Genomic DNA, 71490 nt, shown 5'->3' with positions numbered 1-71490 from the left:
AATTTCAATATCTGGAACTGTGGGGGAGTTCCCTCTCCATGACAGAGGGATCTGGAACCAGTTAGCCCTCTGACAGAGCCTAGCCCTTGTCCAGTTGGAAGGACATAGTACAGTTGGAAGGAAGGAAGCTGCCCAAAATGAAGGACTATCTAGTCACTAGCCAGGTTTAGAGAGCCCAAGGTGTGTGTGTGTCTTATGTGCCATCTAATCACTTCGATATATGCAATTGTTTTGTGTATTTTTTGTGATCTTTATATATTTGACCTTTCCAGATTGATTAGATTGGTTTTAAATAAATGTCTTAAAAGACAACCATGAGTGACTTGGGGCCGGGATACAGGGCTTTCACTTTACAGCTGGAATATATAAACTTCTAATTTGTCTTCTTGCCTGCAAGAAAGAGGATGAAGAAGACATCAGCCCTTTCAGTACAGCCCTGTGATTTAGTGGTTAGAGCATTGCTTTGAAATAGACAGATACTTGTTTTCATGTGCCTGTTTTAAAAGAAATGCTCCCCATACAGGAGATATATGCTTTGTGACAAGAGCTCAGGTTCCTTTACATCACAAGAGTCAAATATTCCTCCGAGCGATGCAGAGTCCTGCCCATGGAACAGAGGCAGTGAAAGGATTGGGCTGCCAGCATTTCAATTAGCCTGTAGATGACATAGCTTTAACTGCAAATTGATCTCTAGACATTCATACCTATGTTTCCATCAGGTCTTCAACTATGTAGGTAGAGCACAGGTAGAGGCACACCCATGTGACAACAGATCTGCCACCTCATGTCAGAATCCCGGAGGATGGAGATTCTGGGCAGCAATACATGGTGGTAGTTACCCCACTCCTTCAAGAGGTGAGGAATTTCAGAGGCTGTGGCTTACCCAGAGTGGTTCCCCTGGAGGAGAGAAAACGAGGTGTGCAGTGTCTTTGTAGCTTTTGCTTTATGTACAAAATGGAGCCCTGTTGGAGGCACCCCAGTGGTACCTTAGATCAGATCAAGAGACACCACCTGCCCCTGCCCATGCTTGAGCCAATTCCCATCAATGGCTTCCTTCTCGCGCCTTGTTCTCATTACAGTGAATGCACCTACATCTGGCATGTAGATGCATACATCTGCTTGCAAGAAAGAGCCAATGCCCATTCAGTTTACAGATGAAACCAGGCACCAGTATCTGGATAAATGTGTGGTTTCAATCATACCTGCAGCTGTACACACGTTGAATGAAACATGAGAATTACTCAAAACATGTAAAGAAAATTAAGATGTACACCAACTGTATGTGCGTTCACTATAACTTGTGAACAGGGCTTCTGCCTCTCAGTCTCCTCAAAGGGCTAGTAAGCCAAAATCTCTGTCAGGTGTCAAACTTCTCCAGCCCCTCCTGTTCTTCAGCATGGAAAATCACTCACCCGGAGGGGCCTTGAAACACTCCAGCTAACAGCATTTGCATGCAGATCTAGTGCCAAGGGGCAGGGGCGGGGCTCTTTGTTCAGTTGAATGTCTCACATTAACACATGAATTGGATCCTAACTAGCATGAGGGACTGAGGGCTGGAAGAAATGCTTGACTGGAATGTTTTTAAAAATTAACTTCATTGATACCCCGCCTTTCTCCCCAGTGGGGATCCAAAGTGACTTACTTCATTCTCCTTGCCTCCATTTTTTCCCTCATAACAACCCTGTGAGGTAGATTAGGCTAAGAGTATGTGACTGGCCCAAGGTCACCCAGCAAGCTTCCATGGCAGAGAGGCAAATCGAACCTGGGTCTCCTAAATCCTAGTCGGTCACTCTAGCCATTCACCACACTGGTCTACACAGAAAGGTAGTTTTATCTTAACCTCTGAGCATTGGCAGAGTGCAAATCAAACATTAATCCCAAACTTCTTGCAATATCTATGAATGCCAAAGAAGTAGTGTACAATTCAAGCCACCCTTCATCTCCAATGGTGATGCAAAGGATCCTAAACCTTTTGGATCACTCAAAACTATTACTTGGAGTGGCAAAATGTCTTGGGCAGTGTGGGCTATGGCCATGAGGGCAGCTGCATCACCGGCTGTCTGGCAAGGTGACCTGGAAGAGCCAATCTGTCAAAGGGCAGGAGGAAAGGATTCTGCTCCTTCTGTGGTTCATGGCAGAATCAGCAGGGAGGGGGCTGGCAGCCCTTAATAGCTACTTCTGGGGAGGGGGTGTCACCTGTGGGGTCAAAGTATCCAGGCAGCCTTGCAAGATATCCAGGGGCTCTGGTTTCAGCCCCCCATTCCCAGTTGCCTCTCTTCTGGCATCTTCCACTAACCCTGAATAGAAGAAGGTGCTGGGGCTCCCAAGTGTCTTAGGGGACAATTCTTGTGCCTTGGTAGCTTTTTTGCCATAGTGCAAGTTGTGTATGGGCTAGTTGTGGTTTCTCAATAGTAAGGGAAAAGACTCCTCTGCAGGTACATCTACCTTCATTGTTTCTGTTTTACCTTTTTCTCTGGCACTGAAAACAGATTTGGGGTGGTTGCCTCAGCATTTAGGCCAATTTGGTTGGTCCTAACCAAGAGTACTTTGTGCTTGTTTGGGGTTTTTGCATGCACCAGAATGGCTGTACCGCCTCCTCTGCCTCAAAATAGGTCACATTTTTGCAGACATTCTTCATAATTATTTCACTTGGCTCGGGGAGGGGGGGCGTGCTGAGCACGGCTGGGGCTGAAACCTTCCTCAGATAAAATAAGGCTAGGCACTTGTGACAGCAGATGGAGTAGAATTTTAATCTGCTGATTTCCACACACCCCTTGCTGATTTTTTTTTGCCACAGTCTAATTACCACTAAGTGTCTGCAATTTGCTGGTAACCAATTCTCATCGGTATCCTGCTTTCCCCCCCCCCCTTTTAATTGCTGTAATTTGTTGATGAATGCAATTTGCAGCAGACTCCCTGCTGCATGGCAAGGATTCATGAGGGCTACATCAAAGTGGGATGTGTGTGTGTGTGGGGGGGGTTTGCTCTGAGGTCTGCTAGCAGCTGGCATCTCTGTCACTCCTATCCAGCCCAAGGAAAATGGGGCAGTGCATGTCAAGGCCCTCTCCCTGGGGGATCAAAGAGGAGGATGCTGAACAGACTGACCCCTCTTGGGCTTTCTCACTTCAAGGATCTACCAGGTAATATGGTGCGCAGTGGCTGTAAAATCACATCCAGACTATGCACGAGTGTTGAAGTGGGATCAGGGAGACCCAGGTTCGAATCCCCACTCTGCTGTGGAAGCTGCTGGGTGACTTTGGACCAGTCATTCTTTCTTAGCCTTACCTACTTCACAGGATTGTTGTGAGGATAAAATACAGGAGAGGAGAATGACACAGGCTGCTTTGGGTCCCTCTTGAGACCCAAAATAACTAAATGACTAAAATAAAAATGTAAATAAATACATTTAAAAATAAATATGGATAATCATAGACAAGTCATTCCTGCCACCTGTCTGAGTCAGAGCGTGTGGTGGGTTATATGGGATGTTCTCACAGCATCTGGATCCAGATTTGCTCCATTGTCCCCAGCCTGCAAATAGAGTATTAAGTAACTTTTTCCTGAGTATTCCAAGCAGTGCACAGATACCATCTCAGCGATTCTTAGGACAACCTTGTAGAGTTGGGCACTAGTATTGTCTGCCTGTTGGGGAAGGGAGAGAGAGACCACGTAGTTGATTCCTTGGGACCACGTAGTGGATTCCTGGCAGAGGTTAGATTTGCACCAGGAACTTTTGTTTTTTCACACTTAGCCCCAGCATTCTATCACCTTTCAAACCAGAATCATGGGAAGTGTAGTTTGAGAAGGGAGGATTCATGGGAGGGGGGTGGATTTAAAAACAAGTTCAAAATGGGCACAGCTGAAGCACAGACATTTCCTAAAGGTAAAGTCTGCTGTGCATCTACAAAGACAGAGGAGGTCCTTCGAATAGCACCTCCGATCAAGCTTGTTCTGTCCCAGTTATCATTAGAACACTGTCTGCCCTTTCTCTTCAGGCTGCTCTATGGAAGTCTGATCCTGCAAGGCAAAAGGGGCCATGGGTATTTGGCCAGCACAGCAAATGTTTGAGAGGCTGAGTTTCACTCTGTTACATGTGGAGGGAACATCAGCAGACACTCCCATGTTGTACGTGCACGTTCCATGGCTTGGAAAGCAGCAGATGTCCTCAGCCTTGCTCTTGCCACTCCTTCCCCAGGGATCATTTCGCAAAGCTAACGTGTTATTTTCAATCATGCCATGGGGGGGGGGGAGGAAGGCAAACTCCTCTATTATTTCCCAGTTGTAATAAATGCCCCAGTCTCTGTCCCTTCCTGGTCCCCACCCCCACCCCTGTTGAATGGGATCCTAGGCTCCACTGGGCATGCTTCCAACAAGTCATTAGGTACAGATGGGCCCCAAAGAATAGAACAGATGGTGGAATAACACAGTAGTTCCTTTTGGCACATGGAGGGGGGATTTAATCATCTGGGGGATGGGTAACAGCTTGGACCCAAAGCACCTCCTGTAGCCCCTGGTAGGGCATGTTCAGGGGCAGTGGTGGGTGGTAATAGGATGAGCCAAAGTAGGTGTTCTGTGTCTTTTTCTCCCTTTTCCTATTCAGTGTCTTTCCTGCACCATTTTCCATCTCATGTAGAACCAAGTGCACTTATAAAGAGGGGCCATTTGTCAAAAGCTGGGTGAAAGATTTTAAAGTGTTCTTTGCACCAGGGCTGTTTTTATGCTGAAAGGGAAATTGTTGCTTCATTTTTGCACAACAGTCTAAGAGTTTGCATTTTTACTGTGTGATAGAAGAACAGGTTATCAGCACAATCCTGAAGTGTAGAGGACGGAAAGGAAGCCCCATACTGACGTACCATGGAGTGAATCTGGATTCTGGTTGCAGGTCCTTATTGGCTCCCAGCCACCAGCAGCACGGGAAGCAGCTGGCATCCATCTGCTACCTGCGCTGCCATCCCCTGGGTCCAAGCCAAAGCCTCAGAGGCCTGGCTGGTGGGGCTTGGCTTGGAGGCAGCTGGGGGTGGCATGGCCCTGGAGGGCATGGGTGTCACTTGCTTGGGACAAAACACCTTCAACCAGCCATGTTTATATACATGGACAAGAGAATTCTTCATGTCCAAATGTGTATTGTGGGATAGAGTTTGGTCACTTTAATGAGCACATGATGATTTATTCAATACTCAGCTGCCATTTTAATTTTGGATTGGTGAGGTTTTCCATTAGTATTATATCAAATAAATGGCTGCATATGAATGCCAAAGAAACTCGCCACCCACTGGTACCCCTCTGATTGTGCCTTGTGAGCCCTTCTATGCCCCAAATGCTAGGTTTCGTTCTTTTGCCTACTTGCCAAGAGAATCCTTTTCTCTCCCCCTCGCAAGCTAATATCCATCCAGATGTGCTCAGCCATCCCCAACAGGAATGCTCTTGGCTTCTCTACCCAGCAGGAAACAAAGGCGAAGCTGATTGATTTCAAGATCCCATGAAAAAGCTAAGAAATGAGGAGGGAGTGGATTGTTTAGCTGTCCTCTCCAAATTGCTTGAGTTTGTTAGGAAATGTTCTGAGAGGAGCAGATACCAGATAGGAAAGAAGAAAAGCAACTTTATGTGTGCATGCATGTGCGCATACACATGCACACGCACGCCTGTGAAATGAAGGCCTAGGTCCATCCTTTGGGAGAAAGAAATGTTTACATGTTGAAAATGAAGGAGGCACAGCAGCCAATACTAAGGGCAGATCTATGGTGGGTGGGCAGATGTGATGCCAAGAGAGGGGCATGTTTTTGAGCTGTGTCCTATTTGACTCAGAAGAGGACATCACTTTATTTCTCTGTCTTCTTGATGATTGACAGGTCAATGTGTCTGTAGAGACTCCACTAAAGAGTGTTGTGTTTGAGCTTTACCCTGAACAGGAACAGACACTCATTATTCCAAATGGGTCCCATTGCAGTTTAGGATTAAAAATGAATCCTAGATCTGATAAGGTTAAAGACTGTTGGATTAGACTGATTGATTTAAAATCTTTTGGATTATTTTAAAAGCAGATTTCTTTAGACATTTAATTTAATTGCTTTTAATACAATATACAAGCTGCAAGAAGCAAGCATTGTTTTAGAAGAGGCCTGTCCTTCCAATACAGTCCTGAGAATTCACCAAGCATTTAGAAGCAATGAATGTTTTCACCTTTACAGCTATACGTTTGTATTAATATAGACAGAGATAATGCTGTTTGGGAAGGCTGAAGTCTTGAAGGACTTTATCCTCCCCACCACTGATAGGGTCTCGGGCTCACTGAGAGTTTCTGTACATGAGATATCTTACATGGAGACACTCAAGTGTAGGGAAATGCAATTTAGCCAGGAAGCGTAGTTTAAAAAGACAGAGCTGATGGAGATTGCTCCTCAGAGGGTTTGTTAATTTCATCTTTTCCTCAGGAAGGGGAGATGAAATTGACAGAGCCTTTGGGGAGCCAAAGATGAAACCTTCTGAGGAGCGATCTCCTCCAGCTTTGTCTTTTAAAACTATGCTTCCCAGCTAACATTGCATCTCCCTACACTTGAGCGTCTCTGTGTAAGATGTCTCGTGTAGAGAGACTCTCAGTTAAGAACCTAGGGGTTATACTGGATGCAGTACTATTACTGAAGAAGCAAGTTAAGGCAGCTGCAAAAAAAGGCATTCTATCAGCTTCATTTGACCTGGAAAACTGCCACTTATCTGGACTCAGTTGACTTGACCTGGATCCATGCTATGGTTACATTCTACTGTCATGCACACAACATGAGTCTGCCATTAAAGATCATTCAGAAACTCCAGTCAGTGCAGAGCACCACAGCCTGGTTGGGCACCATTCTGCAGACACTCCTTGGTTACTGATCAGCTACTGAGTTCAGTTCAAGGTACTAGCTATCCCCTACAAAGCCCTTTATGGCCTTTGACCCTCCTCTCTGCAAGGATGCCTCTCCTTTGATGCCATGACAGCTTCCGTTATCTGAGCAAAGCCTTCTGCAAATGGGTAAAATTGACAGCTGATTGTTCACACACATTCTGAGTGGTGGCTGCCACACTTGTGCAGAATGTGCAAAACAGAAATATTTGAGAGAGTATTTATAAAAAGACTTTAGAATTGAAGTAGAATGGAATAGTCCAGGAGGGCAGTGTTACATGGAGTAGTTCGCTGCCATGATTATTGTAAAATCAAAAAGAGTCCAGTAGCACCTTTAAGACTAACCAATTTTATTTTAGCATAAGCTTTCGAGAATCAAGTTCTCTTCGTCAGATGCCTGATCAGTCTCTGTATCAGGCATCTGACGAAGAGAACTTGATTCTCGAAAGCTTATGCTAAAATAAAATTGGTTAGTCTTAAAGGTGCTACTGGACTCTTTTTGATTTTGCTACCACAGACTAACACGGCTAACTTCTCTGCATCTATGATTATTGTAGGTATTATTGTAAAGAACAGTATGAGACCCACTTCACCTTAGAAGAATACTCTCAGAACTGTGAAGCATCCAGCCATAAAACAGCCAAATGGTGGTCACCCAGGAAAGAGAGAGAGTTTATGGAGATGGATCACTGAGAACATAGAGCAGCCCTTGGAGACAGCCAGTCTGAGGATTTCACCAGAGACCAAACTGGGCATATTTTTATGCACTAATTGTAAAACAGTAAAGCACACTGATGCGGGACTCAGGGTGGCTGTCAAGGGATTTTTGGTGGGCTAAAGAGAGCCCAGTCTAAAAAGATTGGGCATATTACCTGTGATACAGCAGGAGAGGAGAGGGTTAAATGCAATCTGCTTGGCTGTTTGTATATGTGTCTGAATGGTGAAGGGAAACCTCCCTATACACCCATCCACTCATCCATTCTACCCAGGAAGGGGAGGGGGAGCTGACCTCAGGTAAACTCAAAACTAAGTTTAGGTTAGAATATTTTTTTCTGATTTTGCTTTCTTTTGATAGATACTTAATTACAGCCTGTATTTGTTCTACTGTTCTGTGTTGGTAGTAAAATAAAGCTTTTCATTGTTAAAAGAATTAGGATTGCACCGTACCCTGCCCCATGGAGCTCGAATGCTCAGTCTCAGGAGATGGTGGCAGTTATTAGACAGGGGCACTCCCAAAGTCTTGCAAGAGTTTTGTTGGGGCAGAGAAGGAATCTCATGGGGAAGACTGGGATTCCATCACAACTGACATCAGCCCACTGAACAAACTCTGCTCCCATCTTCCTGGCTTGTTGCAAGTGATGCAGGCAAGGGTAGAGGGGATCACCTGCTTTTACTGATCCACTAACTGTGTTATTTTTAGTTCCCAGCCTTAGACAGCTTGTTGCTTGCATTGTTCCCTAAAGCTGTAATTCTAGTCTTATTGCACTGTTAATTGGTTGTCTTCTACTATCTGATTGAACTGTTTAGATTCTTTAATTTGCCTTGAGTCTTAGCAGGAAAGGTGGACTATAAATAAGCTAAACTAAATTTAAAATTAAATATATAAGCTATGGTGTTTTAAATAATCAATCAATGCTCATCAATTGAGGTTTCTTTAATCTAGTGACTTCTGTATGGTTATGAGACTTGCTTGAGATTTTTTTTAGCTAAGAGGTTCCAGGAAGTCTTTTACAGAACCAGTCCCCTCATGATGAGATTTATTTATTTATTTATATTATTTATAGCTCACCTTTCTCACTTGGACTCAACGCAGTTAATACTATCAGTAGGCTGGGATATCCAATAAACAATGTAATAGGATTGTAGAAATCTGGAACCAACCAAAAATCTGAGAACAGAACTGAAGCAAAGTATAAGCATTAACAACTATGCAAAAATTACATCCTACATACAGCAGCAGGCAGTATGATCTATACATGATAGTATACACAGGCTCTAACGCTTTACCCCAAGTAACTTTCTGAACCATTTTGTTACAGTACAACCCAAATACCTGTATAGAAAAGCCTTCTTGAGTAATTTAATTTTGCATGGTCTGTGAAAAGTCAGGAGAGTGGCAACCTTCCTGACCTTTGCATTACATATGTTAATTTTTATGTTTCTTCTGTCCAGGCACATAAGGTTTTTAGGAAGTCTCGCATAAGAACTGACCAGTGTTACTGTGGGAGGTCAGAACATACGTGCTTTAGAGTTGTTTTCTATTTTGGCCTCAACTTCACATGAGGGTGGCCTGAGCATAAAGAAGCTAGTCTTCGTTCTGCTGCCTCTTTCTGAAGCACTGCTGGCTTAGGTTTTACACTTGATGTAAAGGCATGAGGCAAGTGGCTGTCAAGGGGAATTTGAGAAAGAGATGTAGCTCCTTAACAAAGGAGAAGGGGCCTGATCCCAGCTGAGGAAGCAGCAGCCGGCAAAGACATCTTTGTTCCCCTGCTTTTACAATCATCATCAATTTTGCCCAAAGTGGAAAGTGAGGTAAATTTTTACATTTAACTTTGAGAAAATTTGTAAGAAGCTCATGCAAGGGCAAAGGAGTCTCGATAAGGTGGACTAGGGAATAGGCAACTTTTCTTTCATCATATGTGGGCAACATCATCCATAAGAAACGGGAGACTTTCATCAAACGCAGATGCGTCTGTTACATGAAGTATCTTCTAACAATCCTGGGTGATGTGCCTTCCTGGAAGAGTGTCTCTGGCCTCCATTATTCATACCTTCAGAACATACAGCATGGATTACTGTGATGTGCTGTATGTGGTGCTGCCAATTAAGACTGTCTGGAAACTAGGGTTGCCAGCCTCCAGGTAGTGGCTGGAGATCTCCCGGAATTACAACTGGTCTCCAGGCCACAGAGATCAGTTCACCTGGAGAAATGGCTACTTTGGGGGGTAGACTCTATGGAATTATGCCATGCCAAGGTCCTTTCCCTCCCCAAACCCCACTTTCTCCAGGTTTCACCCCACAGATCTCCAGGAATTTCCCAACTTGAAGTTGGCAACCCTACTGGAAACTTCAGCTGGAGACCCAGCGTGGTGTAGTGGTTACAGTGACAGACTAGGATCTGGGACTTGGAGGCCCAGGTTTGAATCCTCACTGTGTCATAGAAGCTTACTGGATGACCTAGGGCCAGTCACACACACTAAGAGCCAAGCAACAAGTGATGCCTTGCACAGGTTGGACACTTGTCAGCATCCCTCAAGTTTTGGTGGGAAATGTAGGCGTCCTGGTTTTACAGCTTGGCTCTCCATTACAGCTGCAAGACCAGGATGCCTACATTTCCCATCAAAACTTGAGGGAAGCTGACAAGTGTCCAACCTGTGTCAGGCATCACTTGTAGCTTGGCTCTCAGCCTAACCTACCTCACAGGGTTTTTGTGAGAATAAAATGGAGGAGAGGAGAAGGATGTAAGCTGCTTTGGGTAGTGCCTATTGGGGATGAAGGTGAGGTATAATAAATGACATAAATAAATAAAAAACAGGTAAGTAAATAAACTGGTTGAGAATACAGTAACCTGGTTGCTAACTGGCATGAGTTGAAGAAGGCCTAACAGGTTGCCCATTTGATTCTGGGCATAGTTCCAAGTGCTGGCTTTGACCTGGGACCAATGTTCCCAGAAAGACTGCGGCAGTCATGTGACCCTGCCTGCCTAAATCTCAGCAGTAGAGACGCTGCTCTCAGTATCCCAATTTCTCAAGGTAAGGGGGATGGCTGCCAGGGAGAGGGTGATATCTGTCCTGGCGGCCAGTTTGTGGAACGCCTTCCCCAATCCATTCCCCTGATGGCTTTTAAGGGCCTTCTGGGCAACGCTTGGTATTTGTCCAGCAGACACTTTTAATGGAGTGTGGTAGAGGAATATTTATTTTTGTACTGCCCCTGCTCTAAATTCTTTCAAAGTATTTTTGGTTGTTATAAAAGTTTGTTTTATTGATATAAATATTTTGAAGGACTTAGGCAACAAAAAAAGAGTGTAGAGGTTTTGGTTGGAGTGGGGGAGCATCACCATTCAAGGTCAAAGAGGAACATTGTGGAGAAAACTCTCAGGAAACCCAGCAAAAGTTAAGAGCTCCAGAAGCCAAACTACTTGCTTCAATTGGCCTAGAGTTAGAAGGAACCTTCAAAGGTGTGTTTTTGGGGTTTCATGAATATTTTCAAAAAGAGACACATTTATGATTAGGTGACAACTTGTGACAGACAGCTTATCTGGAAATAAGAAGATACACATCAGATTTTGCCACAGCTGGGCCAGGAAAACAAGCAGAGGATATGGTGAGAGATCCTGAGGAGGAGCTCTTTTTGTGCTCACCAAAGATCACTAGATAATAGTTCCTAACAGCTGACCAAAACTTCTTTATATGCAGGCTGCTAATGGACTCAAAAGGTTGCTGTTGGAGACCTGCTCTCTTCAGTGTGGATTGGAATTAACTTGCAGGGTTCCACAGGGTGCAATCTTATCCCTCATATTATTCAACCTCTATGTAAAGCTTTTAGGAGAAATAATTCATATAGCTATGGAATTGGATGTCATCAATATGCAAATGACACCCAGCTCTGTATTTCTCTGTCCAAATCCCCTGATGATGCAGTAGAGGTCTTGGGTTGCTGCCTGACAGCTGTGGTCAAATGGCTGAAAGTGAACAAACTGAAACTGAACTCAGACAAGACAGAAGTGATGATGGTTGGGAAGGCAGAGATATTGAAGGACATTGCACTCCGCACTTTCAGTGGGGTTCAGCTGACCCTTGCAGATTTGGTTAAGAGCCTAGGGGTATCAGGAGCTAGTTGGAGTGTGAATATTACTCCAATTCTGCAGTCACTCCACTGGCTACCCATCAGTTAGAGGGCTCAATTCAAGGTTTTGAATATCACATACAAAGCCCTTCATGGCCTTGGCCCAATGGCCCGTCATATCTGCAGGACCACCTCTTTCCTTATGCTCTGCTACAGCAGTTTCACTCATCTGAACAGGGTCTTCTACAAGTGCCACCTTGCAAATGGGCAAAATTAACAGCTGCCTGTAAACATGTATTCTCTGTGGTGGCCCCCACCTCATGGAACAGATTGCCAGAAGAGGTCAGGAAAGCTCCCATTCTCCTGGATTTCTGCAAACTGTGCAAAACTGAATTATGCGGGAGGACTTTCTTACACAGGCAAAAGGGCTATGCTGTAAAGAAATGGTTCAGAGGTGCATCCATAAAGGGATAGGGACTGTGTTTCTACTGTGCACTGTCCATTACTGTCATTAAGTATGACATGTCAAATTGCTTATGTTTTGTTCAACATTGTTTCAACTCTGAGATTTCTCCTTGTTTTCAAATTTCTGCAATCTATATCCTATTATATTGTTCATTGAATGCCCCAGCTGTTGATTGTATTGATTTACACTGTGTAATCTTAGTGAGAAAGGTGGACTATAAATAGAGTAAATAAATTATAATAAATAAAATAAAAATTATATATTTTTTCATTTAAAACTTTCCTGCTCCATCATTCCATACAGGATACTTCAAGGTAGCTTTCAAACCAATTTATATGGCTTCGACCAGATAAAATGAAGGAACAGAATTTAAATCATCATAGAAATACTGAAGTAAACCCTCTCCAAGTAAATATTTGCAGTCTAATAGTCACAGTAACAAGAAGAAGCTGCAGATCCTGAAAGGTTGCAATTTTAGACTGAGAGCTTATCTAATATACTACTTGAAGCTGAGGAAATAGATTGTGGTCCCAGAAGTCCCTCTTGACAATCTGTCCTGCTGAAATAGATCTCCTTGTTACCTTGGGGAAAAGAAGAGAGCAGTTGAGGGCTGTCATGAGGTAGTGGTTAAGAGTGTTGGACTAGGACCTAGGATGGCTGGGTTCTTATCTCCTGCCTTCCATGGAAGCCTACCAAGTGACCTTCAGCCCACCACAACCTCTCAACTTAATTTACACTCACAAGGTTGTTGTTGTGAGGATTAGGTAGAGAAAGGGGAATGATGTGAAAAGCCACTTTGGGTCACCAATCAGGAAGAAAAGCCGGATATCAATAAAAAACTAACAATAAATAAATAATAGTTGCCTTGAGGTCTGTAGGTGATATCTTTCTTCTGGCATTCTCTCAAATATCCTGTTGTTTGGCTATCATAGCTAGTTTCCTTATGTGGTTCATGCTAGGGGGTCATATCAACATCCAGTTCCATAAGTTGGTCAAGGACTTTTGGAAGCAGGGTTGCCTTTTCTCTGCTGAAGGGGATAACTGTGAAGTGTTTCCTTCTCAGCTTCTCCCCACCCCCTTGATGTCCTGTGGCTTGCATGGCAGACCTCTGACACCCTCAGCTTCTAGTATCCCACCTGGATCCCCATGCCTCTTTGTTTTCCTGGTCATTTTGTGATCTCAAACCGGCCTGAGACCCCCTCTAACATGAAACCCTCACTCTTGACTGCATGGCTGTGGTTGTGCAGAAGTGAAGGAAATGGACTCTGCCCATGCTCCATTGTTTACCATTACTAGCACATCTTGAGATGGCTTTAAAGTTGTTAAGATTGTTTTATTCATTTTTTAAAATTTGTTAGAATCTACCTTTGAGGTAGAAAGGCAGCATAAAAGTGAACAAACTAAATAAATAGGGCTGGGTTCAGCCAGCTTTTCCCACTAAATATTCCTAGTCTCTGCCCCACATGGCTTTGGTCTGTGCAGATCTCCTGATCCCCGGCATAGCCTTTGAGGTGGGCCAAGGGGACCTGCTCATCCCTTTCTTTCACCAGCAGAAAAGCTGTCTGGATCCAGTACGTGGCTTTAATACGGAATAACTGGAAATGCAGAGGGTGAGCTTTTTAGTGCCTTGTTAGTTTAGTCCCTGGAAGAGTAGCGGCCATCTTAAGAGTCAGAAGAATCTCTGGTTGTTGAATGCTTGGGGCTAATCGCTAGTAGGGATGGATATTCCCCTTATGCCCTGTGTGAGCTGCTTCATGGCATCCAGTGGGTCACTGTCACTGGATAAAATGGTGCACTGGGAGGAAGACTGGCTTGACATGGGGCAGTTCACAGTGTTCATAACCTACTGGCACTGTGACATGTGAAACAAGGGCAGTTTTTGATTTCTGGGGGAGGGGGAGCTGTGATATCCAAGGGGAACAGAGAGGAAGAATTTCATCCTAGTGGGAAGAGATGACAGAAAATGGAGTGAGAGAAGTTGTCTAAAATTGCCTCCTATCCAGGGAGTTGGCAAGATAGGAAGGCAGGATGTGGTGGTGGGAGGATCTACACATAACAATGACTGTAAGGTTACCTCAGGAAGTGACAGGCCTCTGTTACCTTCCCCACACCTCCCAAATGACAGGTCTTGTCCCTGAGACATTGCTGTGATTTCACACCCACAAATTATCATCCCGGAGATGAAGCTGTTCTCATGAGCAAGACATCCTCCCGGGAGTCAGAGGGCAAGCAGCATGCCAAATTACCAATTTGAAAATGGCCTGGAGTAGAATGGTGGATAGACATGGAAGCAGGCAAAGAAAGCATTCATCTGTTTCCAAGGCAGAAAATAACCTCAAAATGCAGACAGGACTTTAGAGAAAAAAAGAATTTGAGAAACGAAACAAATTTCCTGCACATTCTCCTAATTAGAAATTGCGTGCCAGAATTGAAGTCATGTAGCTTTCGCCTTCTTCTTGACAGCATTTGCAGTAGTGGAGGCAGTCTTGGTTTTAGGGATTTTGAGAGTATAAAACAAAACCAAGAACAGAATTTGAGCGGAGACAAAAAAATTGTTGCCTTCAGATCAGATGTGATTTTATTTTGTGGTTCAAGAACAATAAAATAAAACAAACTAAAATTACTACCTTAAAATACACCTGGAAGTATCATTTATTTTTTCCCTTGTATTCCACAACATAATACTTCAGAATGTAAATTTCAAAACTGGAAATTTCAAATTTTGAGTATCTATATTTAATTTAGTTTAATTTTGTCTCTACAGCGCATAAAATGGTTCCTTCTGCTCACAAATCGTTCCTAACACATCTGTACAAATTTCCATTCCAGTGTGATTTTTGTGTTTGTGAATCCATCTATGGGAATGACTCCAAACATGAAAGAGGCCTTTAATCTTGAGTCAATTCCAAAGAAGGAGATTATGAGGATGATGGGTAGTGGTGGGGACCCCGCCCCCTTTTCCAGCATTATCTGTTTGTATTTTTAAAATCTTGGAATTATTCAGCTCACAAGATCTCAGATTGGTATGCCTCCACATGTACATTAAGGAACAGGCGGCCCAGTCACACCTGGGGGTGGGTCTGTGTGGTTCACTGTGTGTGGTCTTGTTTTCCCTCCTTTCTTGAGGTGAGAGAATGGTAGGAAATTGGAAATATGGTACATACAGAAGCCTGGGTCATACTTTACTTTCCAAACATGATGGGGGGGCATATTTCCCCCCTGTATTATCTTCCCTCTACCTCTACTATGTCAGATAGAACACTTGCTCCTTGGAGCAAGACCCTATCCTTTTGGCACTCCTGAGTGCAGAATCTTACACATTATTAGCAACAACAACCCACGACAAAACTTGCAGCTTACTACATCCAGGATATTGCTAGGATCTTCAGTGTCTGAAAAAGTCCCTAAAAAAAATGTGTTTTTGCGTGTAGGAAAAGAAGGAAGGTGGGTAGGCGGGCACATAGATAAAGCTGCCCTCCTGCCTACCATCACCTCAGCACTGGTCTTTCTTTCTTTCTTTCTTTCTTTGTTTGTTTGTTTACTGCAATGCCTCTTTTATTATTATTAACTATTTTCCCCAACCAAGGTCTACTACTGCCTTCTTTTTGGGGAGAACAAGGTGTTCTTATCTGAAAACAGCTTGCTGGTAGCCCTCCTTGCGAATCGGAAGAGAGGGGCTAGAGTGCAGCTGCTTCTGCTTCAGCTGTGCTCTTCTATCTGTCTCTGCCCACTTTCTGTCTATGTAGGAACCGTGATCTAAGGGAAGGCCAGAGCCTTTTGAGCCCTTTTGTTTTTGATCCAAATTATAAAGCTTCAGCAAGATTTTGTAGTTGTGGTCAGACCTGGATTGTTATTTAAACTCTTCAGAGGAAATGCTTGCCCTTTTAAAAGGCAGATATGTGTGGAGGGGAGGGGGGAGATGCAGTGCATATCTAGGAAATTAATAGTTTTGGAAAACATACGGTGCAAAACAGATGGAGTATGTCCAGTTGCCACTTAACTATATTGTATCCAAATTCATCCACAAGATTGTTTTTTAGGGAGTAAGTGGGTTCCTCCACTTAAGACAATTTTCTGAAAGAGGGAGGATTGTGCTGGTTACAGGATCTCAAATGGTGGAGTTTCAGCCTCCAGGACAAGTGGGTGGTTTTAACTGGGAGATCTATAACAAGAACAACAAGCTGGCAGCCTGCAAGGAATCATTGCAAGGGAGTCTGTGGAGATAAACAATGAGGAATTTCACTGTGGCTCACAACATCACTCCCTCCAGGGAGCTTCAGAAGGCTGATTTGGCCCTTAATTTACAAAACCATGTTCTCCTTTATACTTAGTAGGGCTGCCAACTCTAACTTGGAAAATTCCTGGAGATTTAGGGGTGGTAATGATGGAAGGGAGAATTTGGGGAGGAATTTCACCTAGAATCTATGGTATACCATACAATTTGCTCTTTGAGGGGAACGTATCTCTTTCATCTGGAGATCAATTCTCATTCTGGGTGATTTCCAGGCCCCACCTGGAGTTTGCAACCATAACCTATGGCAAAAGAATGCTGATGTGCTTCAGTGGGGCCTACTTGTTAGGCGACGGGCCCTGGTGGAGCTCTCAGGTACCTAGCAGAGCTTGAAGGAGAGGCCTTGTTGGGGGTGGGGGCAAGGGTGAGAGTATGTGAAGAAATAGTAGCTTAAGAGACAGACTTGGACAGAAGCTACATTCAGAGGGCCACTTTAAGCACAGTTCCAGTGTGCTCGTGCTAGTATGGAAGGCAAAAAAGTTACAGCCTCAGATGAGTTTTCTATGGAAACAATATGTGAATGAAATAACGGACATTAAAAGTATCGATCTGAAATGCAAATGAAAAAAAGAAAAGCACACCCCTTCTTCTCAGGGTGGTGGCGTGTTTCCTACCCCTTGGCTTTCAGGATCAGAAGTGCTGCTGGTGAGGGATCCATGCTTCATTCTCACAGCCATCCCGGCATGGTGAGAATGTGGGTGAAGAGAATCGCATGCTTAAGCAGTCATGAGACTGTTTACCTTATGCACACTGCATCTTACCTGAGCGCACCTCCCCCTGTGCTGTGCTACCGCATAGCCCAGTGCTGAGTTTCTAAAGAGAAAAGATAATTGGAAACTCTGGCCTCAAAGCCCTGCAGCGGGACTGGTTGTTACTCAGTGGAGAGGAACAGGACACTCTGCTCAAGCTTCGAGAGCTGTTCTTAGTGAATTATTTCACTGAATTATTTCACTGAGCGTCCTCACCAGGTACTGAGAACAGTTTTTTCACTTAAATTACATGTTTCTCACACCTCAAAGTCACTAAACCTGGATATGTGTCTATATGATCCCCGCATGAGACATGACAGAATTCCTAAGGTGTTATGAAGCTTTGCCCGTGGAGGAGGCATGTTTTGAAGCTTACGGAGGCGTTGAAACAAGTGAAAGCTGCCAAGGCGGTTGCTACATTGGCACTTGAGGAATTCAGCACTCCTTGGCTACAAGAAGCGCAAGGGCCCAGAGGGAGCAGGAATGGCCGGTTTGCATTCCAACCCACACGTGTCACCATGCACATGATGCTTCAGCCAGAGTCTTCTGCAACTGTGTGTGTGAGAGAGAAACTGTCTGCAAAACTCACTCTGAAGAATATCAGGTAACGTCTCAGTTTATTTTCTAAAGGCCTAGAAATTGGAACTTTTCAACCTTAGGGCCAAATCCACACGCACTCACCATCCGCTTATCTTGTGCAGTCATGGCAGTTGGGTTTATTCCGCTACCATGCTGTGCATCATCACATTCACCCTCCCAGTGTGTCTTCGTGGTACAATCAGTTCCCCACACGTCACTGAGTAAAGCGTTATAGTGGGCGGTTCCCTCCTCCATCGTCAGCATTGACGGCACACATCACTTCCTTGTTTTTTTAAAAAAAGTTAATTTTGCGCTATACCGATATTCCGACTCTTATGTAGGCAGAGCCAGAGAAAAGTCAGAGTATTTATAGGGGGAACCAGGTTCCATACAAAGCCGAGAGTGGAAAGTAACTGATGGTAAGATAAAGGACCATCATCTCTTTTCCCACACAAACCACTGCTCACTAAAGTAGGTTTTGCGGTATACTGACCTTTCTTTATTGTGCAAATGCGCTATGAAAGCCCATTTTTAAAAAAAAAGGGCCAGGTAAAAACAGATTTCCGCCATTATCACGTGGTACGGAAAGGAGGCGCAATTGTGGCACGGTGATGGCGGGGAACACGCGGAATGGGAAAGCGTGTGAGTATCTGCTTGAACAGCGCCATGGTTGCGAAAAAGGCACAGAAACAAAAAGGAAATGTGGATTCGGCCTAGGTTGTGATTCTAAATACACTTTGGAAATCCAGGTACTTCCAATCAAATTCGCCCAGCCTTTGCTTCCCAAAACTCTCCCTGCATGTAATTTTGGCACCCCTCACCAAAGCCTTCCCTTGTAAATGCCTCCCTTTATTGCGGGAAAGCCACTGTCTGCTTTCAGAGATATATTGTTTGGGGGACGGTGCTCTGGGGTTGTACCTTGGCAGTAACACTATACTGTGTGTGAGGGGTATGAATGCTGACACAAATCCCCCAGTCTGTATCTGATTACAGCACAACCATAAAGAGCACACAAATTAATATTTAAAATATATCAGAAAGAAATAATAGAACAGATGCTGAAGTGTTAGCTGCAGGAGGGTTTTTGATTCCTGGACAAAGGCCAGTTGACAGCTTTGCTTCTTGGGTGTAATTTGCTTGAGCTCTGTGGGGGATAAACGTGCTGTTGCCCTCCTGCAAACAGGCCTGCCCAGGAATGTTCTGCCTGTACCACATGGAGGAAGTCTCAAAGTTTGCACTGTTCACACATATATGCCTTGTCATGTATTGAGAGCTGCAACCCCAGCTGAATCTCAATGTCCTCTGAAACTCTGTGAAACTCTCTGCTTTTCAATATGAAGTCTATTCAGACAATCACCTACCAGCTACCAAAGCACCCGCGCCCCCCCCCCCCATTGCTGCTGCATCCAGGGGAAATAAATGAGTAAGCCCCAAGGTCAGAGTAGACCTTACAGGGAGGCTGTTTTTGCTGGACTTTTCTTCTTTGTTCCTGCCAGAGGATGCCTGACCTCTGCCCACTACATCTTATCTGTCTTTAACAGATAATTGGGATCGCTTGTGAATTTTAAAAGCAAACTCTCACCAGAGGTGCAAGCCTCTTGATGAGAGCACAAGACCTCTTAGCCTGGGGTACGAGTGGAACAAGTTCCCCCACCATAGAAGAGAAAGAGCTGCACTAGTTACCTATCTGGAGACCATGAACTCCTGCACTGAAACACCACCAATTGAACAACACTAGCATCAGTACATCACACTTGCTATCCTACACTACTGTGTGGTTGTCTGTAGTCGGAATGTTAAATCTGAGGTATTTGTGGCATAACTTTGTAGATATGGGGCAATCTCTACCTGGAGCAGGATGTATGGTGATGTGCTATTCCAGTGCAGATGGGATCTGGTAGGTATGGGGATGGGATTTATCAAAGATGGTCAGTGTCAGGCAAGAATGCTCTCTGCCTAACTAACCTCTGTAGTATCCTGACAGTTGGCAATGCAGAGCCCTTATTCCCCCCACCTCTTTGCTAATACTATACAATGCCAAATCAGTGAGACACAAAACTGGGTTGTTTCAGGAAGAGGGAATTGGTCTGGCTTGCATAACAGAGACATGGTTGGAGGAAAATGAAATGGTGTGTTTGTCCCAACTTATTCCACCTGATTATGCAGTTCTCCATCAACTTGCACAGGTGACCAGAGAGAATGGAGTTGCTATTGTCCTCGCTGAGTCTTTCAGTTTTCGCAGATGCCCAATACAAACAAAAGCTGGCACTGACTGTATGTTCTTTGCATTGGGAGATGAGGAAAGGTTACGTGTTCTGCCTGTTTACTGGCTGCCCAGTTCCCCAGCTGAGTTGGCAGAGGTGCTCTAGAATGTGGTGCTGGAGCAACTTTGTCCTGAAAGGCTTCAGTATCCATGCGGAATGTTCCACATCAGAACTGGCTCTGGACTTCATAGCTTCCTTGGCAGTCCTGGGCCTCTCAGAAAGTGACAGGCCTCACTCACAAAAAAAGCCAAACCTTTGCCCGGAGTTTTTGAGGAAAGTTCCTCATTCAGGATTGATGAGTGGACCTGAACCATGCTCTGACCATTATCTAGTTAAATCAAGGGTGAATATGGCCCCAACACTCCATAAAAAGGGAGTACCCGCTCAAATGGTTTGCCCACAGAAGTTCATAGATCCTTCTGGATTCAAAAATACTTTGAGGGATTTTAGAATTTCAAACATATGCTCTGTTGAGGGTGCAGTAGAAGCTGGGAACATGAAGCTCCCTGAGGTCACTGATTAGGTTGCTCCTTGTTGACCTCTCCCACCCTTGCAGCAGAGGCCAGCTGCTCGATCAAAAGAGAGCTAGAAGATGTCTAGAAAGATGCTGGTGAAAAACCTGGGTTGAATCTGATAGAGAGTGCTATAGAGTCCACTGGAAGACCTATGGAGCAGTGGTGGTGACAGTGGCATTTTTAAAAACTTCTCTACAACCATTGCACCAGCTAGTTCATGACCATCCCAATAGTTTAAGCTATTTCAAGGCTTTCTGCAAACTATGCAAAACTGAATTATTCAGGAGGGCATTTTTACACAGGCTGTGCTGTAAGAAAATGGTTCAGAGAAAGGTCTTGGTAAAGGGACAGGGACTGTAGACTGTACTACTACATAGTTTTTGTTGGTGTAGGTATGCTCTTACTGGGCAGTTTCCATGTTTAATATGCCATGTTCCAATGTCTTATGTTTGTTTCCAACAGTGCTTCATCTCTGTATTCCTGTATTTGAATGTATGCTTCTTTTCAAATTTCTACAACTCATACCCTATTGTATTATGTATTGAATCCCAGCTGGTGATCATATTGACTTTCACTGTGTAATCCATCTTGAGCTTCAGCAAGAAAGGCAGACTAGAAATGAATAAAATAAAGAATAAGAATACTGCTTGCCTGCCCTGCCCCTATCTTCCATGCATTCATTCAACCCTCTGCACAAGGATTCTAATCAAACAGGATACATATATATGAACTCGGACTTTGTCTCTACTGAGCTCTCACTATCAGCAAGGCACTTTCCAGCTTGGCCTAGAAACGTGTGAATGACTGTCAAAGAAAACTGTGCCTCTGAGTATGTATGGGGTGTTCTCTGATCCCACCTACGATCTCAATGCCAGCCCCTATGGAAAGTCTAGGGTATTTTCACAAAGCAAAGAGAGAAAATAAATTTTAGTCTGGGCTGCTACACTTGTGATTGTAGCTAGTAATGCAAGATAGAGGGTGAAAGAGGCCAGTCTGTGTTCTGGAGTTCGTTCTAGCCAACAGAAACTAACATATGAATGGCAGACCTTGGAAAAGTAACACTAAGTGAAACCTATAGCACAAAATGAAAGAGTATTTTCAGAGATTTCATTGCAATTAATTTTATTACCTCCTTATAATGACACCAGCAAGTCACACATGGCAAACTGAATCTATATTACGCACTGAGATTTGAGCCTTTGACGTGCACATCAATTGCACATCAAGGGCACAGGCCCATTTCACTGATCAGGCCAGAGAGGTCCAGTTTACCGAAACACAAGATCACCGTGCCCACTCACCTCCAGCTTCCTTCAACAGAACAACCGAAACTCAAGTTTCTACTGTAGGCAAGTCCTGAGGGATGGTTGATCTTTCCAAAACCGGGAGATGTAGGAGTACAGTTATAGCACATGTTCTGCACATTCTGCACATGTTCAAATGTAATCTCTTTTTATGAAGAATTCAGACAGATTACCCAGGGCTGATCAGAGCTCTGCCGATCAGATCTGTTTTATTGTATATGGCCATTGGCCTTCACAACATCAAAACACTCTTGAATGTCAGTATAATACATAATCAAAATGATCAGGTAATCAAACACTTCAAAACCATGTAAAACGCCCTACTAAAAAAACCTTTAAAATTAATAAAACCTTCTAAAAGCAATCACAGTGAATCAATGGCTGATTCCTTTGCTCTGATCTTCAGAGCTCTGCCACTCAGAGGTTTTCCAGGCCAGACCACAAATACAACTTAAGAGTCCCTCTTCCTCAAAGGCATTTCTTTCATGGCCTTTAAAATGACAGCATTTTCCATAACCTAAATTGAAAAAGTAGATTTTGCTGCCACCATGTGACCATAACTAGTCACAAGAATTATCACTGCAACACTTTTGTTTCACAAAACTGTATTCATTTTCATTACCAATTTTATTTAATTACAATCTTTCTTTCCTCTTCCTCTGCTTGCTATGCTGTGTGTCAGGGCTACTGCTACTGTCACCTGGGCCTGGCAAGGCACTAGGGGACAAAGATCTTCTGGTGTGTCTGAAGGAGTGTTTGAGATTGTGGCCGGGGTGGGGTGGGGGGGAGCATGTGGTGAAGCTGTGGCAGCCCAAGCACATAGCAGAGTCAGGGGCCAGGAGGTAAGGATCCCTGTTAGTTACATGGTCTCCCCAGATAGTCAGGTGCCAGGGCCAAATAATACAAGATCTTGGCTGTATCCGTGCCTCACTCAATTGCCTTGCAACAGTAATTCATTCCTGGATGGCCTTGTCCACACATCCAATCATGTATGGATGCAGCCATTGTTAAGATATATTTATATTTGTTATAACAGCAACTTTACACAACACCCAGAGGAGTTAGCCGTGTTAGTCTGTACTGTAGTAGCAAAATAGTAGAGGCCGGTAGCTTTGTTTTTTTTAAAATCATTTATATCTGAATTCACCTCCCTGTTTCTTGCTTTTAGCATTCCGAAGGCTAGATTTGTTTTTTCAAGTTGACCTGGATGCTGCTGAATGTCTTTTGTAACATCAGCACCTCCTTTCTCTTTTTAGCAAGTTTTTACCACTAACCAGCCATAAAGAGCCCAGTTTGGCCTCAGCTAATTAGGGCTTGGGAGCTGAGCAGGGTCAGCCACAGTCAGTACCTTGATGGGAGACCCTCAAGGAAGGCTGGCTCTGACACAGAGGAAGGCAATGGCAAACCACTTCTGTTCATGTTGTCATGCCTTGAAAGCCCTGTGGTTGGTTGCGACTTGAGGGCACATTCTTCTTTTACCCCTCCCAGGAACTCAGGGTTCTCCCACCCCATTTGCCTGTCTCCTGCCTCAGGAAATGATCTCCTGAAAGCACTCATCATGGAGGACTCACCTGCCATATTTATACACGGGTCCAGAGTGAAACAGAGAGAAATCAAAAGACCTATGTCCATTTTGCCCTACAGCTTAAGCCCCCTCCTCTTTCTACAGCATTTAGTGGCTCTATTAGCCTCCCTGAAGCTGGTGGGCCAGAGGGATAAATGATCCAATGAGAAAGGAAGGAGTCCAGGCTGCAGGGTGGCAGAGATATCCCCTTCTGGCCACAGATATGCCTAGCCTGGCAAAGAGAAGGCTTCTCTGTCTTCAGTCTTTGCAAGCAACAGGTGTGCCTTTGGGATCCACCTATCATTCACCAGTCATCATGTTTTTCCTTGCCCAAGATACAATAAATGTTGTACCAAGGAAACTGTGATTCCTCCCACAGAGAGCACAAGTATTGCTGAGACAAATGGCATACAAAATGTAGTGGTGCAGGCATCATGGTTACCAATTGGGTCCTGACAGCAGCGTCATTAGTCATGTGCAGTACATCCTTTTATGGCCACACATTATTTGGGTGGCCATGGTTATACTCACCACCACTACCCAAGCCCAGTACTGAGGAACGCACACAAGACTGTCTGTGGTGAACTCCCCCTTCCGAATAGTTCTCCAGCACTGTGACTGCACAGGGTGTGTGGCACATACAGCCAGTGCAAATTCCCAAACGGAAGCTCTCCAAGCTCAGCAAATGGCCAACAAAATGAGCGATTAAAGTGGGATGGATCAGTGCATGCAGAATGATACACACCAGGACAAAATAAAAATCCTCCCATTCCTTATATAACTACTGCAGTAACCTCAAGGAAGTTCTCACTCACTCACCTGCTTGCTCGTTCACTCTCTCAAGAGCAACCCCCCCCCATTAGCATCCTGTACCTTTTGCCTACAAAGGCAACTTTCTAGCTTTCAGGGTTGGAAGGATAGGCTTGAAAGCATATGGGTTACACCAGATGAAACCCAAGCCAGAAAGTGGGCTGAAAGTTGGGGTAAGATTTCTTCCTTCTATGGTCAAGAAAACCAGAATCGAGTATGTAGAAGTATGCGACCATTTGTCTAGGCTACCAAATCAAGCTTCTCTCAGTGCACAAGCAGGCACCGCCCTGCATAGTCACCCAGAAAGAGGCTGAATTAGCTGTGCCTTTCCAAAGAAGTCTCCTGGGAGTTGGGGAAGCGAGAACTCCATAAAAATTTCAGCTCTGCAGAAATGCTGCAGCCGGATGACATCTCATCCCTGTGCACAGAGGGTGGGGAGGCCCTGGGGCCGCAGTTTGGCATTTCAGGGTGTAAGGCAGGACCGAAAACACACCACCGAGCTGAAGGACAAAGTTGTAGCATTTATTACCATTTACAAACTGTATAATTGATACAAATGTTTTAACCAATAACAATATATGAATATCAGAATATATTACAGCACATTAAAACATCATACAGGTTTGCAAACATACAGAGCGATTTTGGCTTGTACCATATTAAACTTTTTTACAAAAAAGTTGGGGGTGGGTGAGAGAAAGCTTCAAGGCCTTTAAGTTGCCTTGGTCTGTCAGTTTTCTTGGTATGTACAAAGACAATGAAAAGATGGGAAACCTTTTTGGATTGAAAATGACATGATGCTGCTTGTAAGGTCAAAGTTCAGTCTCGGCCAACAGGAAGAGAAACACGGTACCAGAATGAGGATGCATTTCTGACCATGCCAACTACCCTCTTTAGGTGTTTGGTACTTCCTTGTAAGAAAACACTCATTAACTCTGAAGCAATAGTGAGCAGCTGGAAGTCCCAGAGGCACATCCAACCCACTGAGAGGTGGCCAGATGGCAACCCAGAGACGAACAGGCACCTCTTGCTGCAGAATTTGCCTGCCATTGCCAACTCTTTGTGGAATGTGACTTGGAAAATACAGGCTGCTGCATTGGACCTCTCCTCCCCAAGGAGGGGAAGGAAACACTCAAGTCCCCTCCCTAGATTCACTTCCCCACATTTTGTGCAGAAACTGTAATGTCCCTAGCCTCCTGGTACACCGGAGGAGGTTAGCAAGCCTTTTCTGAGGCTCCCTGCAAGCCTTCATCTCCTAAAACTAATGGCTCCACTATGAAGGGCTGCCTGCAAATTTAACAGGATAAAATTGCAAACTGCCCTTTGAAGTTTATTTTAGAAGCTTCCTAGGGAACTCTGCAGTGCCACAAGGTCCCTTGGCAAGGTTTTGGTTTTCCAAGCACAGCTACACAGGGTGCAGGAGCACCTTCTGGGAGCTGCTCACTTTGTCAGCCAACCTGGACTCTTCAGGGGCTGACTCCTGCTCACTACCAGTGGCTGAGGAGAAGCACCTGGTGACCGCAAGCCAAGGGCCTACCCAACTAGTTCTGGGAGTCCAACAGAGGGGGCTTTAGATTTCCCCTTCTAACAGCAGCCCCCATTTGAGGAACATCTGGTGTTGCTGTAAATTGCAGCCCCACTCATACTATGCAAGATCCAACATACCCCAGCAGTACATTCCAGGCAGAGCCTAGCAGCCCTGAAAACAGGGTCTGTTTTAGCAAACTCCTGCATTGTTGTGTCAGCATGTGGCACAGAGGAGGCAATTTGAATTGCCAGATGGCTGAGCATGGACAACGCACTCCTTGCTACATGCAGCTGGCTTTTGCTTGCCTGGCTCAGTAGATCCATCCACAAAAATGGATTCGAGGCAGGAGCGTAGCTCAGTGGCAGAGCATCTGCTTGGCACACAAAAGGCCCTAGGGTTCACCTCCAGTTGAAAGGATCATTTAGCAGGTGGCATGAAAAGACCTCTGCCTGAGACCTGGAAAGACAGAGGCTACTGCTAGTTTATTTATTTTATACTCTGCCTTTCTCCTCAATTTGGTCCCAAAGCAGCTTACATCCTTCGCCTCTCCTCCATTTTTCCAAACAACAAGCCTGTGAGGTAGGCTAGGCTGAGAGTGCATGACTGGCCCAGGGTCACCCGGCAAGCTTCCATGGCAGAATGGGGGAATCGAACCTGGGTCACTCAGACCCTAGGGTGTCACTCTAGCCACTACACCACGCTGGTTCTCTAGAGGACAGTCAGAGGAGACAAGGCTGACTTTGATGGACCAAGCATCCATCAGTTTCATGTGATTGCCTTGGAGGGGTTGACTGCTTCTGACATTCAACCATAGAAGGAAATTGGGGTTTAACATCCAGGGTACCAAATGTGCTTGTGTCAAGTTAGCCCTTTCTGCCACATAAAAAAGGAAAACATTCATTGTGGATTGCTTTTTCTCCCGTTAAGAAAAAAGGTGAGAGGGAATCCAAGCAGATGGCAGAATAAAACTCTTCCCATTGGAAGTTGTGCGTTTCCACCTGGCAGTTTTGAAATACAATTCAGCAGAGGAAAGGATAGTTTTGAATTCCCGAGTGAAAAACCACAAAGCCCCCCTCCCCACCTGACACTTCAGCAATATCAGTTACAAAGTTTCCCTTCCAAAGGCACCATATTTTTGTCTTTCAAACTAAGCATACGAGAGCAAACAAGAAAATCTTTCTTTGCCTTAGACACAGAGAGAGAGAGAGAGAGAGAGAGAGAGAGAGAGAGAGAGAGAGAGAGAGAGAGAGAGAGAGAGAGAGAGATGCAGACCAGAAGAAGCATTTCTTTCTCCAGGAACTGATTTATGAAAGGCTTGGCATGAGAGGTTTGTGGCCATCTCTAGGCATGCTAACAATTTGTGTCACAGTTACATGAGCCGGAAGTACAAGGATCTTGGCCACAGAGACTTCTGTGAACTCAACATGCATCTTTCAACCCCCAAAGTGGCTGAAGTTGCCACAGTTAAGGTTCCAGGGTTCCTGACCTCCAAGTTCCATTCCTTACAGAACCCAAAACTTAAGGGGGCCCTGCCGGTGCTACACTTTGGAATCAGCTCCACATGTATACTGCTGACAGCTCTCAGTCAAGGAAGCACCGCTCCTTTTTTGGAGACAACCCAGCCAGCCGACTGTTCCATCTCTGACACTGGCTGGCCAAGCGCCCCTAAGAAAGCGACTGGTCTCCCCCACTGCTTGCTCCTCAGCATCTATTAGCTAGAGATATACAGTTCCTGAACACGGAGGGTCCATCAGTAGCCATTACGACTAGAAACTGTACTATGGGACTTGCATACCCCCAGCAAGGGATCTTTAAGGATGTATTTTCAGCAATTCCACAAATACCAGGCCAGCAAATGGGAACTGGGGCAGCAGATATGGTTGATAGGTGAGTCCAGAGATACAGATGCAAATGAACGAAGACGTGAAAAAGCAGTGTGACGCTCCAAGCGATGCTGTCCCAATAAGTAAGTGCTTAGACATGGTGCTGTCGCAAAGTCTCTCTTGCTATGAGGGGAAACGAAGAGTCTCTGTCTATTTCAAAGTGAGGCTCTAACCACCAAACCACAGAGCTGTACTGAAAGGGCGCTTAAAGGCCGTTAGCCTGTAAGAAAGAGAGTGAAGAACAACTTTTTCAGTACAGGTCTGTGGTTTAGTGGTTAGAGCATTGCTTTGAAATAAGAGATTCTTAGTTTACATGTGTCTTATTTTAAAAGGAATGCTCTCCCCACAGCGAGAGATACTCCATGACAATGCCACACCCACTGTAGGGGTGCAGCCCAAGGTGAGTTGGTGACGATATGGCAGCCGCAGCTGTTCTTTCACCTTGCACAGAAACATTCACCTCCCTAAAGACACTGCAGACTCCGGGAGCCAGCTGGGGCAGCCCGGCCCGAGAAGGGCTCAGCAGTCTGCATCGGTGACCAAACAGCAACGTACGTTAGCAGGGCTGACCCATCCCTCTCTGCATTGCTCCATTGGCAACACCATGAGCCTTGGGCCCTGCACAGGGGAAACAGATCTCATATCGTAGCAGAATATTGCGGCATCTTAAGGACTACAAAATTATCGTGGCAGCATCGTTGGGGAGCCATGGCCTTTCAGGTGCCCCAAGTTTCTTTGGGGTTGTGATGAACAGCAAGCTGGTGGGGCGACTCCCCTGGAATTGGTCCCTTAACGTGCAATAATGTGGTGCTCCTCAATTGGCACCCTGTGGGCCACAGCCCCTTGGACCTTCCCCTGGCACTGCCCTTGCCCTGCCAACCCAGTTGCCTCCCTTCGTTAACAACACAAGGCCTAGGCAGCAGCAGCCAGCCTTTGCAGCTGGAGGAAAGCATCGCACCTACCCCTGCTCCCTTTGCACGCTCCAGGCAGTGGGGCTCTATCCATGGAATGGGAGGCTGGAGTAGCAATCTTGAATTTGGGGGAGGGGGAGGACAGTGGGGGTGGGGGTGGGGGACAAAGAGAACACAAGAGCCCCAGCCCCACCATGTGCTTCTAAGAACCGCAGACCCTGGACCCTGACATTTCTCTGTTGGCTCTGCAGATCCAGTCTCATGCTGACTGAGGGCACCGATGGAAAAAGAGAGGGGGGAAAAAAAAGATTCACCAAGAAGGGCTGCAGCTTTTACACATACGCTGGCATGCAACTACATGAGCACATTTTTGTTTTTTTAAAAATTAAAAAATGGGGAGACACATTTCTTTAAAAATACACCACTGGAATTGTTTGAATCTTTTTGCTTTTTTCTTTCTTTCTTAAATTAAATCAGGTCAATCAATAGAAAATAAGTATGTATAATTTCCCCACCCCCACTGTCCTTTATCTACACATCATATACTTATTTATAAAACTGAAAATCTGGCCAAGAAAAAAAACCCCACCCACCCAGAAAGAAAACCCTTCCTTTAAGTCAAAGCCGATGTCGCTGGACCCCCATTCACCATTCCTTTGCGCCCCCTGCTGCACAAGGGTTGCACCTGGTGGCAGTTCGAGGAGCCATTCTGCAGGGCCCCAGGGGTGGGGTTGGCGGGAATGCTCACGGTGGTGGTGTTTGAACTGGGAGAGCCGTGGGAAGGGGTGGCAGGGCTGGGCAGCGAAGAGGAGGTGGTGGCTGGCAAGGTGGCCGGGCTGTTGGCCTTGTCGCTGACGGATTCACACTCTGAGGCTCCGCTGGTGTTGGTGCATTCCGAGTTAGCAGGCTGGGAGGAGAGTTTTAGCCTCTTGCAGGCGGGCTGGACACGATACTTCAAGGGAAGAGGGCCATTCTGTAGAGAGGGAGCAACTCTTTTAACAAGTCTTAATTTGACAGACACACACATGTAGCGGGGCATGAACTTCAGTTTTCCTTAGGGGTCCCAGCTCACTTGCATGCAACCTACCCCCAAACTGTGGGCTCACCCAACTGCAAATCACAGATTCACCAGTACAACCCACCAATCGCAGAGCTGAGGCTTCAAGTTAAGGGGTCAATACAGACCCTTCTCTTCCAGAAACCAACAGAGATATGGAGTCTTCCTCCCGCTTAAGGTCATTCCCTCACCCAGGATAGTAGGATTTGAGTCCAGTAGTGCCTTAGAGACCAACCAGATTTTCAGGGTATGAGCTTTCAAAAGTCAAAGGTCCCTTCCCCCCCCCCCCGAGTCTCTCAGACAACAGCACGTGTTCCTCTTGTCATCCGTCCTATACCACTGCCATTTTGTTTATTTATTTACTTACTTTATATCTTATCTTTTCTCCCCATTTTCCTCTCCTCCATTTTATCCTCTCAAGAAGCCTGTGAGGCTTAAACAGAGTGACTGGCCCAAGGTCACCCAGACAGCTTCCATGGCAGAGCTGGCTGGGGCAGGTGCCACATGTATGCAGGCTGGGTCAGGTGCCACTGGCAAGATACTTCCCACTTACCTGCCCCCACGAGAACCTCAGCCCAACCACCAGCACTCCTGGCTCCATACCAACTCACAGGTTAACCAAATCAGGGGGTTTTTTGGCCCAGAAGTCAAAGTCCTGTCTTCTCAATCCAAGTAACTGCTTGGGGTAGCACAGTAAGGAAGGTGGCAAGACACCACAAGGCTTGGCTCGCTCCAGGCTCCAAAGCTGCATGGGAAGCAATGGGCATCCCCATCTGGGCTCACCACTCCACCCCACCTGTGCCCAAGCCCCAATCCAAACACTATGCCTACGGGGGGGGTGGGGGGAGGGGGGAGGTTACGAGTAAGAAACCACTACCTCCTGCCACCCACTAGGGTTGCAAGCTTCCAGGCAGGGCTTGGAGACCTCACAGAATTACTACTAATCGTTGGACTACAGAGCTCAGTTCCCCTGGAGAAAATGGCTTCTTTCGAAGGTGGCCTTTGTAGCATTATAGTCTGGCAGCCCCCCTCTCCAAACCCTTCCTCCCCAGGCTCCACCCCCAAATCTCCAGGAACTTCCTAACCCTGAGTTGGCAACCGTACCACTCACATACAGGATCACAGGGCCACAAGAGAAGCACCTGGTTTTGCTCGTGGAAGCTGTAGATTGCTTTTAAAAATGTGTCTCTCAGATTGCATATAAATCCCTTTTCCCGTCTAGCCAAAGGCTACAGCCACACTTGTACTGTGGGCTGGTTTGTGGCTTTATTGGTTTGTTTTCAATTGTGAGCCAGGTAAGTTCCCTACATGTTGCACCCTCCAAAAAATAGTATTTTGAAATACTGGTATACTACTGCTAAAAATGATCTCTGGCTGATCTGTACAAGCACATACATACCCACAAACCCTTTACCAGACTACTGACCTTCACCCCACAGACCTGTGGAAAAGGAAGGAATCTCAACCACTGCAGGCTTGCTGGCCCTCTTGGATAGTGGCTGAGTCTACTCCCTCTGACAGCCCATTTCTCAGTTGTGTATGCGATTTTAATAATTTTTTAAAAATCTGAAGTGTTACATTTCAAGCTCTTGTGTTGACAGGCCAAAGTTTAGCATCTGCTAATGGCTTAGAAAATGGGTTCCATTGGCACGGCCTAGTGACAGCAGTCTGTCCTGTACGACAGTCTTGTTCAGAGTGAGGCTTCCCTACTCACCCTTCGCCACGGATAGATGTAAGTGATGTCCATGAGGGTGTAATATTCCTTCAGAGGCTCATCTTCATAGAGAACTTCCACCTAATAGAGACAATGACACAGTTAACAAGTCACAGGTCTTCAGCATGGATACTCTTCCTGGGCACGGATGGCAGGATCTTGAGCACCGGAATATTTGTTGTTATACAAAAATACTTTGTGGCCCTTAAGTTTGTGAAGATAGTGCCCCTTGACTTGCAAAACAAGAATGAATTATACCGATTAAGCAAACGAATGTGTGTGTGTGTCCAGAGGTTCATTAGGTTGTAACCAATTTATGGCAACCCTTGCTGGATTTTTCAAGGCAAGAGACTGATAGAAGTGGCTTGCCATTGCCTGCCTCTGCACAGAGACCCTGGTCTTCCTTGGTGGGCCCATCCTACTCAGCTTCTGAGAACTGATGACATCAAGTTAGCCGGGGCCCTCCAGATCAAGGCAAAAGTAGACCAACAGCCTACCAGTGCTGAGACTGGAACATTACTTAGTAACGCAAGCTTATTATGTGGTCTGTAAAAATAAACTAGTGTGCCTCAGCATAGATAGTGCAATTCTTTCCATGTTAAGAGACAAATCAGTTCCCACACTTCTGGGATTTGCAGTTAGGAGCTTCTCAGTATCTTCCATTTTGGAATTCAGTCGTTGAGTAACAAAGGGCATCAAGAAGACACTTCCCATTTCTGACAACAGTAAGTACTTATTTTTTATTTGAAAAATGTACACCACACAGACTCTCAGTCCAAAGACTTCTGAGGCTGCTTATAAACAGCCAATAACATTAATATATTTTTCTAAATCAATAATAATCAATAATAATCAACAGCTAGTAGCAAAAATTCCGGTTAAAACAGTCAACAACCAGAGAAACCTGGGGTGGAGTTTCCCTTCCCACTTCTAACATGAACAACACAAAGTCCAAGTGAATCTAATTCCTAACATTAAAAACTAACAAAGCAAGGCAGCAGGTGAATGGCTGTGGAGACGAAGCTCCAAAGATAAGGTGCCACAGTGGTGAAGGCCCTGTGTCTACAAGCTACCTCCCTTGCTACTGAAGGTGGGGATGTACAGATACTCAGAAGAAGAATGTAACAGGCAAGTGGGTCTTTTGAAATATATCCTGGTCCCAGGTCACTTATGCTTTAAAACCTTGACATGTCCAATTAGACTTTAAAGCCCTGAGTTGTGTCCTGAAGTGAATAAGGCAGTTTGTTCCTGACAGTTTGGACCAGTCAGCAGTTCTGCACCGACTGAAGCCTTGGAACAATCTTCAAAGGCAGCCCCACAAAAACTGCATTGCAACAGAACAAATGGGATGTGATCTGAGCATAGATAATGGTGGCTAAATCTGACAAGTCAAAGGAAAGCCAGCCACAATTAGAATGAAGCAGTATGGGGGTGAAACAGTAGAACCACATCTCCAGTAGGCACAGGCTGCTTCCAAATTCTTCAGGCTGTCAACCTGCACTTTATGGAGGAGAGCAACTCCAACCTGAGCAGGCCACCTTCTTAACACCTCAGTGACAATTCTCAAAACCACAGTACCTCAGTCTTGTCTGGATGGAGCTTCAATTTGTTAGCTCTCACCCACTGCATAACCACCTTCTGATGTTGTCTCACCTGATGCAGTGCCATAATTCACGGTACAAAATCTTTGGGTTATGTCTAGGTCCACCACAAGGACATTCAATCAGCATAGGGTCCCTGCACATCTAGGAACTGCATATTCAGCTGGTAACTGACAACTCACATCTGACTGAAAGTCTCCACAGGAGACCCAAACATAACCTGAGGACTTTGTGACACGGCACTCATTTCAGAAGGAGAAACAGAGCTCCAGACAATCTCTGTTCCCATGGGTCAACAGAGAAGTGAAATAGCATTGAGGACAAGACAAGTCCCTCAGGGACTCCAAGGTATCAATGCCAGAGGCCCAAGGAGGATCTCTTCTACCAACTGCTCATTCTGGCCTCCTGGACAGAGCTGAAACCACCAGGATGTAATTTCTTCAGTCACCAGAAACTATAACTGTTTACAAGCAGATAACAGGCGCATATCTTGTTGATCTGCATATATTCTACAGATAGCTGCAGTTGGGTTCCTTGAAATATGACCATGGACATGCCTGAGACAAGTAGCACCTTTGGATCTGGAGCAGGTGCTGTGCTTCATTGCCACTCACTTTGTATTTGCTTGGAACATCCATCTTGTTCCGGAGGAATTTGGCCAGGTGCATAATAGTCATGGCTGCAGGGCAACGGAGGAATCTCATGCTGTTCTTCTTAAGAGAGAAAGAGAGAGAAGGCTTTATTGCAGTTGACCAGGGCCAGAGGGAAAGGGTGCAATGTATATCAAAGTCAATATAAATGTGCCAAAGTCGATGTAAATGTGCTGAAAGAAGAGGGAAAGGGAACAGCTAAGAAGGGTCACAGGCAAGAGGCACCAGTGCAGTATAGTTAGGAATGTGTTTGGAGAATGAATTTGAAGATAGAAAGGAAGACTGAGACGAAAAGTGGAAAAAAGCAAGACTGGACAGACAGTGCACAGCTCAAGGGCTAATTCAAGTTAAATTTCAGCTCCCAGAACCAATTTGCAATGCCATGTTAGCCTCAGAGAACATACAGCAACAACGGAGATTGGAATGCCTCTGCAGTGAGGAACCTTAACCCACTCACAAACATCAAACAGAAATGGAGAGCCTCTAGGTCAGAGGACAATCCATTTCAGTCTCTGCACCTCTCATGTAAGCAAGGACATTTATCCATGACATTCATCTGAGATGCAAGCTCAGGGGGCGCAGCTACCATGCCTGCACCCACCTTGTCACCCAGAAAATGTGGTGTGTATATGTAAGAGGTGGGAGAGACACTGCATTCCTTGCAAGGGCCACACAGGGAGAAAACTCACCTTGTCCTTCTCCACACTCCTGTTTTCAACAGTCCCTTTGTTTTCTTCTCTGAGAAAGAACGGACAAGAAGGGAAATGAGCAAAATATACACATATACAATGGACGGTTTGCTCTGCCTACTGAAAAGACAACTTGTCGTTGACTTTACTAGGAGACATCAGGTGACTCTGGCCTCTTTGTACCTAGAAACTGGGGGATTCTTGCAGAAGTTTAGCCAAAGGGGATAAATCACAGCCAACAGGTGTGACTGTGCCATGGCACCATAGAAACTTACAAAAATTGTTTGGGTTCTTCCCCATGGGAACTGTAAGAGTAGCGGATCTCAGTTCTCTCACAGAATTACAATTCCCAACGTTCTGTTTTGAGGGGCAGGGGACTGCTAAACTGGTTCCAAATCTCTTTGAATATGCCTAAATTAGATTGCTGAGCTTGAGTTTTCAGGAATACACCCTGTGAGTTAATACTATGAAGACCATTTGGGGTTTTTTTTTAGCTAGCACAAAGTACCACAACTTGCTCCTTCTGCTTTCCCAGAGAATGAGGTCCAGTACCTCTGCAAACTCGCTTTATAAACTAGGCTTTTGAATAAGTGCTCCAAAACCACTAGCCCACAAGAATTTTTTATTAGCCCCCTGGCTCACATATGCTTCTGTACATTATCTGTACTACAGTGGTTAAGTGGCTGGTTAAGTGGATCTTTATCCTCTTCCTTTGCAGACAAGATGTGAAAAAATAAAAATATTTTCTCAGATCTACTTTTATTCATTAAAATAAGCTATATATAATCGATTGCATTTCCAAAAGAATGCTTAAGAGGACAACCAAAAATATGTATGTAATAAGGATACAATCAAGTGATATCAAATTATTTTACAATGAAAAAAAACCCAGATAAAATCAATATAAAGAAGTAATAAGAAACCAGATGGAATAGATGACAAAACATAAATCAATTCAATGGACTCATTCCTCTCAGATACCCCCAAGTTACCTTATTCCTTCATAGAACTCTATGGATAAGCTAACAATTTCATCGTCTGTCAGGTTCCCTTTCTCTTGCTCTGAAACTTCTCCCCGGTCTTCGTTTGACCCATTTGGAACTAGGCAAGTGGGAGGGGGGCACAGAGATAAAAGAACATGAAAATCAGACCCCCCCTTTTTAAAAAAAAAGCAGAACTTAGTAGCAGCAGAAAAAGCCCACCCCAAGATAAGCCACCTACCGTCTGCCATTGGATATGCCGCATAGAAGTCCCGCCGTCTCTTCATTTCATCTGGAAGAGAAAGGAAATTAGCATTAATTCCTTTATGGCATGGGCCCTCTTCCTCCTATGGCCCTTTAGCATAAAAAAAAAAGTTCCCCGCTACATGCTCATACCTTTGAAGAGCCCAGGCACCAGCTTGTACACTATATCCTGGAGGGTTTTGTCTGATCTGAAAGGCCAGCAGGGGGAAAAAAAAGGTTAGCAGTCAGTCAGGGAGGTGTTTTATATTACAATCCTTGTTTAACTTCTCCTCAAAAGGAAAATGACTGGAGATTCAGTTGGTTTTGCTCACTGGAGTGGCAGGAAAAGGGAACTGCTCTCTCCTCTCCACTCCCCCACCCCCCAGGCTGAAGCCCTGAAAACGAGCAGGCACAGTGGCCATATCCTGCCACAAACTGAATGGGTGGTAATGGAGACCATAGCAGCCAAAAGAAGGTATCTGCAATATTTCAGATTAATGGCTTGACACAACTTTATTCTGAACAGTAACCAAAACTCTACCAGTGCAATCCTAAGAATGTATACTTAGGTGTAAATTCCACTGAGTTTAATGGGGCTTGCTCTCCATAAGCGTGTTTGGAACTGCAGGCTGGTTATAGAACTGGCTAAGGCCATGGAAGGGCAAGTGCACCCACTGGCAATTCCTTTACAATATAAGGGGCTAGTTGCTATATTCTAAATGCTGTTTCTATATAAAATCTTTCACTACACCTTCCTCTTAACTAATATATAATAACAAAGAAAAATAATATATAAAACAAATCATAATATTTAAATTAGATACTGAAAGTATTTTATCTATAAAAATGAGTATCTAACTTGAAGGAAACTGTTACTCATACAAAAGCCTGAGCCCCAGCAAATATTGCAGATTCAGTCCCAATTCTTGAAAGACCATATTGCAGAGTGCTGTTGTAATTGGTGAATCAGGAGGTACAGCAAAAACAGTTTTTATTCCAGACTCTGTGTATTCACCAGGGCTGGGATTTCAGCTTGCTCACTTTTCAGAAAGGCACATTTCCACCTTTCAAATGTATGAAGAGGGAAATGAGCTGCTTCCTTAGGGAGATTTTACTCCAGTTTGGCATCCAAATGAGAGTGGGAGGGCTGGAGCATCCACACAACATTGTCCCTTAATTTTCCATTTCTCATGTTTTCCCATGCTTTGCTGTGATCCTTCCCAAACCTACCTTGATACAATATTTGGGGAAAGATCACAGTCCAAAATGGACATTTTTGCTGCTCATAGTGGTACCATTATCTTTGCCTCAAACCTCCCCCACCCGACACTCGAGTGCTTTTTCTAAAAGAAATCAGCGATTGACGTATCACTATAGCCTTATAATGTTATTTCTCCAAGAAAAAGCCCCCTCTTCCCCTCAAAACTTCCCTTCCAAATCTCCTCCCTACCTTTGTCCTCAATCCCTGCCTGAAGGTACCTGATCTCTCTCCTTTATCCAGGCCTCGTTCGCATAAATACTCTGTGGGCAGGGGAAATATCTCTGGCCCATCTGGTCATGAACACAGTCCTAAACACCTTCCTAGAAAGCAAGCTCCCCTCCAGTTTTCACAACAAGCATCCTGAGATTGCCTTCAGACAATTGTGCTCCCCCTGCCCCGTATCAGAGCACCAAGATACACAGCAGTTACACTTCCCACCATTTTCTCAGTCACTAAGGAAAGAAACTTGCAATATCACCCTAAGCACAGTTACACCCGTTCTAAGTCCATTTAAGCCAAGGGGCTAAGAAAAGAGGTCATTGTTTAGGATGGCATTTTAAAAAAACAGGAGCATCTCCATAGAGCAACTTCCATTTTACATAACCATTTGCACATTTTATTCCAAATACAGGATTTAAATGCATTGAACACACATCACTGGCCTTTGTGTTAATTCACCCAGAAAAAATTACAACTCCTTGCTCTCCAATCACTGCTGTATACACCCTGAAACAGTAGTCTCTGACTCTTCTGTGACCCGCTCCAGGTGACAAAGCAATTAGAGAATGGTTAAAGGGTAATTAAATCACTGTTTCAAGCATTTATCCTAAAATAAAGAGTTTGGCTGGGCAGAAGAGGAGATCGTATGACCCTTGCCAAGGCTACGGACTGTGGTTTGACATTTATTTAACCCCAAGAGCATTCTGTGGCCCTGCACAGACAATACAAACCCCACCCTGCTGGCCACTGGCTCATTTCTTTTCTTTCAAGAGGAGATAATAGGATTTAAATGTGCCTAGAAGCCATAGCCTTCCAAGGAGGGAAGGGAGGAGCTCAACTCCCTGCTAGCCTTCAGCAGAACTGAAGCCCAAATGCTCTGACATGTTCAGGGCTTGCCTTCTTGAGGATCTCCTCACACATCAAAGAAGAACTAGGAGGCAACATGGGGCAGGCGTTGGCCCCTGATCTCTGTTGATGTGTTTACATCTTTATGTGTTTATATTGTTTTAAATGTGTTTTATATATGTGTTTTAAATGCTTTTTAAAATATCTCAGACATTTTAATGTTTGCCACCTTGGGGACCCTCAACTGGGTGGAAAGGCAGCATTGAAATTTTTTAAATAAATTGGTTGGCCGCTGTGTGAGACAGGATGCTGGACTAGATGGACCACTTGTCTGATCCAGCAGGGCTCTTCTTCTGTTCTTTTGCTATACTAAGCCCTGGAATCTGAGCTGCCGGCAGCCCCGAGTCTCATCTCCAAAGATGCTTATCATGGAGACAAGAGCAGAGGTGAAAGGAGGTGGCAGCTTGCAAAGGAAGGGCAAAAGGGGGGGGGGGGGCAACAGGAGCTCTGTAAAAACTCAAGAGCTTAGGGCTGAAATCACACCTGCATTGCTATACAAACAAAATCAGGGAACACTACCTGGAATAAATGTCTGGCTTCAATCACATCTTCAGCTGTATATGTATCACAGGTAATATGAGAATTACTCAACGCACTTATAAAGAAAATTCAAGCGTACACTGTACATGGACTAAACATGCATTAATGGCACTAAAGTGTGTCTATGGGGAGGGGGATATCCCTAGAAAGACAAAGCCCATGTCAGAGAAATTGGTGAGAAATAACATTATAAGGCTATAGTGATACGTCAATCGCTGATTTCTTTTAGAAAAAGAAAGCATTTTGGAAGCTTTTAGGACACCTCTTTCGTTTGCTGAACATGCAGAGGGAGAAATGTCAAACATACGACTCCCAAACATGTGTTGAAAGGATATGTGGAAAATAAAAATGTGGTGATAATACCCTTTTCAGTTCACAGGTGACATGCCACAAAGGTTGAAATGCATCTGCAAATCCATCTTTCTGCATGGCCAAATGTGCAAGTTAAAAATCTGATCCGAATGCCTCTAAATTTGCATTTCAGTCTTGCACACAGAAGAAGAGTGGCCCTTTAGATGGCTGCAGTCCTGCCATGGTCATGAAGCAAACCCTCATGATACATATAGCATATTGCTTCAGTGCACTACTCTAATTTTGGAGCCTTGTTTTATTACATTGTTGGTTGTACTTATTGTACTGCTCCAATTGCATTTTTAAAGTTGTGTACTCCACCTTGAATCTCAGTAAGAAAGGCAGGTTTACAAATGAAGTCAAATAAATGAAATATTTTGCCACATTGTTCAGCTAAATAGCTTTTTGATTCCTTGCTTGTGCCTCTGTATCGGGAGCGTCCGGTGCCTGTCTGGTGGGTATGGGAGGGTGAGGGGGTTTGTGGGCCTCTGAGGAAAGACCGGAGGAAACCCAGCTTGTAAATATTTTGCAGAGAGCCAAAAGTGTTACTAGAGAAATGAATTTACACAGAGCAGGAGCTAAAAATAAGCCCAGAGAGATGCAGCTGTGGTAGACTGCCTTCTTGGTTTCTATGCCAACCATCTGCAGAGTCCATTAAGGCATGTCTGGCTTCCCCCAAAATCCAGACGAATGGGGAAGTGGCAAGATACCACTTGAAAGCCAAGGGCAGGTCTGGCTGGCCTTCACTCTTGTGCCTGTGGAAGGAGGGAGCAGTCCCATCCAGAGGAGGCAGAGCCAGAGAGAGAAGGGCAGTTAGCAACATCTGTGACAGATGCGGTTATTAAGAGAGAGAAGGGCAGCTCTATTGTCTGAATCCGACACCTGGAAATCCCTATCCCTCCAAGCCAAACAAGTTTTGAGCCCTTCCAGCTGCACAGATATGCCTGTAAACTATTAAGCAACATCTGGTAAAATGTTAAAGCTGGAGTAGGGTCTTCCTATATTTGGGGAAAGAGGTTAGTTTCTGTGGTTGACTGCCCTTCCCCATGTCTGGCAAAAGCTGAATCAATTATACAAAATGTGTAAATGTAAGCACATATGCAAATTCTTAATTGTTTATTCAGGTCAGAGAACTGGTCTTTCCTTGGCAGAATTCTCATTTCTTGAGTAAAAACAGCAAGCATGCTGCAGACAGGCAGGTTAATGCAAAAGTTCCGAGACAAACGGATCAATGCACTATAAACCACAACCGCATGTAGGTTAATTAAAGCACTCTCATCATTTCTTCAAGGGCTTCTTGTCTGTGGTCCAGAGATAGTTTTAAGTGGGCATTCACAGCACTCTTTAATTAAGACCACAGCTTTATTTACAGGGGGAAAGGCATCCTCCACCTGCTCTATGAACACAGCCAGTGCTGCACCAGTAACCCCCCTGCCAGCCCACTGGAAAAATGTGCCTGACACAAACAAACACGGTTGCAGATTTGAGTCCCACTCCTGCTTGGATCAAGCTGTGAACTGGGGTTACAGCAAGAAAGTGTAGAGAGGCAGTAGTCCTTAACGTGACAGTCCTCTGACGGTGTTTGATAAATTGTGTGTGTCTCTGGCTTCTTTTGAAGCAAGACTCACTGGGGCTTGCCCTTTGAGACTGGAGCTCATCCACAGAAGTGCATGCTCCTGAACCCCTGAAAAATGCCCCTCTTACACTTCAAGAGGAACTCAGCTAACCCGCCCTACTCACCTGGAACTTAGGGGGAGGGAGGAATTCCAGGTCAGAGGGTGCAAATTCCAGACAGCATGAGCCCCAGGGCCTCCCTTTGACCAGAACAGAAGAAGAGGCTACAAGTTCTGGTTGTAGCAATGCCTTACTGTTGCTCTTTAAGTTTGTCCAGCTGGGGAGGGCACTCCTTTGTCTACCAGTGACTAATGGCCATGAGAGAAAAATAGAGCTTCTCCATTCAGATGCAGTCTCCCTTTAAGAAATGGCCACCTGAAGCCAAAAGCATAATGTCTATGCCCTGCTAAGAGTTATCTAGCTAGCTAGTGCTGGAAACAAGAAGTATAATCTTTGTCTGATCCAACAAGGCAGTCCGTAAGGGAGAAAGGGATGGAAAGCTTCTGGTGCTTCTGACTATGTGGCTAACACTACCAGCCCCTCCCACACAACCACTAAGCAAACCAGGAGAGTTGCGGGGGTGGGGTGCACAGGAATGTGTGTTGTGGATGCAGGTTCCCTCTCCACATGCAGCCATGGATGCCACATGGCAGACGCCTAAGCTACCATCATGTGCTCCCTCCCTCCCTGAATACTGTACCACTGGCAATCCAGACATCCTAGTGCCACAACCAGGCATCCTAGTGTCAGTGTGAAATACCTGATGCTAAGGAGGGGCCTCGTTTTGTGCACTTGAACATCACACATCGGGCAGTATTTGTTGGTCTCCAGGTACCGGACGATGCAAGTTTTACAGACTGAACAGAGAAAACAAAAAGGGGGTGGGGGGAGAAAGTCAGCACAATAACATCAGAATACAAAACAACCATCATTTACAGCAGGCCTCTGATGAAGCAGAGTGTAAGTGTCCCTAGGGCTGCCCTGAGCACAGAGTCAAAGAGGGACACTGGAAACCCAAGGGCTGCCTGCCTCAGCTCTGCCAGTGCCAATCCCTTGGAGAGAGACAGCGTGCCCCTCAGCATGCCCAGCCGGAGGAGGCACACACAGAGGCCTCCCAGCAGCTCCTCGGCTGGGGATAAACACCCCTGCCCCAATGGAGCCTTCTGGGCTCCACTGACTGCCCAGATAACAATAGTCAAGGGGAGAGATTAAGATAGTAAACATGAAAATATAATATCCCCTCTTACTTCATGGGAGGCTGCTCGGCGAATGACACAACATAAGGTTGTGGGGGGAGAAAGCAATACAAATCCCCAGGCCACCCTCGGTTGCCAACTCAGCAGGAAATTTTTAGGGTTTCTTCACAAAGCAACAGAGGCCAGTTGTGTTTTGGTCCTGCTTCGTGATCCCCACCCCCACCATGTTCAGAAGCATGGCAAATGAATGTGGGCAGAGCCTTCTCAAGCAGTACCCATCAGGTCTCTGCAATACCTTTGGCTCCTCCGTTTGCCCAGCTCCACTGCTGACCATCATTACATCCCAGGCTAAAAGTTTCTTATTTAAATAGGGAGCAGTTCATCAGGGGACAGCCCTTTTCATTTTTTGTCCCCTGAATGTGAGCATAGTGGCCAGCACAATTTTGGCTGCTGTCATCCTTCATTGTTGTGGTAGCTGGTTTGAGGATTGGGCTTGGTTTTGTTTTTAATTGCTTTATCGATTTGTATTTGTTTTTATGATGTTGTAGACCTCTTCAAAAGTTAACACAACACGGTAAATAAATTAACAGCTCATTCTTTAACTGATTATAGTACCTTTTCTTTCTGGATAGGTACAACTTGGATTTTCCATGTGATGCCAAGGCACCATGGGCCCTTGAAAGTGACAGTCTCACTGTTCAATAGAGAGGGAAATGCACTCTTGGTATGCTCAAAGGCATGCTTCTCCACAATCACTTCATATGCATTACAGCTATCCTCATTACTGAAAAGAGTCTAGAATTGAAATGAGTCTCAGATTAATCCTAGAGCCTTCTGTGTGTGGCTTACAAGAGTGGAACTCACAACAATTATTTGTGACCTATAACACTCATGGCTTTGTACATAATTCTTTGGAATTTAAAATTATCCTGCTTTGTTGTTTATCTCAGAAGCTCAGTCTTCCATTCCAATATTAATGCAAAAGTTGAAAAATGGTTTGAGGTAAAAACATTATATATGGAGGAATTTGCAGGGGCAAAAAAGTCTCCAAACTTGCTTTGCTTGTGAACAGGGAAGGAGATTAAATCACGAGGCCCACATGGGTGCTTTCAAACCCCCATCACTTTGCACAGTTTGTTTCTAATGCAAATACCCCTACTAAAATGAATAAATGCAACCATATTAATGAATATGATTAATACTTTTAGTGACTTCAGTTAATTAGACAAAACCCGAATTGATGCCATTTAGAGATAATATATCACAGAGTATATTTGCTAATGGACATTTTTGATGGTGCCCCTGCCCCAATTTCAACACTTACCTTGGATTACTAATTCCAAGAAATATTAAACACATATTATGCTGAACTTCAATAATTTGACTGCTGATATATCTTTTGATTTGGACAGAAGGGCAATTTTAAACTTGTCACTATGGGGTAAAGGAAATACACTCAACATGAGTATTATACCTAGAATTATATATGTTTTGTGTGCAATTGCTTTTCATATACCCTGCAGATATTTCCATAAAATTAATATTTGATTTTGGAAATTTATGTGGAGCTCCTTACTGTCTTGGATTTCTCTAAAGATGCAAAATCCATTTAATGAAAAAGGATTTGGCTGTCCTGATCTTAGTTTATATCATCAAGCATATTTGTTCACTTGTACTAATTATTGGGATTGCTGCCCCTAGGTGGATTATCCATTTTGGGCTCTTTTGGAGGCTTCGTCTCTAGAATCTCTTTAAATGGGGTACATTAGAGCCTATTCATGCTAAAATGGATCCTGTTCCTCCAGCAATTTCTGCAGTTAGAAAATTATGGTGTATAACGTCACTACAATTATCAATTTGACCCATTTTCAATGGCTAAATTGACATTATGGGCCAATCCAGTTTTAAAAATTGGGAGGAAATCTTTTCTATGAAGAGCTTGGTCTGATAGTAAGATTTTCATGTTAGATCACTTGATAGGTTATGATGATGAGTTTTTGTCACTTTCTCAGCTGAGGTCTAGATATGATGTGTCAACTTTTGCTGAATAGCAATATTTACGACTACAACATTGGTTGGTTTCCAGATATGACCCTGAAGCATTGAGTGTTTCAGAGTCTCTTCCATTTTTGGAACTTCTCAAACAATGCAGGGAATGAAATCTACAATATTTGTTTATAAATATCTGATGTCAGTTATATGCAGTCTCAGGAACCAATGGAATAAGGAGATAAATAGCCCAATCTTACCAAAGTAATGGGATAAGGCCTTAAATGCTATATTTGTTGCTTCTGTGGATCTTAAGCTGCAACGCTGTCAGCAAAAAATGTTCAGGGTATATTGGATACCACAGCAGCTTTTTAGTAAAGGACGGTCTAATTGCTGGTATTGTAACTTACAGGACTCGTTTCTTAAGCATATACTTTGGGCATGTCCAGTTATTTGACCTTTTGCGGAGGAAGTTATTATTACTCATATTCATTTTGTATTAGAATATCCTGAATTTTTAGGATGTGCATACTTTTAAACTATCTGCCTGTACCCTGGAACCTAACCTATGGCCAACGAAAATGAACCCTCTGTGCCTTTACTGTAGCTAAAAGACTTGTATTACAACATTAGAGAGACAAATGCCCACCTCCCATAATTCAATGGACTGAGGACATTACAACTTCATCAATATTTGAACGTATGCCATAAATGACAACTGCAGATGGACTTATTTTTAGATATTTGGAAACCTTTTATGGATGCTTATGTGTAGATTTCTCACTATTTTTGGGGTTGAGGCTTGTTTTCATTTTTTCTTTTTTAAACATAATTTTTTTAAAGAAACTTACAAGAGTGTAAGCATTCAACGATGGTTGTGGCATCTATGAAGTAGCCTCCACATAAGGCGCACATCAAGTGGGGGTTCAGCTCTGTAATTTTTATCCTGGTGGTCCTGTGCATTTTGGATCTCAAGGTGCTCAGCAGATCCTCTCTGGAAACCAAAACAAACAAAGCCTTGGTCACTCTACAAAGACAGCCAAGATGTCCAGACTGGAGGTCTCATCAACCACACACTTGGGAAGGAGGTCATCTGTTAGCAAGGGTAAGAAAAGCTGGATTTGGCAACCTCTGCAATTACACAAATCAAGCACATCTACTCATATTGATTCATTTTGCACAATTGGTTTAACTAGAGCACCATGTCGTAGGGTATTGAAACTCAGGGGTCAGCAACCTTCAGCAACTAAAGAGTCAAATTGCATCAGAACTCAGAGGAGAGGTCAACAAAGAGTATAAGAAAGCTCCAAGCAGCATTTACATAATGTAAATATACAACTTAACATTACTAATAATTGATGGACTAACTACTGATCTATAAAGTTTCTTCAGCACAAACACTGGTTGTGGTGAGTCCTTTGCTAGGAAATGGCAAAAACAAAGTGTCGCAGTAAGGAATACATACAGAGAGCGCTCTGTACAACCTAGCACACTCATATAAATCTGTTCATGGTTCATGCCTGGTTTGCTGGCAACTGTTTACCTGTCTCAATTCCCTTTCTGGAAAGCATCTCTAAGAAGCCCTTGAGTCCCATGAAAATCTTTTCCTGCCATTCTCTTCACTCACTGATTATTCTAGCACACCCCTTCAACCCTTCTGATACAGCTTAACTTATTTGATTCTCATTTTGAAAGAGCCATCTTTGATTCCATACTGAGCCACATTTGGCTCTAGAGACCCCTGCTGTAACACGCTCTTGGCAGATGTTTTGGAAACTTCAGCTGAGCTTCAAGTATGGCTGCTGGGAAGTTACCAAATGCCTCCAGGCTTGGGACCTCCATTGGCTTCCAGTTTGTTTCCAGGCCCCAAACAAAGACCTGGTTGTAACCTTTAAAGCCCTACTGGGCTCAGATCGAGTACCTGAAAGTTACCTGAAAGTTACCTCCGCCCATATTTATAAGCCTGTGTGATGTTGGCTAGCCGAGGAGATTCTGCTGGGGAAATCAACAATGGCCAAAGGGAGAACCCGTGCAAAGGCTTTATCAACCACTGGCTGGGCTCTTTTGCACTTGCTCCCCCCACTGCCATCTAATGATACCGTTCACGACAAGCCTCCTGGCATAAGTTAAATACTTCTTTAATTCTGGAAATTCTTACTGTTCTTGGTATTTTAAATTGTTATAGACTTTCTTGAGCATTTGTAATGGAAAGGTGACATATATAATAATCATGCTAAATTAATAAATGATTATAATCTGATTCTGTGCCCGACAGCACACACTCGGCCTTTGCAAAAAGCACAAGGGCTACAGCAAGATGTGGCTTCCAGCGTTGCCGTAGATACCAAGGGTCAGCTACTGGGAACCCACCCCCTTACCTCACAAATAGTGAAATTATATTCTGTTATGATAATCGATTATTATTTATAGTTTAAGCTGTTATACATACATACATGCTTATGAATGTTACATAGATTTAAATGGTTTTCTAGACCTTTTTCCTGAAAATGGAGAACTTCTACCACTATTCCACCTGAAAAGTGCTCAAAGCACTTAGAATTAAAATCAAGCATTTTAATTCAAATCAAATAATTAAAATAAAATTAAACAAATTCTGTAAAGTTTACCAAAACACCTAACACAGGCAGCATAGGAGTAAAACATTAAGCAGTAAGTAATAGGTGCGATATCTCTCCTAAGTGGCCTGAAGGCCTTCTGGAAAAGAAAAGCTCTCGGCTCCGCCTGCAGGATTGGCTTCAGCCTGACAGCTAGGATTGCCACCCTTCAGGTGGTAATACAAACAAACAAAGAGGCACCCTCACAGGAAAACAGACAACACAAATGGTAGAGAACTACACAGCCTTCAGGTGGTGGCTGGAGGTCTCCTGGAATTACAACTGATCTCCAGCCAACAGAGATAAAATCCCCTGGAGAAAATGGCTGCTTTGGAGGGTGGACTCTATGGCATTATACCTTGCTGAGGCCCCTCCCAAACCCCACCCACTCTAAGCTCCACCCCCCAAATCTCTAGGAATTTCTCAACCTGGAGCTGGCATACTGACAGCCAAGGGCAGAGAGCTCCACCGATTAGACAGATCCACGGAGGACAGCTCCCTCAATGGCTAGTAATCATTGTTAATAAAAGGAGCCTCCATAGGGGCAGCAAACCTCTGAAACTGGTACAAGGAGATAACACTGGAGTAGGCCTTGGCGTCTGTGCCCTCTTTGTCAGCCCTCCAGGGCAACTGGTTGGTAGCTGTGTGAAACAAGATGCTGAACTAGCCGGACCCCACTGGTCTCATCCATCAGGGCTCTTCTTATGTGCATCTTATATATGGGGCTGGGGGCCACAAAGCCCCTCTATGGAACTCAGCCGCTCTAATCTCATGTAAAGGTAGTTCCCATAGGAATGATCTCTGCACCTGAGAAGCAGATACAGGATACGGCAGCCCTTTAGATACGCAGGAATCAATATCTGAGGAAGTATGAAGAAACCCCTATTAAATCTTCTCTCTTCTGCAAGTGAAAAACTATCTAAAAATTCATAGTATTAAGGGTTTTTCAAAAAAATGTACAACTATTTATTAAAACGATCACTTCTGTGCATCCAGTATACATATTTTGGAAAGATATATTTATGGTTTAAATGCGACTAATCTTCTTGACAATTAATGTGGCGTATTGTCTGTAGGATGTGTTATCAAAGAGGTTGAGTTGTTCTTTGTTAATTCAATATCCAAATGTACTGATAGTCTTTAATGTTATGGCTACATAAAGGCTGTTTCTAAGCCCAAATAATAAATCATCCTTTGTTTACTACAAAGGTTATGGTTTCTATTTTCAACTTTTATTTTTTCCAGCTTCTCAGAGTGTAAAGACAAAAATGCATTTGAATATATAGCAGAGAGCACAGCAGTTTCTAACTCTCTCTCTGACATTGGAAATATTTGCAAAGCTGTTTGAACAAAACTGTGATACTTTTAAATTTAATAAATATGTCCCCAAGTACAACTTTATATGTTCTCAAAGTGAATGATGCATTCCCCCCCCCCCCGAAAGCAGTAAAATGTCTAGGTTTGATAAGAAATTAATTATTGTAGCTTCCCTCCAAAATTCTGGTTTTTTTTTCTAGAGATCGGGAGGGGAAACCAGAAATAGACTAAATTGATTCCTCCTTGGTTTCAACATTTCTGGCAAATTTACATCTCTAATAAGAATGCCAAGACTCACATTGACAACATACTAGAAGAAACTAAAGAGGACACATCCATTCATGCCTTCTGACTGGACAGGGACTTAGCAACAACTCATGCAGAGACATAATGGGGCACCTCCTCAGAGGGTGGGTAATTCTACAATTGATGCAGAGGATTCTGCAATATTGCCTCCCACATGAATGGAAGCCAGGCAACAGGAGACATGGCTGCGCAGGACACTTCAAAGGAGCCTTTAACTACTTAATTTATTTTTTGTTGCATACTCCCAGTTGTCTCATGGCGCACTGCTTGTCAATTAGAGACCCAGCCTTCAATTTCCCTGAACTCCCCTGTGTATAGAGATTATGAGTACATGTAAACTATGTCACTATGTCTGGTCCTGTCTGCACATTCACAGATACATTATTTAAAACCATACATCCTATACAAACACTACATACAGCTTGCTTTTACAACTGTTACCTTTGCGCTCACATTGGTAGCAAACACCTGAATGTACATCATAAACTTTTCTTCACATGTAAACACAACACATACATGCATAGCCATGCCCTGTACAGACTTCACACAAAAACAATCCATGGTTTGTTTTCACACACACACACTTGCCTTAAGTCTTGTGAGACAAAGGAAAAATGCACAAATAACCATGTAAACATCCCTCTCCCCTGCCCACATCTTTCCCACTAACCAGTCAGTAACAAGCACAGGAATACATAAATACCACTGCAGCCACATAGCTTTCAAATTCACTGAGTCCAAAGCACTCCCATCTCTCCTAAATCATTCAGTTGCGCTTCTTGTAACTCCAACATAGCTTCTGACAGAGACAAGCAAGGCCTTGCAAGAATCTCAGCTCACCCTTTAAGATATACCCCGTAGGCTTTAGTTCACAGGGAAAGTGGACTCATCTGCCAGCTCAAAGAATATTTGCAAACAGTGCCAGGTAGACCTTTGGCTTTCTTCCTAGGCAGGATTCCCTCTGAAAGCTTCTTGCATAGATTGCAAAAGACCCTCCCCCTACCCAGTTAAAATAAAGATGGCCACCAGCTTCAGCGGACATGGAGGGGGGAGACAAAGAGGGGAAGCAGCTTCTGAAACGGGGGGTGGGGAGTAGAAATATACTTACAGGACTTAGAAGTGAAGGGGTTTCTTTTGTTTTGAAATTGTAAATACCAGGAAAATATTGGGGCAGGGGCACATGTGGCATGACACACACACCCTCTCTCCCCCATCCTATTTATAGCTGATTGGAGATGAAAAGTGGCAGGGAAACGTTGGAGATGCAGTAGTGTACAACTGTTCCTATTTCTAACCGGAGCCAAATTATCTATACCACACACAGGCACACACACACACACACACAATGCCCAAGGCCTCTGCAAAGTATATTCTCAGTTAGTGTAGACTCCCCCTCCCCCAATAATGTTTGAACTGGAAAGGGAAAAGAAAGTCAACTTACAGAAAAAGTACATTTCTCAGCATGAGGTGTGTGTGGGGGGGGGGAGGGGGTGTGTTAAAAACTTTGCTACATAAATACCCAGTAAAAGCATTTCCAAAATGCTAGTTCAAGGCTTGTAAAGTAAACAAGTGAGCCAGCAACAGCTGTTCTAGTCTGCGCTCTTCAGTGCTGGGTTTTAAGACCCAAGCTATATATAAATCCACGGAACCCAGCACTGAAGTGTATCCTAGACTGGGTCATGTTGGTCTGAGATAGGAAGTTGCATGTTTGGAAGCTATTGCTCCCTGTACACGGAAAAACAGCACGTCAGGGAAAATGTCACCGCTAACTGTTCCCAATTGACTAGCTAGTTTCCTATGGGCCGAAAGCACCCCCAACCCCAGTTCAGAAGTCCGCACACATGCAAAGACCTCTCAGCTCTGAAATGAGGGTACAGTCCCAAGGAAAACTTTACCACATTTAGAGAGAAAATATGCATTAAAAAAAATCAAAATAATTTTTCCCATTTGCCACAAACAGCACATTCTATATAAGGGGAAAAAGGTTCGGCACACCGATGTTATATTCAGAACCCTTCCTTTCCAGTGTATTCGGAATGCCAATATGGACACTTCCATGTACTTGCCATATGCCTAACTTCATGCTGACATCCTTGCCTGAGCCCCTGCCAGAAAACACAAAAGGTTAAAAAAACCCTGCCGAATATTTAATACAGTGAGTAATCTCACAAAGAATTGGGGTGGACTTACTCTAGAGCAACCACAGCTCGAACACACTCAACCACATTTATTATCTGAATAAGCGTGTGTGAGGAGGGAGCAGCATCTTGGCATTTTGTGTCCCAAATATGTGGCAGACCGTCCACCTAGGCCCAGTGCATGCAGACGCCTGATGGCTCCTAGGCAGGTTTGGTTCTTTAGAGATCATAGTTGGTTCCTACTGTCCTTGGTTCCTAACCATTGTTTCAAAAATGATTTGCTCCTGCCCACAAAATTATAGCATGCATACATAGAAACAGACGCACAAACCTGTGCAAACCTGTATATAATAAGCAGGTTTTTCAAAAAGGCTAGCAGCACCTAAGAGACTGACCACATTTATTTCAATATGAGCTTATGTGAATTACAGGTCACTAATGCTGATAGTTTTTAACGTACCCCTGGACTTCTTTCTTTTGCTACAACAGACTAATAAGGCTACCTCCTTTATAACCGTAACATCTGTTAACGTTTGTTTGTTTCTACCTTTCTCACTGAGAGCAGAACCACAAGTGACAAAAGGCACAGATAGGACACTTGTCTGCTTCCCTCAAGTTTTGATGGGAAATGTAGGCATCCTGGTCTCGCAGCTTCGCTCTCTGACTGCTGTCCAATGGACTTTTCAACTGTCACTTGTCCAACATTCCGCCAAGCTGCCTACATTTCCCATCAAAACTTGAGGGAAGCAGACAAGTGTCCAATCTGTGCCTTTTGTCACTTGTGGTTCTGCTCTGAGACTCAGGCAGGGCTTTTTTTCAGCTGGAACACGGTGGAACGGAGTTCCGGAATCTCTTGAAAATAGTCACATGGCTGGTGGCCCCGCCCCCTGATCTCCAGACAGAGGAGGGTTTAGATTGCCCTCCGCACCGTGGCGTGGAGGGCAATCTAAACTCCCCTCTGTCTGGAGATCAGGGGGCAGGACCACCAGCCATGTGACCATTTTCTCTGAGGGCAACCCACTGAGTTCCACCACCTCTTTTCCCAGAAAAAAAAACCCTGGACTCAGGGCAGATTCCATAGTGTGAGATTAGTACAATCAGTATCAAGGACATTTCCATACAGTGTCAAGGACACTTCCATAAACAATGTCATAGGATTTTACAAAGCTATAGCATTAGCAAGGATCTAATATGGAGTTGAAAATTGCTGAAACAGAACATAATCAATTCTAGAACTGACATTAGACAACATGAAGCACAGGTAGTATATAGAAGTACATATTCAAAGCAACAGATAATATGCAAGGCAACATAGTGGTGAAGTCTATGGTCCCTAACTCATTAGTGAAGCATCTGAGACCCCCTCCCTACAATACTTCCCTCCTGTTTGAGTAAAAAAACTTTTTGAATAATTCTGTTAGGCATTGTTTGTGGAAAGCCAGGAAAGGGGTGGGGCTCTCCTGACCTCCTCAGGCAGGCCATTCCACAGGGTAGGGGCCACCACAGAGAAAGCCCATGTATGGAGTATGAAATACTGAATTCTGGGATTCTGTATAGTATAGGATCTATACTGTTGCCCATTTTGCACAATTTATTTCAAACACACAAGACTGCCTTACACCAAGTCACACCACAGGGTCAGTATTGTCTGACAGCAGCTCTCCAGGGTCTCAGGCAGAGAAAGATCTTCCACGTCATACATTTCCCAGCTCTTTTTATTGGAGACATGAGGGATTGAATGTGGAGCACCAATTCCACTGAAAACAGGGACAGAGCACTGTGGGCCCAGCAGCACTCTGCTGCTAGAAATGCCACTGCATACACACCGTACATAGACACATACACAGAGACTTCTGAAATATGCTTCTGTACCTGGAACCCACAGCAACCACCCTTCTACATTCAGGCAAAGCTGCTTCTAGAGACCAGCTGTCATCATTGTGGGACTTAGCTTATGAGGTTCCACACTGCTCAATCATCCCTCAAGTTATTCAATCTCTACGTAAGGAAAAATTGTTCATGGTTCTGAAGAAGGGTATCATCAATACGGTGATGATACCCAGCTCCACATTTCTTTATCCAAATCACATGGTGAGGCTGCAGAGGTCCCGAGCCAGTGCCTTACTGCTGTGGTTAAATGCTGAGGGTGAACAAGGGGAAACCGAATCCTGACAAGATTGCTGTTTGGAAAGCCAGAGATCTTGAGGGACCCTGTGCTTCCCACCTTTGATGGAGTCCAGATGACCCTTGCTGACTCAGTAGAGCACTTAGCGGTTAAGTTGGATGCAGTATTATTGCTGAAGAAGCACCTTAACGTAGCAGCAAAAAAGTAACTTTCTCCCAGGTTCATTTAGCACAGAAGATGGCCCCTTAACTTGACTTGACTGAACTGGTCACGTGGATCCATGGGATGTCTTACGCTGCCTGCCTGAATTGTTTTCATATTTGTAATCTATCTTGAGAGTCTCAGTGAGAAAGGCAGGCTATAAACAAAGTAAATGAACAGCTGGCAACATTTCTTTAGATGTATTGTCGAGGGCTTTCACGGCCGGAGAACGATGGTTGTTGTGGGTTTTCCGGGCTGTATTGCCGTGGTCTTGGCATTGTAGTTCCTGACGTTTCGCCAGCAGCTGTGGCTGGCATCTTCAGAGGTGTAGCACCAAAAGACAGAGATCTCTCAGTGTCACAGTCACAGACTGTCACAGACTGTGACACTGAGAGATCTCTGTCTTTTGGTGCTACACCTCTGAAGATGCCAGCCACAGCTGCTGGCGAAACGTCAGGAACTACAATGCCAAGACCATGGCAATACAGCCCGGAAAACCCACAACAACCATTTCTTTAGATGTTGGTCTTGTTAATGTTTCCATCTGTCCTCTGTCTCTGTTCTGCCCATATATATATATTTTAGTTTGAAGAAAGACACCCCCCCCAAGACAGGTACAAGCAGCCCTGGTTTGAGGGGAGCATTGTTCTGATAAAGGTGTTTACAGCGACTGGGTACTGTACGAGATCCTCCAGGCACCTCAATCTCCTTGCAGGGCACAAGTATTTACTTATTAATTTTAAGCACTATTTCCCCCTCAGTGGGGCAGTTTCTGCTGCTCTTACAGTTCTCTGGATTGGGGTCATCAGTTTCAAAGAAAACAGCAAGAAAGAGAAAGATTGTGTGGTTGAAAACATTTCTGAATCCCTTTTATTCTCCTCCCTTCTCAAGATTGTAAGACAAAGAGGAAAATGATTTTAGCAGGATGTTGATTGTTTTATGGGGGCGAGGAATGGGCATCTCTTTCCTCCTCTCATCCATCCCCTTCTGGGAAATTCAGGCCAGGATGGGTGCAAAGAAGAGGGTCCTGAAATTGCTGCTCTCTCTCCCCACCCCCAGATACACTCGCATATATAAAACAGGAGACCATAGTCCCTTTCGGCTGGCTCAGGGAGCTTCACTGTTTCCATGGCAACTCCTATACTCGGCAAGAAGCCAGATTCAAAGACAACCAGCCTTACTGTGGGGGTATGGGTGGGGGGGGCTGATTCATTATTTTTGTAAACATTAAAATTAATTCATTCGAAGTAGTCTTTAATGTCTCCTGGAAACAAGTTGTTTTCCTTTTTTTTAAAAAAAAAAAAAGGTACCTCCTTCCTCCTCCTCCCCCATTCTTCCTCAAGGAGAGGAAAAGGATGTTTTAGGCATTTAAAACAGAGGGGTTCCGTCTTTTTAAGCTGTTTTTATGGTCTGCTTCCAGCCTCAGGACTCTTATGAATATCATTTTAGGCTGTTCAATGGCTGGTTTAGGTCTTGTTTATTACTGATCATTCTTATTTTGTTTTTATTTCCTGGCAACATTTTAACTTTGTGAGCCACCATGAGAAGGTCCCCAGAAAGACATTTTCTTAACAATGCATTTACAAGGGAGTAAGTCCATTGAATTCAGTGGGTCTTCCTCAGCATATCACAATGTACCTTCTACATTGTTTCCTTGTGGTACATCACACCTTGTATATCTGTCTTCTCTTCTCTCCCTGCTCCCACATTCTTGCAAAACTTTCCATAGGGATAGACACAGGATCACATGTCCCAGTTCCTCAGCTTCTTCTCCACCTCCCTTGCTCTTTTATTCATAATACTTGCTTTCACTCCCATGTACCCCTCTGCTTCAGCCCTTTCAGTTCCAGAAGGGGCACAGCTGGTCATTTGCTGGGGCCCCAAATCGGGCACGGGCACCCGCAGCACCACCACCATGGTATGCAGAACCGGGTAAGCTGTACAAAAGAGTTCCTGGTTCAAATACCTTGTCCTGGGTAAAAGGTTCCTTGTTTGAAGGCCCCCTAAATCCTGGCACTGGGCCTTTAGAGAATTTAAAGATGCTGCAGGAAGGCAGCAACAGAGGGGCCCAATCCAGGGAAGTCTATGCCCCCTCTTTTCCCTGAAGTCATAACCATGCTTTAAAGAGGCAGACCCAGCCTGCCATATCAGCAGTGGGAACCACTCACACAGCTGGAGGTGTAAACCACACCTTGTGCTGGTTACAGATTGGATGGGAACACTGTATATGCCAATTTCAAGGAAGAAGGAATTGTCAAAACATACAAGTATCTTCAACATTTAAACACAATCCATAAAAGCAAGCCAGCTACATGCACACACAAAGATTTGAGGATGGGGAATTTGGGGGAGGAGAGATTAATAATTTGTTTCTATTCACAGATGCTGCTTTGTTTTTCTATAAGCTAGTAAGACGGCCACCCCTCTGGAATTTCCCCTTTTCCAGTTCTCCTCTTGCAGACACACGTTCCCCTAACCTTCTTTTGCTTACTGGGGGTGCAGACACAACCATATTCCAGCTCTGTCTATATCATCCAACAATCTCATTTCAGAGCGAAGATGGAATGGAGGGTAGGCAGGGGGGGATCACCCTCCTTCATTTGCACTGTCAACCAATTGGCAGCTCTCTCCAGTGGAATAAAAAACCAGGCCCAATTTCTGAAAGCCTGTGCTTGATGCCAACACTGAAAGAGAGTCTCTTTCCTCTTTGTAGCCCTGAACTCAATTCCCCCGCCCCGGCACTTTGGAGGACATTTCTCTGTCCCCCTTCAAACTGAGGAGAAATATTTTCTACTATTTTATTTTTGGAGTGTAATTTCCCTTCTTTATTTTCTTCTTCATACCATGTTTACTTCCTCCACAAATATAAAAGGTGGGGGAGAAGGGGGGAGGGGGGAGTTAGATAGAAAGGGTTGCTGTTTTACAAAAAAGATTTAATTTAAATAAGACCTCTTTTGCTCTTAACTCTAAAATCTGTAAGCACCAGGAGGGCTCAGTCCAGAAATTTGCCCATAGTTTACAAAATAAAAAATAATAAAAACAAAACATTAAAAGATGCCGATTAAGATCCAGGATTAAAACCCAGCCCAGCATAAAACAAAGAGCTGACAATGTAAAATAAGTTTCCAGACTAAAACAAAACATCAGACTGAAACTAGAACACCAACCCCTTCACTCAAAGATTGAGTGAACAAAAAATGTTTTGGCCAGGCGCCTAAAAGAAAGCGATGTAAGCGCCAGCCGAGCCTCAAGGGAAAGGGAATTCCACAAGTTAGGCAACACTGTTGAAAAAGCCCAGTCTCGGGTTGCCACCAACCTCACTGCTGAAGATGGGGGTGGGCAGGGGACAGACAGTATTGCTTGTGAGGCAGTTCTTATTTGGCAGGCTGGACAGTATGCAAAAAGGCATTGTTCCCTCCCATGTAACTTCAATCAACCTTGCCTAAATTCAGTCCATTCACCCTAGTAAATGTCATGCCTTCTGAGGTAGGAGGGTCAAAAGCACTACTCTTTTCAAACAAACATTTCCTATTTGAAGACCTACAACTGCATTGATCAGAAACACACATGAACCTGGCTTCTGCCAAGCGAGATCACGAGTCCATCAAAGTCAAATATTGCCCAACCAAAACCGGCATTAGGTCTCCAGGGTCACAGGCAGAGAAAGGTCTTTCCCATCACGTGCTATCTGACCCTTCGAGCTGGAGATACCAGGGACTGAACATGGGACTTTCTACATGCCAAGCAGATACTCTACACCGATCCCTGGCTCCTGGGTACGTTCTATCCATATACCCGAGTTCCCACCTAGAATTTGTTTTTAATGCCAAAGCTGAATCTGGACCATTTCAAAGCAATCATATTTGAGTCACCGTAGTTCACTCCACCTACATACACTGACAGCTGGAATAAAAGGAGAGGCATCCAAGTCTGGGCATATCAGATCTCCAGGCAATCTCAAGCACCCAATTGTCTAAACTGGTGACATGCTGGAACTGGTAGATTAATCAGCTAAAGCTTTAACGGCAGAGTAATGATTGTTGCAACTAATCAGTGCAACTAACTAATGGTGCAAACTTATGCACAGGCTGCCTGGATTTAACTCAGGCCAAATCCATTGACTGACACTTCACCAATCAGTCCCCCCACCTGTTCCCCTGCTCTTTCTTACTCCCTGTGCCAGATTTTATGAAGATCAAGGAGATTTAAAGATGACTTCTTTTTCTTCATTCTAAAACCAGCAGATGTTTGATAATTCTTAGACAATCATTCTTTTGAGCAAGGAGAACCACAAGCACCTGGATCTAACTGGACAGCCAGAGTGGTTTAGTTGTTAGAATATCACACGAAGATCTGGGAGGCCCAGGTTCAAATCCCCACTCTGCCACAGAAGCTTGCCCGGTAACCTTGAGCCAGTTTCATACTCTCAGCCTGACCTACTTCGCAGGGTTGTTGTGAGCATAAAATGGAAGAGAGGAAAATGGCGCAAGTTGCTTTGGGTCCCCGTTGGGGAGAAAGGCAGGTTATAAATGAAGTAAAATAACAACAGAATTAAAAAAAACAGCTGTCAGATGAAACTGGGATCTTGCACGATATTAAGTGGTATTGAATTTGTTCATTTTTAAAAAGCTGTTTCTGGTTCTCACATATTAATGTCCTTGCATTCTGCATTTCGAGCTTCAAAATTGTCTTTTGTTTCATCAATGTATGGTAGCTGTATTTACATAAGAGAAACTGCAGAAGCGCCTCAAGAAGGCAGGTATACTGAGACTTGAGCGGTATTCCCATTAACATCAATTAAAATCCAACTGAAAAAGTCTTTAGAGTAAGTCACTAGTCTGTCTTTCAACCCACTGATCCTGTAAAAAGATTAAACCTTTTGTAATGCAGAAGAGAAAGATATCTTTCAGCTGATATCCCTGGAGAAACTCCATGACACACACCCTCTCTCTTTTAAGACTGCTTTTGTTTAGATGGCAAAACATCTTTGCTATACTATTATTCCCATCTTGTAGCTAAGGAACTGAGTGACTTGCCCATGGCCATATTCCTGGTAAGGGTGCCACGTCTCCCAGACCAAAGTCTACCACACCACTTTGTCGCTTTGTTTACTGAGTAGTGAATAATGGTAATGTCTACAGAGCATGGATTTTGTAGACGTTCACCTTCCTCATTTTTTACAAATTAATTGAACTGTTAAAATATCCTGCAGCTGAGAAGAATGATGATTTTGGAAAGGGGCTGTAGCACAGTCGTTGAACATCTGCTTGGCATGCAGAAGGTCCCAGATTCACTCCCCTGCATCTCCTGTTAGAAGAATCAGGTAAGTAAGGGTCGAATCCAGCAGCACCTTAAAGACCAATAAGTTTCCAGGGTATAAACTTTTGAGAGTCACGTTCCCTTCATCAGATACAAGTAGAAATGGAGATCTGAGTCTATATCCCAGTCAGAAGGTGGGTGGAGTGTTGCAAAGAAGTAAGATAGGATATGGAAGCACAATGTGAAAAGTAATTCGTTTGATTAGAGCAGGGGAAGAAATGCAGAAAATTAGCATCTGTAGTGAGAAAAGAACCCTACATCCCTGTTCAGCCCTCAAGGATCCATTATTTTGACCTTGTGAATGAACTCAGTTTCAGTAATCTTGCATAGTAATTTTCCTTTGAAGTTTTTCTGTTTGAGGGCAAGGATTAGGTGGTAGATGGTATGATAGACCCCCCACTAGAAGCTCTGGAGGGCTGCTGCAAGTCAGAGTAGACAATAATAACCTTGATGGATCTCCTTGTGGCAACAAGATGGGTGGAGGGGTAATTTATCTGTTCCCTCCCTAAGGGCAACGGGGATGGGGATTCTCTGTCCATTTTAAGTATAGTTTTTGTATATGTGCAAACCCTGTTCTTTTTCTTTCAACAAATAATCTGCTCTGTTACTTGACGTTGTTTCAACTTAACCCACAGAGGCTGGTTTCGATGATCGCAAGCTTCCTGGCCTTTGGGTGGGTAAAATGCTATCCATCTTTCAAGAGCCGAGGTTTGGATAGTTGCCTGGCCTGAAAACAGGAAAGCTTTACCTGCAGGGTTTCTCTCTCATGGTGCTGTTGATGAAACAGCTGGATGCCAGATAAAGGGCTCTGTGGAGCTTGAAAGCTTGCGTGCTCTCTGAGTAACCTCCAGCTGGCCTGATACGCTGAAGCTGAGCAGGTTTAAGTGGCAAAGTAAGTGTCGGAAGTCTCCAGCATTATTCAGGATGGCAAAGCATAGCCCTGCCATTGAAGTCAATGGGATTTAAGCAATACTTACAGGGAGAAAATGTTACTTCCGAGAAAACATCCCTAGACTCAGGATGCAAATATGCTTCATTTTGGCTGAACTGTAGCCATCACTTCCTTCCTATTCATAAAAGGAAACTTTTGGACCATACAAACATTTACACAGAGTAATCAAAAAAGAAGGAAAATCCTATCATGGCAAACAAGGAAACCAAGATACATCTCTTACTCTTAAGTAGTCCCTTGAGTATTTCAGTGGGCACTAAGGATGACACTGATGGATTGCAGTCAGTTGCTTAAGCTACCAAAAAAAATTTGCCAAGAGGGTGTACATGCACCTTGACTGGCAAAATAAAAAGAAGAGTCCAGCAGCCCCTTCTAGACTCTGGTGAAGTGAACTTTGATTCCAAAAAACTTCTACCAGAGCAAAGGACTGTCAGATTTCTTCTGACCAAGATCCTCTTCTAAGGAATTTTTATTAACTCCCCTCCCCCCGCAGCCTCTTCACATTAACTTAACTTGGTAGTTAAATATGTATTTTTATAGAAGGGCTCTTTTATACATTTATATAGACAGTAAATTACTTAGTTAAACAAACTGGATGGAATCAATAGAAATCCCAGTGGGGTCTATGGGAAACTCAAGAAAGCAGATTTGAAGTGTTTACATTAAAAGCTTGCACCTACATTTTACAAAGAGGGTCAAGGAAGAGTTACCCTGACCTGGATAGCCCAGGCAAGCCCACTCTTGGAAGCTAAGCAGAGCTGGCCTTGGTTAGTAATTGAATGGGAGCCCTCCAAAGAAAACTAGGAGAGGATAAGGGACAAAGGCTGTAACTCCCACCAGGAAATGGTGGGAAGGGGATAGAAATCTCTGGAATGGGACCAGGAGGGCTGCCAGCAGGCCTGAAGAAAAATGTCCTGTCCCTTTCAAAGAGATTTAATGTGTGGAAATGGGCAGCTGAAACTTTTCATGACATGGAAATGGCTTATATCAAGCGTCTGTCAAAGGGCCATCCTTTTTTTTCTCCAGGCAGTTGGCAACACTACAGATAAGGGATTAATTTTCATAAATAAGCAGTCTCAAATCATCCTGGGGATGGAACCTGCTATCATCCTTGATGGGTATTCATACTGTGGATCCGCAGCATTGAAGGAAAGGCACTCTGCACATGCTCGAAGAGACTCTGCTTCACTGTTTCATATGCCCAGTCCTGGACAGCATAATTAAGCCCTAGCACCACATCCAATTGATGTTAGGCAACTACAGTTTGTGTTCACAAAACACCCTCACCCCAGCCATGTCAGTTGGATTTCTTCCTCCTGAGAAAGTCTCTGTCACTTTCACCTAAGTCCCAGTGGCAGATTTTCTCCCTGAACTCAGTAGGGTAGACCCCAGAGGTGGACCGTGTTTCAGGAAATGCTTCAAAGGAGAGACCCAGCACACACACACAGACATACTGGAAAAAACTATTTTCCATCCATTAATGGGTGGAGGGAGGTATCTGCAAGGAATCTATTCCAAACCTGCCATGTTTCCTGAGCAGTCCAATCCTGCAATTGCCTATCTGAAATTAATGATGCTCACTTACACCCAAGTAACCTCATATTGAAATACATGATGTCTTTAAAGTACCATGAGATTTTTGTTTTATTTTGCTAGGACAGACTACTGTGCCTACCCTTTGCAATACGCATGACAGCCCTCATAAAGCCACATTGCAGGGCTGGTGTGCACAATAGAAATTAGTGACGTTTCTTTACCACAACACTGGGTCCTTTATTTGTTGGGCAATTAGTTAGGTATTCCTGTAATAAAATTTAGCAACATTAATACTGGACACAAAAGTTAACTTTTGAAATGGAATAAGGAATAATATGAGCCAGTCCAATGTTTCTGTAATCCTTATTTTTAAAATATGTTTTGAATATTAACCCCAAAGGGGTCTTGAGAAGGCCACTGAGACCCACCTCTATCTTGCTGAGCCGAAAAGCATAATATTGAAGTATTTCTCTTTAAAAAAAAGGTGCTAGAGATTCCACTTCCAGAGAATTTCCAGAGCATGAAACTGAGACGCCTGCCTGGTGCATCTGCACTGGGAATATCCAAGTATAATTTGGAGTTGCTGTACCTCAAAAAGAATACTACAGCACTGGAAAAGAGGACGAAGATGCTGCAGCATCTTCCCTAGGAGGAAAGGCTAAGGAACTTGAGGCATCTCAATTTAGAAAAAAGGACTTGGGGAGGAAGGGACTCAACAGAGGTTTGGGTTGGGAAAAGTGCAGAGAGCTTTCCTCATAATAGAAGAGGTGGGAGGAGAGCCAATGAATCTGATGTGAAATAAATTCAGGACTAACAAAAGAGAAATAATTAGCTTGTGGAATTCACTGCCACAGGATGCAGTGATGACCACTAATTTAGCTGGACACGATCCTGGTGGAGACAGCGGTCCATCCATGCATGTCAATAAAGAGAATCTTGGTGTTGAGAAGCAGCACTCCCCTCTGGCTCCCAGTCGTGCTTGGCACACTACGAGAGGCAGGCCTGGGCTCCTAGGCTTGAAGGCCTCCGAGGCAGCCAGCCAGCCACTGTGTGAAATGGGATTCTGGACTAGATGGGACCACAGCTCTGGTCCAGCAGAGCTGCTTGTTAGGGAGGGAAATGACAGGTTTGGATCCAGCAAGCTTTTCCACTGGCCCAATTCTCCTTCTAACACAGCTTTTTTCTTAATTATAATTTTATTTTATATACACATTACAGACACATTCTACTAGTTACCTATCACAATGAGTTGAGCAGACCATAAACAACAGTCTATTGTAATGTTATATTTCTCAGTGAGTCAGATGGATTAAAAACAGTGCAACCTCTTGGGATGGTCGAAATAGACCCTTCCTTCCTTTTTTTACCAGCAGAAAAGCTGGCTGGATGAAATCTGCAGTCTGCACAGACCTGCTTAATGGTGTTTTCTAGAGCTAAGCTCAGTCAAGGATGACAAGGATTTAGAAATATTACCCGCCAGTAGGTAGTTTAAGAAATGTTTAAAGCATTCTTGAGCTCATCGGGCCCAGGGCTGCATTCAAACACCACTGCATGCACTGTCCCCCTTGCCCTGCCGCAGTCTCATGCAATTGGATTGGTGTGCCCACCCAGGATAATCCAGATGTGAATGGTTCCTATAGTGCAACCATAGTGCACTGTCCAATGAAGCACAGATTCAGCCCAGGGCTGAATACAAGACCCTGCACCAGTATTCGCAAGGATGAGAAATATTCTCTCTTCACTGAGAAAGACCCTTGGCCCAAGGAGAGAGACAGTCAGTGGGAGAAAGGAAGAGCTTCATTCTGGGGTCCAGTTTACTAACAATTCACACTGCCCACGGTAGAGAAACAAGTTAATGGAGCTGGATTAAAAACAGCTTTGGGGCTAATCCAGACTAGCCCAGAAAATGGTCCCCTAACCTTGACATGGCTGATCTGGCCACCTGGACCCACACAATGGTAACATTGAGACTAGACTACTGTGATGCTCTTTACATAGGTCTCCCCTTGAAGTCAACACAGAGACTCCAATTGGTGCAAAACGCCTCAGCTCAGTTATCAGGAGCTAGGTGGAGCATGTACATTACTCGCATTCTGCCGTTACTCCATAGGCTACCCATTAATTGCTGGGTTCATTTCAAAGATTTTGCTATCATATACAAGGCATTTCATGGCCTTGGTCCCTCATATCTGCAGGACCACCTCTCTCCTTATGCTCCACCATGGCAGCTTCACTCTTCTGAACAGGACCTTCCACAGGTGCCACTCTGGAAATGAACAAATTCAACAACTGCCCATACACGTGCATTCTCTGTTGTGGCCCCCACTTTATGGAATGGCCTGCCTGATGAGGTTAGGAGAGTACCCACTCCCCTGGCCTTTCAAAAACTATGCAAATCTGCATTATTCAGGAAGGCTATACTGCAAGGAAATGGCTCAGAAAAGTGTTTTGGTAAAGGGAGAGGGACTGTATACTATACTACTGCGTACTGTCTGTTGTTGCAAGTATGCTTCTACTATGTACCTTCTGCATCATTTAATATGTTGTACTAAAATTATTATGCTTTTTCAGCATTGTTCCAGCTCTGTATCAGATTTCTACTTGTTTTCTGAAATTTCTGAAATCCATATACTATTACATTATTTATTGTCCCAGCTGTTGATCACATCTACTGACAGTATAATTTTCTTTGAGTTTCAGTGAGAAAAGTGTACTATAAATAATGTAAATAATGTTCAAAAAATAAAAATAACTCCAGATTGTGGTTATTCTGCATAGATGGACAGGCACCCTGCATATGCTCAGAGGCACTCTCTTGGCATTCTTTCTTATGGGATCTGACTGATCTGAGCTCAACCTTACAAGCATAGAAAAAAAGACACCAACTTGACACTCCCCTCGAGCCTTTCCAAAGTATCCCCCCTCCAAGAAGGGAAGCTGGCTCTGAGACAGGAAAAAGGGGTCCATCTGCCCACCTGGGGCTTTCTCCAAGTGGCTTGCCCACTACTGGTTCTCCCCAGCCAGAGTTCAGTGCCAAGTCTCTGCTGGTGCAAACTGCAGCCAAGCCAAAGAGCCTCTAAAGAGTCCTGGGGCAGGAAGCAAGCCAGTAAAGGAAAGATCCCCAGTTCCCAGGCTTCTCAACTTGCTGGCTCAGGCCCCACAGCAGAGAGAAGCCCCCTCGTGGTTCAGTGCCAATAGGAGCACCCAGAGGATGGTGCCCACTTGGAAGAGTCTAAGCAAAGGAAAAACTGGAGAGAGACAAGACAGACAGGAAAGATGGGGGCAGAAAGTGTCCTTCCCCTACTGTCAAGTGCTTTTGCTGGTGCAAGGGCCCTTTTGAGGCCTGCCTAGGATTGGAAGCCAGGCCCTCCTTTGCCAGGTCTCCTTAAACAGGCTTGAAAATCTAGAAGAGACGCTTCGGAAAGCCGGGGCAAGGGAATCTGTCAGCAACCCCACCCCCACCCCGTTCAGCTGTAAACATTTGCCAAGCAGTTGCCTGAAAAGCTGCGGTGCATTCTTCCCTTCCTCGCGTTAGAGAATCGTCCCAGGCCAGGCCGGCCGGTTTTTTCTCCGGCGGATTGGGGGAGGGGGGGAGAGGCGCTCCCTCGAGGAGAGGGAGTTTCCCTTTGAAGTCTACAGGCCGCCTTCAGTTCGCCCAGCCCACCCCAAATTCTGCAAACAAACGCGGAGAAGGCTCCCCGTCCACAGGCGAGAGAGAGATGCTCTAGCTGGGTCCCGAGGTTGTTGCGGCGGGAAGCCCCCGGGTCAGTCTCTCGCCACCTCCCAATTCGGGTCCAGCAAACAGACTCGGCCGTGGGGAACGGCGCTTTCCGCTCGGGCCCCTCGGGAAGCCCAGCAAGCTGCCCAGGAGGAGGCGCCTACCTCGATGTCGCAGGCAGGGGAGTTGAGGCGTCTTTTTCCGGGCAGGGGGGATCGCAAGCGACCGGGAGGGCCGGTTCTCCCCCGCGACCAAAAGGCCGCGGCGTCGCCAGGCGGCTCCACACCCCCTTTGGTACCCGGCCGGAGGACCCGTCGCCCCGCCGTTTGGTCCCCCCAGGAGAGCCCCCCCGGCCAGGGAGCCACTTCTGCGCCGCCCCCCCCGGTGCTGCCCAGCCGATGCTCCTCGCCCCACCCCCCCGCGCGCTCCCCGCCTTTGCGCCCACGGAGGCGAGCAGCAGCGCGTCCCCGGGTGGTGGGGGGGGGGGAGGCAGGAGAGTTTCTGCTCGGAGGCCCCGACCTGTCAAGGCGGAGCTCTGCGGGCAGAAGGGCCAGGGAACTGGGGGGGGGGGCGCTCTGCTCTCCCCGCCCGCCCGCCCGCCCCCGAACAAAGAGCCGCGGCAGCGGAGAGAGAAAAGATCAGCCATCTTGGAAGCAGCACCGAGGGGGGGAGGGGCAGCCGGGCCGGGCGGGCGGGGGAGGCGCGGCGGGCAGCCCTACCTGCTCCGGGGTCCGGTCGAGGGGCGCGCCGGGCAGCGCGGCGGCCGAGGCTGGGCGGAGATGCGGGCGACTCCCTCCCTCCTGGCCACCCGCCCACCCAGCTGGCTCCGAGGGGGGACGGGAGGGGAAGGAAGGGGAGGGGAGGGCTGGGCTCCCTCGGCCAGCCGAGCTCCTCCGCGCAGCCGCCCCTGCTCGCTGGCTGGCTGGCTGGCTCTCGCCGCCGGGCTCTGGAGGGCGGGCACAGCCCAGGACAGCCCTCCCCGCCTCGGCCCTCCCCCGTCCGCCAAGCAGAGCCCCGCCTCGGCCCCACGTGATCTTCCGCCTGCCTGGACCCCGGGGGGGCGGGTGCAAAAAGAGGGGGGAGGCCTCCAGCCCCCCGCCAGGTTGCCAACAACCGTCGGAAGAGCACCCAACCCGGTGCGTTGGGCCGTGGTCTGGAACGAAGGGAGGTCCCGCTTTAGACCGCGAGGCAAGTCTGGCCTGGCAAACGACTGGCGTCTCCACTCAGCAGCACTGGGGAACTGAACCCAGGGGCCGAAAGGGCCCCGAACCAGACCTTCCCCTCCACAAATGAGCGCTCCCGACGGGAGCAATTGCGAGCCTGAGAAAGAGGAGATATCCCCCCCCCCGGTCCCCTCTCGAGCCAAGTGTCCCCAGTTTGAACCCTCGGCCGAACCGCTCTCCAGTTCTGCGCCGAGGCAAAGCCCTGCTGGCGTCTGCACCGCTCTGTGAGGAAAGCCGTTTTCCGAAGCGTCCGGGGAACGGACTGTGTTCCGACGAGCCCCTTTCCAGCGCAGCTGTCGCGCTGCTGCAGATCCCGCGCGGCCTTCTCCCGGGCGAGGCAGCGCTGCTTCCCGCCGGCTGGAAGCCCGGGACAGATCGGCGCTTAGCAAGGAGGGGCCGCGGCGGAGAGGCTTTTCGCCCACCGAAGAAACCTGGTTTGGCCGGGCTTTTCCTCGAAGAGGCTGCTCAGCCTCGCCCTTCATCTCCCGGGCTGAGGAGGCGTTTTGGATCGGGATTTTCGTCGCCCCTTTTGAAACTTTCCCCCGAGGAGTTGGGAGTGGGTGGCAGCGAGGCCGCTCCCCAGCCTGGGCAGCTCTCTTCCTGCGGGTGTCCTCAGGCGCTTACTGTTCTTCCCGCGAGTCGGCCCGGACCAGTGCGCTCGGAGGGCTCCTGATCGGGGCCACGGAGCGCAGCAGCCCCCGCCTCTCCTGCACGCCTTCCGCTGCTGGCTCTTGGCTCTCTGTCCTGTTGGATGCGGCTTGGCCCTGGATTGCCATTCTCCAGGTGGGACCTGGAGATCTGCCGAAGTTACCTGGAGATCAGTTGTGATATCGATCAGTTCCCCTGGGGAAAATAAATTTCAACGGGGTAGCGCTGTTAGTCTGTAGTAGAGCAAGATTCGGATCAGTAGCGCCTTAAAGACCAAATAGATTCCCAGGAAAATTTGAGTCCTGCAGCACGTTAGAGAGACCAAGAAGATTTTCGGCGTGCAAGATGAAATCTTGGTAGTGCCACTGGACTCAAATCCTGCTGTTCTACTGCAGACCAATACGGCTGCTCACCAAAAACTAGATTTCCAGGGTATGCGTTTCCGAGAGTCAAAGAGAGCTTGACTCTGGAAAGCTTATGCCCTCCCTGGAAATCTAGTTGGTCTTTAAGATGCTACCGGACCCTGGAGAAAATGGCTACCTTGGAGACTGGCCCTGTGGTGGGCTCTGCCCTTTCCTCCTCAACCCCCTCCCTCCTTAGGCTCCATCGCCCAAATCTCCAGGAACTTCCCAAAGAGTTGGCAACCCTTCTAGGCGGCCTGCGGGACACGGGGCGGGGGTCCCGATCCTGGCTGCCCCCAGCCTTAGGCGCCGGGCTTCTCTTCGACTCGCCCCCCGCGCCCCTCTGCCCGGCTCCAAAAGCCGCCCCAGAGAATCGACCCAACAGCAAAGGACGGGCTCTTCTGGCAGGCAAAGAATCGCTCGGGCATTTTCCGCAGCAGCCCAAATGTCTGTGCATGTTGGAGGAAGGGGGCGGAAGGGACCGCGGGGGCCGAAGCAGGGCGTTCTGGCCGGGGAGGCTGAGCGCCGGATCAGCTAGAGCCCCGTCACGATCCGGGGGGAAGAAACGGCCAGATCTTCATCGCAGCAGGCTGCGGAGATCCTCCGAGGCAGGGAGGGAAAGAAAGAAAGAAAGAAAGAAAGAAAGAAAGAAAGAAAGAAAGAAAGAAAGAAAGAAAGAAAGAAAGAAAGAAAGAAAGAAAGAAAGAACCACCAACCCACTCTGGGTGGGGGTGAGAACCCCAATCATTACGGCCGAATGCCGAATGGGGGGTGTTCTACCTTCTCTGCTCACTTTGGTGAGGAAAGGAAGAGGATTTAGTGCGGGGAAATGAGGTCTTATCCTTTATAAACGATTAATTGTGTAGTGGTATATAATGCAACAAAATGTTTTAAATTTGTTAGTCGCCCTGGGTGTTCTTTGGACAGAAAGGCAAGATATTAATAAATAAAATCTATTACCATTCCTATTTTAAATGCCCTCCTTTTCAGAGCAATCCTTTCTTGGCAATATGCCCCACGGAATACTCCCTGGTAGGATTCTGAGGAGACCTGCTTAAGATCACTCTCTTCCTTTTATGCAACAAACCATTCTGGGGCCAACCCATCAGCTAGATTCATTAGCCTGTGAAGAATGCTGCATAACCCCAAAGCTTGCCTATTAGCGCTAGAAGTTACAGCGCCGTCCTAGGCAGGTCGTCTCAGAATCCTATTCAGGTTTGTCCAGTGGGCTTACTTCCAGAAAACCGTTCTTAAGGTCGCACCTTTAAAGCAATACAATTTTCAGGCTGCGAGGCTGAATGCAACTCCCAAGACAAGCATGCAGGAGGCTAGCTTGGGAGGCTTCCGTGTAGCCTTCGGTCTGAGAGGCTTGCTTTCCAGGCAAAGCAATTCCGCCCCCACCACCCAGAAGATCACAGATCCGCGAGGGTTGCCTTTGCCAGCGGAGCCCCGAGAGCGACTCAGGGGGAGCTTTACTCCACGGCAGGCCGTCTGGCCGCTCCTAGGGGATCGTGCCCTTGGCTTTTCAGCAGCACTTTCCCGGGGGGGGGGGGTGTCTAGCCGTCCTTTGGACCTTTAGGGTCGCTCGCACACGGAACGGCGCTATAAGTTCGTGAACGAGCCTGGACGCCGGATCCATCTACACAACGCCAGCATCTGGGATTCCGCAGCCTCGTTTTTAAGGGTCAGGAGGAGGCATCGGCAGCCAGCCAACCCCCACCCCCTCCTCCTCTTTGGTCGTCTGAAGGCCCCCCGGCCCTCCTGGAGGAGGAGGAGGCGGCGGCGGCCACCGGATCGGACCTCCTCGCAAGGTCGGGGGGAGAGGAGTCCAGACAAGAAGTCTCTTTGTCGGCACGGAGGGCGGGAGTCGCCCTGCCCTCCCTTCCCACCCTCGTCCTCGGCGAGTCCCTGTTAGTGCAGCTTCTATTGGCAGGGGAAGGGGGGGCACTGCCTTCGTGGGTAGGTCCTGATCCAGTCTTCACAGGTCTCTTCCTTGGAGCAATAGGAGGTGAGCACATTTCCGTAGTCTTCCCTATCTCCACTCGCTTCCCAAGCCGGCCGTTCAGGCACATTAGGCGATCTGCAAAATATGCCAAGCCCGATGGTCGAGGAAGGCATTCTTGCAGAGGGCGCAGCAGAGCTGCGGGGCAATGGGTCAACTCGGGAGGTGACCTCTGCTCGCGGTAATGTGCCCCTTTTCATTCCCAGACAGACCCATTGCATGACGTTGCTTGGCCAGGGATCTTTGCTGTTACTCTCAAATGTCGCCGTCATATTTTATAAGCCGTTTGCTGACTGCTTGGAGAGCTTTGGTTTTACCAGATTTTGGCTGTTAAATTCAGCCGCTACCAGACAACGGTTGTTTCTATTTTGTAACCTGTTTAACGGATTGAATAGTTCTAGGCTACTTGTAATCCGCCTTGAGACCCAGTGAGAAAGTCCCAGCGATAAATGGGAATGAATGAATGAATGCGTCTCTTTCCAGAGGGAAGGAGACTTTCTCTCTCTCTCTTCTCCCCTCCTCTTCTGTATCTGCCCAGTTTTGATCAGGCATCTGACGAAGAGAACTTGATTCTCGAAAGCTTATGCTACAATAAAATTGGTTAGTCTTAAAGGTGCTACTGGACTCCTTTTGATTTTGCTACTACAGACTAACACGGCTAACTCCTCTTGATTTTCTTTGACTCCCGTTCATGCCACTCCCATGAGCTCCCCAGATGAATCCGGGCCAGATTTTGCCCTCAGTAGAATCAAGAAACAGAAACGCTTTTCTCAGGATGAACCGCCGGGGAGGGTCGCAGTTTCGACCGCGATGCAAGCCGAGTTTCCTGCCCGGCCCTCCCCGAGAGATGCTGCGAGCCCCCCTGCGCCCTTGCTCCGCTGCGGCTGAGGCTGCCGGGCAGAGAGCGCGAGGCGGAGGCAGCCCCCAACGCGCCGCCCGCGGTACAGCCCGGGCAGGGCCGGGGCGCTCCCGTGAGCGGGCAAAGGGGGCGCGCCGATCCGAAGCCGGGGCCCAAACCAGGAGACGCCTGTCGGTTGGGGCTCAACCAAGGCGGGCTGCCAGTCCAGGGCTCCTCAAAAACAAGCCCTCGTCCCCCTTGACTCTCCAGGGCTGCGCCTTTCGCAGCAGGCAGCAATCCGTCAGGCGCAGCTGCTCGAAGTTCTCTGTTGGGAAACGCTGCGCCAGTTGAATCTCTGCTTGCCGCCTGACTGGTAAAGGGCGTCCCTCAACCGCCAGCTCTTGCGGCACGAAGTTGCCGGGGGCCCACGGGCCACCCTCTGCCGACTGGGCCCCCGGAGACATCGGACTGGACCGAGAGGGTTATCCGGAGCAGCCGAAGTCGGCCGCCTCCCCGCCCCCCCCCCCCGCATGAGTCCACGCCGGCTGACTCTCCCCGCCCTTCGTTTGCACTTCCAAAGGGGGAAGACAGAGGCGCATCGTCTGGACGCGCTCCCTTCCCCAGCTGCCTGACCAAGAATCCCGTGTGACTTCGAAGCCTGCGCACTCTCGACTCACCCTGAAATTCGTTGCAAAAAAGGGCCGCTTGATCATTGCAAACTTCGGAAACAGAGAGCGGGGGCAGCTGACCAAAGAGCCATTCGTTTTGTTTCAAACACCCTTGGGGAAGGAGGAGAACCAAAGGATTCCGGCAAGGGGTGGAGAGGTGCACGGGCAAATGGCAGGAACCAGCCAAGCCCGCAAGCAAAGGGACTCACAGTCGAGGCATTCCGTTTTGTGGGTGTGGAGTGAACGGACGAAAGGCTTTGAGAATCTACCTGGAGAGAAATCAAAAAGAGTCCAGGAAAGGAAAGGAAAGGAAAGGAAGAGAAGAGAAGAATAGGAGAAGGACAAGGGAAAAGAAACGTCTGGCGTGTGACGCGAGAGGGATCCCCACGTTCTCTTGTGCCGGGTTGCCCCTCCTGCTTCTTTGAACGGGAATCCTACTGGCTTCGGAAGGAGGCGACGGGCGGCTTCTTTTCGTTCTCTTTCCCGCGGTGTCTGTTCCTAACAACAAAGACAGACGGCGCCTTCCGATGCCCCCTGCCAGGCAGAGACAACTCTGGACTCGCGTTTAGGAAGACCTTCTAAGGGGCGGGGGGGGGGGGGCATGATCCCAAGAATCAGCTGCTGCTCTTGCGTCAGGGTCCCCGCTTGCATCGCAACCCATTTGCACGTGAATGAACAGCCCCGATTTGAAGCCTAGGTTGCTTCTGCGCAGGCGTTGGCTCACCGTCGGCTCTCTCGAGCGTTGTCTTGATCCTCTCCCCCTCCAGTGGACGAAACTAGAACTGCTTAATTTAGTTATCTACCACAAACAAGAACATCGTCATAATATAGTCTCTGTGGCGCAATCGGTTAGCGCGTTCGGCTGTTAACCGAAAGGTTGGTGGTTCGAGCCCACCCAGGGACGATCGTTTTTACCCTTTACTTTACCCTACCTTTCAGACCACTCCATTTCGCTTGCGCGATCAATGTAGAATTTTATCATCCACCTCTCACTGATTTTGGGATGTCTACTTTTACAGTAACGCCCACATAGAAATATAACCCAGCGAAACGAGCCAAAGAGTTGTCTAATTTCCTACTCGACATAATTACAGGGTCCGGGAAAGGAAGGAAGAAAAATCTGAATACCCGGGCAGCTGTTCTCGTGCCGGACAAGAGGAAAATGGAGAGGAATTAAAGGGAAAATGCGCATCCTCAGAGCAGGGGACGCCGTTTGTTTCCATTGTAGGGCTTTGCTACAAATTAGCTCCAGCAGTACAAAAGTTGTTTTTGCTTGGGGCAGGGCTGCCAGCGGCCCTGAGCCTGCACGAATTCAGCCACCTGCAGCACTTCTAGCCACTGTCCTCTGGGCTGCAAAAAGCTCCCTTTTGCGCGGTGCTTGGAAAGGAGGGATGATTTGAATCTCCTTGGACCTACTGTTGTAGATCTGAAACAAAACCTCAAAGAGAATATACGACGGGAAAGTGTTGAATTAGACCTCATCAAGAAATTAAACACTTTGAGTAACCCTGGTTTAAACAGAGTTGGATTTCCTTGCTCACTAGTTTCTAATAACTGCAGGACCCCCTGTTTAGAAACTTGAATTCACTATTCTTAACGTGTTTTTATCATAATGATGCCAGTTTGCTTCCACCTGATTTGTCTTATTTAATCTACTTCATTACTTTGTTTATTTGAACCCCAAGAGGCTGGACCTTCTAATCCAGTCGTCATCCATTATCTGTAAACAACTAGATCTGTTTCACTTCTTTATACTCAGAATCAGACCACACTTGGAAGAATTTTGATGGGATTCACACCAGATCTCTTTCCGCTACAACTCCCCCTCCTCTTGTAATTTTCATCATATGAGTTCCCAAAACGATTTTTTTATGCATCTGAAGAAGTTAGCACTGACTCTGGAATGTTTCATTTTGCTACAAGAGACTAACATGGATACCCATC

At 45.8% G+C, this 71490-nt stretch overlaps 1 protein-coding gene and 1 non-coding gene across 4 annotated transcripts; one reads left to right on the top strand and one right to left on the bottom strand.

The window, feature by feature from the left end:
* Positions 1-24708: 24708 nt before the first annotated feature.
* PCGF2 (polycomb group ring finger 2) lies at positions 24709-64671 on the bottom strand. 3 transcript variants are annotated; one of them, XM_054993255.1, is made up of 10 exons: positions 64486-64671; positions 44391-44533; positions 41115-41211; positions 35617-35672; positions 35462-35512; positions 35233-35341; positions 34241-34289; positions 33516-33614; positions 31301-31381; positions 24709-29502 (listed from the first exon to the last, which is right to left on the bottom strand). In XM_054993255.1, exons 2-10 carry the CDS (start codon positions 44500-44502, stop codon positions 29143-29145), a joined length of 1014 nt encoding a protein of 337 aa, XP_054849230.1. In that variant the 5' UTR covers positions 44503-44533; positions 64486-64671; the 3' UTR covers positions 24709-29142. The 3 variants fall into 3 exon arrangements, with proteins under 3 accessions (XP_054849230.1, XP_054849228.1, XP_054849229.1); XM_054993253.1 differs by having other exon boundaries at positions 33516-33611; positions 64486-64568; XM_054993254.1 differs by lacking the exons at positions 44391-44533; positions 64486-64671 and adding an exon at positions 42166-42237.
* Positions 64672-70376: 5705 nt separating this feature from the next.
* TRNAN-GUU (transfer RNA asparagine (anticodon GUU)) lies at positions 70377-70450 on the top strand. The gene has a single exon. It is a non-coding gene; the product is annotated as a tRNA-Asn (tRNA).
* Positions 70451-71490: the final 1040 nt, after the last annotated feature.

The sequence above is a fragment of the Eublepharis macularius genome, chromosome 12 (assembly GCF_028583425.1).
Source record: "Eublepharis macularius isolate TG4126 chromosome 12, MPM_Emac_v1.0, whole genome shotgun sequence".
NCBI classification, from domain to species: Eukaryota; Metazoa; Chordata; class Lepidosauria; order Squamata; family Eublepharidae; genus Eublepharis; species Eublepharis macularius.
The sequence above is the reverse complement of the archived record's forward strand: the minus strand, read 5'-3'. Positions and strand labels throughout refer to the sequence as shown.

What these genes read in the sequence shown, in the direction of transcription:
- PCGF2 (XM_054993255.1), bottom strand. Translation starts at nt 44,502, where the DNA reads ATGCACAGGACCACCAGGATAAAAATTACAGAGCTGAACCCCCACTTG. An exon ending in GGTGCCTGGGCTCTTCAAAG is followed by an intron (nt 35,513 to 35,616) that starts GTATGAGCATGT and finishes TTTCTCTTCCAG; the next exon opens with ATGAAATGAAGAGACGGCGG. An exon ending in GGAGTGTGGAGAAGGACAAG is followed by an intron (nt 33,615 to 34,240) that starts GTGAGTTTTCTC and finishes TTCTCTCTTAAG; the next exon opens with AAGAACAGCATGAGATTCCT.